Below are 72,089 nucleotides of genomic sequence, written 5' to 3' on the forward strand. Positions count from 1 at the left end.
TTTTCCTGAGTGCAGACAACTCAAGGTAATGGATTAGCACATTATCATTCAATTACAAAAATAGGATAGGCCCCCTCAGAATGATTTGGGAGCCTTCCTGAGACATGCACATTATAAATGTAAGGTTTGTGTTAGTCATTTAACATGCAAGAATCATATACTCATCAGTCCAAAGCAGATACATTTTATTTTAAGTTAAATGTGAGCTAGTCCCTGTGGAATAACCCTTTCTCAATGATTCTAGATGTTATATTAATTCACCATTTACCGTTTGATCAAGGATTAGTTTATCAGAAGTACATTTCCTCTTCCATAAAACATAGGTTTGAGAAATGAATGTTCCAATATGAAATCAATTTCTCAATATAATTTGACTCTTCCCCTCTTTTCTTACATATTGTCACATATGAAATAATAACTTAGGAGTCTATCCAAGCAAAACTCAAGAGTCAGTATGCAACTCGCAAATATCTCTCCTCCTTCCTATCCCTCTTTACTCACTTTCCCATCTCTTTCTCTCTTATCTCTGTTAGATATGAAGGAAAAACATACAAGTCCATGTAAGCATCTGAGTTACCACCGTTACCAAACGGTGTGCCGCGGCACACTGGTGTGCCGTGAGGCAAGTCCGGGTGTGCCGTGGGATTTTGTGACAACCATACATTATTTTTTCAATATACAACTACACAAAAATAATCAATTATTTTTTTTAATTTACTATATCAGTACTTTGTAGGTTTATGTACGTAATCTGCGCGACTTGCGCGTCCACATCTCCACGTGCAGTGCTGCATAAACATGGCTGAGTCAGCGATAACTATCGAGGGCTGGAGGTATGCCCATTATTTTATATCACGCAGTCTATTCTTCTTCTCTGTCTTCCGGTTGTTGCCTGTATTAAATGACAAATACACACTACCGCCATGGATTTGATATGAACGAGGCGGCAGTTAGCAGCTAGCGGCTAGCTAGTAATGATCTAGTGATATCGGTAATATTAACTCCATTTAATACAACATTTACGGTACAAGATTCAATCATACAGCCCATGTAGTATGACAATGAATTACAGCAAACATGTGCAATATATCCATTATTACAGCTCCGTGGGATGGCAGTAAGACGATATGGATCCGTTCCCATTGTGCATCCATGGGTAAAGATAAACGCAACTCACATTGGTTCCTCATACAGCATCTCTGTAAACTACGTGTATTCACTGAATTTCACTCTCTGCCTTTAACGCTCGTTGTAGCTCCAAAAGCTCCAGCCAGAGCCTGGCTCCAGCACCCTCCCTGTGAGCACAGTGTGCTCTGATTGGTCGTGCCGGGCTGCGCGGTCCCGTGGATTAGATGCGCGTTCATAATGCAGAGGGAAATAACTCTCAGAATAACGTTATTAGCAAATGTTTTACAACTTGAGGAACGAATGTTTTTTAATAAGGGCTATACAAGTGTTCATACTGGGTAGTTTATTTAGTTAAAAATTATCCAACGAGTTACAGACCACTCTTTCGCCATGTAAATCAATGGGAAAAGTGTTTTCGGGCCTGGCAACCAAACCGGAAGTGTAGTACCGCCGTTTGGCCAGCACGAATATTTTCATCTGAGTCCGGCGCACTACCTGGGGGCTTGACTACCGCCGCCTGCTGGTAAGGAAAGTTATTGCCACTCACGCATGCGCAGTTTGTACGTGCTCGGCGAGGAAAGTAACGAGTAAAGTACCGAGTTACTTTATGTAGATAGTAACGAAGTAGTGTAATATATTACATTTTTTTAAAGTAATACATTTATAATTTGTAGTTCCGGACCATGGACAATGCAGCTTCCTTGCATTGACAGTTGTCTGTGCTGAATTTCTGCTGAGTTTTCCTTTGCCTCATTTCTATTTTGTGACCTGTCTGGTGTAAATGAGTGTGTTTGCTGGTTTGATGAAGCCTAATTTGATAAAGTTTCAAATTAATTTCGGAAATATTTCGTAATATAGTTGTCTTTGTCACATTTTATTTGGCATTAGTAAATAATTATGCACATTTACAGATACTTTACATAATATGAGTGATAACACGTGTTATAAGGGCTATCTTTTCACAATAGGTGTGCCTTGAGATTTTTTTTACTTGTCCTTTGGTGTGCCTTGGGCACAACAAAGTTTGGGAACCACTGGCATAAATGATAGTGGGCGTCTGAGGGTGTCATTACTGAGAAATGTCAAATAAATTCAAAACCTTACATTTTAAAACAGGTTTGCATTCCTCCACTTAAGGTGACGTTATCATTGGAAACAATAAAAACGAACTATTTTGATGTAGAATTTATAAATTGAATCGTTAGAGCAGAACAAAATGGTTGTATTGTAGCCTGAGTTCCGTGCAGCCCTAGTTTCAACAGGTGTAAACATGGTCCATATAATGTGAATACATGCAGAAGTAGACAGTAAGAGGCCCCTGACATCAGGTCTATTTGTTAAAATAGTAGGGGCTCTTCACTCTGCATAGCAGTATGAATAGCCTTAAAAAACAAACAACCCACTCCGTGGTAACGAGAGTCATATTTCTGACCCATATGCCCTCTGTGAAGCCGTTAGTCTCATCTAACTGACCCAAGGGTTGGTGCTGGTGTGACAGTTCCAAGTGTTCCAGCTTCCAGTTCATGGCTCGGTGGGGGGGAGCAGACCCACGTGAGACAGTGTCAATGGCTGTATTATTCAGTGTGAGGAGCGTCATTCTCTCTGGGAGCAGGAAATGGTGTCCATTCTCGGACCAAACCATTAATGTCATGTAGAGCAGCCATAGCATCTCTGTGACTGCACTCAGCCGGACTGTAGCAGGGTAGAACTGGGTGACTCTTAGTGAAGCTGTCCAACGCCATTAGACAAAATGGAACCACGTGCTAACAAAAAGGACACAGGGTCATAAATGTCTCTCTTTACCATTGGCCTAATCATAAACAAATTAGTGGGAAAAATGTGGAACACTAATCCATCATGTGGAATGTTGAGTTAATTTAAATAATTACTTATGGGTTGAAATCAAATTAACATTAACATTAGAACCAAAGTCAGTTAACAAATTTGACTTGCACAGATCAGTAATCAATACACCATTTTATTTTTTTAGCTCCGTGATGAAAACGATAACAGGCAGGGATGCAAACTTGTCATCAATAAAATATTATTGGGGTATGGACAGGGTTGCTAACTTTGGGTACCTGGCTGGAGTGAGATTTTGATATCATGGGTTTAATTACACACATGCGCACGAAGTGACTGCTATCGTGTCCGTAGCGGGACCTTAGCATATATTTAGGATATATATATATAATATATATATACAAATACACAATATTGGACACAGACTATAAAGGGCACACAGTTTCATTAAATAATGAAAGTCAAACACATGTTTGTTTCCACTGTTTTATTGTGTGCCTGTCGCGATAAGCAACTTATTGACTTATCGGCTCCCGAGTATTTGCGATATTTGCGTTGGGTAATCTATGGTAGGGCTAACCCATACAGTGGTGGGGCTCAAATCAGTATTTGAAATGTAATTACATACACGCTATATCGCCCCCTTGTCAGTGAAACGCCACGCGTGAGGTTTAGAATATTTCCCTGTCTCAATCCAAATTGAACTGTATGAAATTAAAATAAAATAAAAACATTTGTCTTGTAGTAAATAAAAAAGCGACCTGGAGCCAATCCTGCCATTTCCTCACAAGTGAAAGAGTTGACATGCTGAAAACCCAACCCCCGCAGGGGGTCTGGGGGATTCTCCCCCAGGAGATTTTTTGAAATACTAACATAAAATACACATTCTCTCTTGAGATGAAAAAAAATAAATCCATCTATTACTGCACGACATATTTAAATGAAGCTGAAACTGCTGCTCCTCCCATAGGGAAGAGGCTGTGTGAATTACTTCGAATTACTTTGAAATTACCCCATTGTTCTTTGTGTCAAAATGGAAGGTTTCTGGCTAACGTTAGCTTAGGTACTCAGATCTTGTTCTTGAGTACAAGTAGAAGTACCAGAGTGTAGGAATACTAAGTTACAGTAAAAGTACTGCATTCAAAATGTTACTCAAGTAAAAGTATAAAAGTATTGTCATCAAAATATAGTGAAAATAGCGACAGTAAAAGTAGTCGTTGTGCAGATTGGTTTATTTCAGAATAATATATATGATATGTTTTATAATGATTGATCATTAAAGTGTTCTCAAAGCTGGTAAAGGTGCAGCTAGTTTGAATGACTTTGTATACTGCAGGGTAGCTGGTGGATTTACTCCAGGTGGAACTAAAGTCTGATTCAACACTTGATTATATTTCACATCATTCATCCACATCTGTGAAGTAACTAAAGGTATTAAATACATGTAGTGGAGTAAAAAGTACACCATGTACCACTGAACTGTAGTGGAGTAGAAAAATAAAGCAGCAAAACATTTTAGATACTCAAATAAAGTACCAGTATCTCAAAATTGTGCCCAAGTATAGGACTTGTGGAGTTTATGAACTTAGTTACTTTACACCAGTGGCTATACAGATAGAAAGACTAAGCCATGCACAGAGGCATGAAAAGACATTTTAAAAATGCTCAAAAGTTCTGCCAAAAAAAACTGACTGCTGAAATTAGATCTTCCTTTGTGCTGTGGTCATAAAACCCCCAATGGGTCGCGCCGTGGTCTGCTTCAGATTATCTTCTCCTTCCAGAGGTCACGCCTGTCTCTGACCCCGTGTCTTGCGTTTTATTTTATTTTCTTCTTCTGCAGCACCAAGCAGAGTATAGAAAAGGATGTTGAACTATATTTAAAACTGTAATTGAACTTCAACTCATATCCATTATCTGATTCCAGTGGCCAGTTGGAAACAGATAATGACAAAGTTTTCATTTTGCATCAATCGTGCAAAAAGGTTCAATCACCATTGTGTCTAAGTCTTGTCTTATCTGCTTTGTTTCGGAATGTGTTCAATACATTAGGTTATTTTATTTTCATTATTACCATACAATACATAGATTAAGAATAAATGAAACAAATAATACAACATTGACCTATTTGAGCAGACAGATGACCCGCAGTTATGCCTCTGAGGTTCCCGGGTGTAAAACAGAGGCTTTTTTGCTATTTATTTTCCTTTTGCGGAAATTTAGATTCATTTTACCTTGGCTGTGGACTGATTCATTTTATTAGTTGTTACAAAAACATGCACAAGACGGCAGGTATACAAACAAACACGAAACAATTATACAAACAAACATGAACCCGCAACAAATATCAGGTGACAGCTAAACTCATCCAGTTTAATTTTAATCCGAATTAGGGAAACTTCAGCGGGGGTAGGGAAATATCAGTACTTATTTTTACTTATTGTTTTTTTTTAAATTATTTTAATTTAAAAAAAATTTTTAAACAAAATCCAATTCAATAATCCGTAAGTTTATTAAACACAGTGTGAATGTAATATTCTGCCACCACCCTTCCCATTTAATAGCTCAATTTAGTTCTTGAGCTTATGGTGTGATTAACAGAAAATACAAGTCTGTGTTGTTAAACATTAATTCAGTTGATGAGCAATAAACGACCTTATTCTCAATCAAAACCACTATGCAAATGTAGTGGTAAAACTGCTCAACCGACCGAGAGCAGAGATATTAATTAATTTAATTAATTCTAAGAACGGAATCTGCTGAAGAGTAATAACCACATTATTCTCAATCAGCAACCACTATGCTAATTTAGTGGTGCTCTGCCCTCCCCGATCCGGAGAGGCAGAGACTTTTAATGAATTCAGTACCCTTTATTTTAACAACAGCCAAATTCAACAACCCCTCAGTTTATGAAACACAGCGTGACGTAATATTTCGTATCACGTTTCCCGTTAATAAGAGTTCTGTTTAGTTCCAAAACTCATAATGGTGCGATTTAAGAAGATACGACACTGTGCTGTGTTTATCCTCGTGTGTGCTGCTCCCCACAGGGGGGGGGGGGAATTACCCACACCCTCCTCCTGCAGCAGCAACAGGGTGATTTCGAGGCGAGTTGATTTAACTAGTTAAACCGTTGAAATCTCCAGAATTCGGCGATTCGTTTCAGTACAAATCTTTACATTGCTTTTAAACCGAAGTTCCACATTACTGATGCCCTCTTTAAGGTCTCTCCGAATATTTGCCGTGCACACACACAGAGGAAACCAAAAATATTGCATCTATCTGTTCCACAGGTAATTTTATACCGTCAATCACAGAGTCTGGCGAGGCAATGTCAAAATATAGATTTGAAATTACACTCACCAGCTCGACGATTTGTTGGTAACCGTTCGCGACGCCAATTGTGAAGTAAAAACTTCTTTGCAGCAATGTTGAGCGCATCATCAAATGAGGGAAACTGGATTCACCCGTCAATACACTGATATTTATTGAGAGACAGACAATTACATACGGCCGGGGATCATCCTAGTTTCACACTGTCCTTGTGCTCCACCAAGGTAATCTCTGCCCCAAAAGACACAAAACATCTAACCAACACGAGGAGAGGCGGGCTCCCAGAAAGCCCGCGTATACCTAATTAGTAGCAGATGTGAGACAATAGTCTACTTGTCTCAAAGAGATCCAGACAAGCCTCAACCTACACAGGGGTCTTTGACTGACTACAAGCAGATGTTTGCAGTATCACAGATTCTATAAAACAATAAGAAACTCTATAAACAGATCAGAAGGAAAATATTCTCTTACATTCTCTACTCCCATACATTTCAGTCTTCAGTTAATGTGGAAGAAGATAATTGAGACTTCTCCCTGATTTATAATTCCCTTGCATGTTAGCATCAACTTAAGATCTGTTCAGTGTTTCCACAATATATGTTCATTTGTGTACTCAAGAAACGTGTTTTTACAAACTGCTGTGCACTATTATAATTTCATTAAAAGTATTCAGAGGGTTTGAAGAACAATATTTCTTCTATAGACAGTAACACATGTTTACTTCAAGTCTCTATTGGCTGATTGTTTTGGTATAATTCTGAATAAGTCCTTGGAAGTACTGCGTGTTTTTGTATGATTGAAAAATCATGATGTAGCATTTTGGGATGAAGTACCACACCAGAAAGGAGTAGAGACTGGAGAGTATGGCCAGAGCGTTTAGTATTGGGATGTACTTTCCGTGGTAAAGCACACATGTAGTAGCAAAGATGATCCAGGTGAGGATCAGCAGGAGCAGACAGAAGGTTATTGCTTAGTTTGGCCTCGTTGTAAGTTTTCGGGAGGTCTTTCCCCATGTAGGAGAAAATAAAGCAAAGGAAGCACAAAGACAAGAGGAAAAACACAGGGCCAGCGGTGGCTTTGAGATTAAGGTCATTACATTACATTACATTGCATTTAGCTGACGCTTTTATCCAAAGCGACTTACAATAAGTACATTCGACCAGGAAGACACAACCTTGAAGAAAACAGAATCATATAAGTACATCAGGTTTCATAGAGCCAAACATTTCAAGTGCTACTCAACTGGCTTTAGGTAAGCCAGTCCTTTATTAGTATAAAAGTGCTTCGTTAATAGTTCTAACGCTCGAAGTGGAGTCGAAAGAGATGAGTTTTCAGTTTGCGCCGGAAGATGTGCAAGCTATCTGCCGTCCTGATGTCAATGGGGAGCTCATTCCACCATCTTGGAGCCAGGACAGCAAACCCACGTGTTTTCGCCGATAGGAACTTGGGTCCCCCTCGCAGCGAGGGCGCAACGAGTCGTTTGGCTGATGCAGAGCGTAGGTCACAACCAAGTATGATTTTGTCTGGGTACCAAACTGTTTCCTTGAAGGTGTCAGGAGGGCAACACGTATAGCCAATAAGAAGTGTGAGTGCCTGAATACCAAATGCCACAGTGATGGCCATTGTCCATGATACTTGATCCACCAACTGTGGAGTTTGGGGAACTTGGCGGCTATTTTGAAGATGAAAACAATTTGAAAAGAGCGCACAACGAAACAGGCGAGACAAACTGTGTAGAACAAGAGAAATGGTAAAAACCTCAGGATACAGAAGGAAGTTGTTGGTTCACCAAAGTAAAAGAACACACTTATACTACACAGACTGAGGCAGACTAAAATGAGGAAGCCCATTGGTCCCCCAGCAGATCTGACAACAGGTGTGTTGTAGTTGATGGCAAAGAGAACAGATACAGCGAGTGTGAAGCCCACCAAGGCCCAGGCCCCCACCATGATCAGTATAGCCCCGGTGTCTGTGAACGGGATGTACTCCACCTCCCACAGGTTGCATGATGTACTTCCTGCTGCAGACCATTCGGTGTCCTTACAGTCGATGCACTCTGTTTTCACATGAGAGAAAGACACGTTGTAAATGTTAAGATTCACTTTTGAAATATCTTCAAGTGAGATTGAACGGATAAGGAAGCTTGGTTAACCCTTAATCTGATACTATATTTTTAAAGCTAGCTTTTAGTTCATTTCAAACTTGCTTCACCCTTTACACTGAGAGGTAATTATAAATAGTGTGCATGTGCAGTTTTCAGAGCCTTCATAACGGTGTCCACTCAACATAAATCATGTTAAACCTTTTAAACCATAGAAAGATATCTATAATGAGTTCCCTTCATAGCCAGAATGACAGCACCGTTTTTACTAATTCTCTTCCTCATAACTTACCTGATGTTATGTGTTACATAACTTCCATTTGGACAGATTTCACAATCGAAGCAGCATTTGTGGGTTCCAGTATACTTTTTTACAAATCCAACAGGACATTCTTCGGAACACACTGACGTAGGCACCTGCACAAAACAATGATTCAGCATAAAATGTAATGCAGAGAGTAGAGTGGAAAATGCAAGTCAGTCATCCATTAAGGCCCTGTCACACTGTCCCGAAATTGACACCCGATGGACACACGATAAAGAAAATGTTCAAATTCGGCTGTGATCGTAGCAACATCGGGCCATTCGTGAGGGCATCTAAGCCATCGTATGACCGCCGGTGGAGTTTCTCAGGCTCCGGCAGCAACTTAGTGAGCGGCAACTTCGTAAGGCACTCGTGAGGACATCTTGTCAAATCATGTCATCTTCGTGTTATCATCGGTGCCATCGGGCATTCGCCCTCACTCTGATCAGGGTGAATGCCCGATGGCACCGATGATAACAAGATGCCCTCACGATGGCCTTACGAAGGGCAAAATTGACACACGAATTCAACACGAAAATGAACCTTCGCAAGGTCCTTCGCCAATTTGTTGGCATGCCAAAGATTTTGCCACCGCTCACGAAGTTGCTGCCGGAGCCTGAGAAACTCCACCGGCGGTCATACGATGGCTTAAGATGCCCTCACGAATGGCCCGATGTTGCTACGATCACAGCCGAATTTGAACATTTCCTTTATCGTGTGTCCATCGGGTTGTTTTATTGCACAACAAAATCATGTAAACATATTATGTAAATAACCCAATTTGTGTTCTGTGAAACTAAAAAGGATATCATATATTATTTTGAAGGACAGTTGACAGGAAGTTGTTGTTGTTATGGAAACAACATTACGGAGAAAACGTAATATTTTCTACATATAACGACGGATAAAGTAAAGAACAAAGTCTGAAGATATCAGTACAGTATCATAGTACTGTAACATAATTGTTTTTGGTACTTTCATTGCAGTTGTATGTCTTAAATGTAATGTAAATGTTGCCTTCGTGTGTGGTTCGGAGCCATCTTCGTGCGAAATTCACAATTCCATATTCGTGTGTCCATCGGGAGTCAATTTCGGGACAGTGTGACAGGGGCTTAAAGGCTCTGTCACATCCCTTAAACCACACACGAAGGCAACATTTACATTACATTTACAGTACTATGATACTGTACTGATATCTTCAGACTTTGTTCTTTACTTTATCCGTCGTTATATGTAGAAAATATTACGTTTTCTCCGTAATGTTGTTTCCATAACAACAACAACTTCCTGTCAACTGTCCTTCAAAATAATATATTATATCCTTTTTAGTTTCACAGAACACAATTGGGTTATTTACATAATATGTTTACATGATTTTGTTGTGCAATAAAACAACCCGATGGACACACGATAAAGGAAATGTTCAAATTCGGCTGTGATCGTAGCAACATCGGGCCATTCGTGAGGGCATCTTAAGCCTTCGTATGACCGCCGGTGGAGTTTCTCAGGCTCCGGCAGCAACTTCGTGAGCGGTGGCAAAATCTTTGGCATGCCAAAAAATTGCCGAAGGACCTTGCGAAGGTTCATTTTCGTGTTGAATTCGTGTGTCAATTTTGCCCTTCGTAAGGCCATCGTGAGGGCATCTTGTTATCATCGGTGCCATCGGGCATTCGCCCCGATCAGAGTGAGGGCGAATGCCCGATGGCACTGATGATAACACGAAGATGACATGATTTGACAAGATGTCCTCACGAGTGCCTTACGAAGTTGCCGCTCACTAAGTTGCTGCCGGAGCCTGAGAAACTCCACCGGCGGTCATACGATGGCTTAAGATGCCCTCACGAATGGCCCGATGTTGCTACGATCACAGCCGAATTTGAACATTTCCTTTATCATGTGTCCATCGGGTGTCAATTTCGGGACAGTGTGACAGGGCCTTTAGTGAAAACATGTGGTTAAGAGTGAGGCCTTGGAGTACTTTTACTCATGATACTTGAGGTTCATTTATCAGATAATACTTCTGTAGTTTATATTATTCTGAAATAGGCAAATGTGCAAAATTAGTACTTTTACTTTTTGCTTTAAAGTGTAAAAGCAAAAAAGTGTGTACTTTTAATTAGGTAAAATATCTGAGTACTTCTTCCAACACTGATAATAATACACTTTAGAATGCACTCATGTATAAAATGTGGTCTTCTAAACAGTATTACCCAAAGTATTTTTAAATCAACACCGAGTAAAGGAACTTCTAAAAGGGAAAACAACTTGCTTTTCCGTGTCTGTGCCATTTAATTTGGCTATTGTTGATGAATAATTTGGCTGATTGGTCAAAATGATAAAAGCCAATCTCCTCTGCATCACCACTGTGGTTCCAGAAAACTACAGAATATGATCCAAAGTCGGGGTCACCATTCTCATCAAACCGAATGCTTTGATTTAAAAGAGTAAAGTTGGACTTCTTTAGCTTCGCTAGCAGCTGATGTGGGGACAAAAAGTTCAGATTACTTCATTTATTCAAAAATAAACATACGGGTCAACCCTGTATAGAGTTTCAAGGTTGTTTATTCAGCCTGTCCTCCTACAAAAAACGACCAAATAGGTCGATTGTTTAAGCACCTTAGATTACGACCCATAGCCACGTTTTAAAGTGTAGCACCTCTAGTGGTCGTGTAAGAAACAACATGCTCCCGTTTATTCACAAATAACCCTCTCTGGAAAATCCTAAATTGTAGAATAGTTTGGCCATTAAAATAATTTTTGATTAGATTTCTAGCGAGAAGTGTATATTGTACTTTTACAATCCACGTCCAGTGGATGTGTAGGATCTATAGTTTGATAGATATTACGAAGATTATTTGAGGTCTCGCCCCGATAACGTGTATATGCGGCAGCTTCCATGTAAAGTTAGCGTGGGTGAAAACAGTTTTTCCGGTCTCGAAGTTTTCATAATAAAACCGGATATATTCCCCTCACTGTCAAATGATTACACAGTGATATCTGCATTACTCATCTACTAAAAAACATCAGTTTATCCTTGTTAATTACACAATATTGATTGGTTTAAATTATGTACAATGCTTTTGTCTTTTTAACCTTCGATTCAGAGAAACAAATTGTTTTTTAGGAGTTTAGACACTACAGTTTCGGAAGACACTACACTACCCAGAATCCCCAGCTATCGTTTGGGACTACAACATCCGCCTTGCTTTACAAAGCCCGTGATTAGTCATCAAGCCCTGTGATTGGATGTTGGAGTGGCAGTGCGACAAGGTTACGCTGAGCGTCAACAGCTCTTTGAAATGGAATGGAACCACGGCAGACTTTCCAAAACTGGAATAGGACGGGTCCAGCCCCGGATCAAATTATACAATTATTTGTATAATTACCATGTGTGGGAAGACTGTAATATTATCTTTACATCTGCCAGATCCACATTGCAGGGCCTTGTGTAAGGCATGAGCGATGGCATGCACAGCAGAATAAACGGGGAAATTAAAAGAAGGGTCTGCAGCAACAACATCTTTTGCGCTCAGGCTGCTGCAGTTGCAAACCTGATTACAATGTATATTTTGTGATGCATTTTCACAATATGTACGTCTTCTGGAAAAATGGATAAAATCACTGAAACCAGGTATTGTCACTCTTTTTTCAGAAACCCCGATCACAGTTCCAATATTTCTGATTCCTTTCTTCTTCGGGAGATTCTTGTTTAAGGACCATGCATCTGAGGCGATCCACACTTTGTTGGTGACATTCTGGTTTATTGCCGACTCAATGAGAGCTTCAGCAGTCCATTCAGGAGCAAACACAATGATGGCACCTATTCTATGTGCATTGATCTGTTTGAGTATTTGGGAGTGGTTTGTATATTGATCCAGGCCTTTGATGTATGCCAGGCAGATTTTAGTATCCTTAATCTTCTTCATGAATAATTCCAGGCCGTTGTTGCCATAATCATCGTTAATGTAAAGGAAAGCAACCCAGTGCCAGTTGAAGTGCAGCAGAATCTCAACAATTAACTCAATGACGTCTTTATTGGGTTGCACTGTTCGCAGGAAATAGGGACATTTCTGTTTTCTTGAGAAGGCAGAACTAGCAGCCCCATAACTGATCTGTTAAAGAGTATTAGAAAACATGGTCACCATTTTTAGTGCCAAATTAAAAGTTACACAAAAGTGTACATAAAACTGATTTTATTATTTGATCCATTTGGAAAACTTACCATAGGAATCTGATTCATCATGAGAAGTAGGGCTACAGTCAGTGCCTTAGTGCTTGTATAAGGGCCGACCACTGCCATCACTTTGGACAGATTCTTGCGTGGTTCACCCCAAGGTTGGACCAAGCCATTTGCTGATATGAAGTAAAAAATGTCTGGGAAATTGTGTGTATCTGAGCATTGGTCAAATATCTCATAGCCGAGAGATACGTTTGGCAGGAGGTTGGTAGAGTTATTGATTTCATCTACAGCGAATCTCATCAACTGAAACCTCCGATAACTTGAAGAAATTAGGGGTTTACTGCAGATAGAGAAAATAAGGTATGATTACATTCATTGTTCAAGTACGTTTATTGGAACAAAGAATTCAAGTTTGATAATAAAGCAATAATACAATTATATTTGCTACTACCTATATATCCATTTAAGATAAGATAAGATGGATCTTTATTAATCCCCGTGGGGAAATTCAGTAATTTAACAGCAACAGGGTAAGGATGAAAAACAGGACAGCAACACAGATTAATAAAATTAAGGATAAAATCAAAGATTAAAAAAAAGTCAATTCAAATGAACATTATACACATCTTTATGTCCAGTAATTGTGTCACATTGTCGACCCCTTGTTATGCAGGCATTTACCAGACGATTAATGTCTTTATGATATAGTCTGGTACACCAGGCGTTTTTTCCTTATTTTCAACCTTGAAAGGTATCCCTCAGATGTATTATAAGACTCACCTGGCGCAGTCGACGGCTTCTGGTCTGTCATGAAAATCAGGATCACTATCATGATGAATACCAAAAAGTCCACCCAACAAATAATCTCCTTCCAGCTGAAACTCTGAGGCACTGCATTGAGCCAAGGCATGCATAAACATTCCCAGGAGACACAGAGAAACTAGAACATGTTTCATTGTGCTAGTTACCAACTGATCTGATGTGGACTTGGGAGTTGTCATATACTGTATGCCTCGCTTGGATGAGAATAAACAAATCAACATGCAAAACACATCTGCACTCACAGTCCCTGTGATGTAGAAAGTATTCAGACTGCTTCCTTTTTTAATGTTGCAACCTTATTATCAAAACCCAATAATGACAAACTACAGAGTTGTAAAACATGTTACATGCTATAACATGTACTGAGAACCTTTACTAAAACACTAGCAATGTAGCTTAGGTGCCGACCATTTCTCTTGATCCTCTTTCATATTTTTGAAGTTTTAGTTTGGAGTCTGTGGTATAAATGAGTTTGAAAACCAAAGCAAAGTATGTAAAGGTTACGACTAAATAATGCTCAAAAGTTAGGTTAACTATTGGTGATCTCTTATACCCACAAGTCTCATCATTACAGACATGCCCACGGGTTAAAACCCATGTTGTTTTTTGCATGCGGTATAAATGTGTTATTTTTAACACTTTTTTTACGTAGCATAAATTGGATTATGACAGGAAAGCATAGTCTTCTGGATTCAATGAGCCCATATGTACTGATATGTGAAGATGTTGTCCCTATAGCCATTTCATTGTTCATATAATATGGAGGTCATATTTTAAAACTTGACCCAAACACATAAAAATTGCTTTTGTGAGCTCTAGGTCTTTACAAGTGTAACGTGCTAAGGTGTCCTCTAAGTAACTGCAGAGGGGTGTTTTCACCGAGGGCCACATCCAGAAACATATATGAAGGGCTGGGCCACTCACTAGAGGTGAGTGGCCTTATTTAAGTTATGAGTTGGCACAATCAATCAAATTTAGGAAAATTGTGATTGATACTTGAATATACTTCAACAAAAAAACAGCCTACATCACAGCTCTCCATCGGGTTTCATGTATCTTGTTTGCAGTTCATCCCTTAAAATAGAAGCCTCAGATTGCTTATCATAAGAGGAAATATGAAGGCTCTATTTCAAACTTGTTATAAGTTATTAGGCTTTTTCTCATCAACTTAGATTTGATTAACCAGTTTAGCCCTAAGCCTGTTTTTCAGGTCTCAGGCTCGAAAATGACATTCCCAGAACAAATGACCATATCTTCCCTTCTAAAAGGGTTAAATTAATAATCTTTTTTCTCAAAGTAATGATAAACCTGTGAGTTGGATGTAGAAAAGTCAGAATCAATATAGATGTTTTTTATTTTAAAGAAAATTCAGATTGAACATGGTAAAAAACTGTAAATTATAGTGTCCGTCCAAAAACTATTTTGTACTTATAGTGAAAACTAACCTTGGATGATGTGTTAGTAGACTAAAAGCTATAGGAATCCAAAGTACAACATATAATATATACCCTGTATCAAGATTGATGCAAAACAAGTGATATTTGACCTTTTTAGACAGATTTAGCAAAAAAAAACCTCTTCTGGGGCCATTTGGGTGGATTTTCCTTATCTCTGGCCCCCCTTGTTCGATTTTGACATGTGACATCTCTTTCTGACCGTTAGAGCCAATGGAATCGAAGGGGAAATGTTCCGCACACACTCATGTTAAAAAAAAAAAATGGCGTCTTCGCGCAACCAGTTTTGCTCCATAGTGAATCTGTCTCTAGGTCTGACATCTCAAAACAGAAAAGCAGATGTATTGCTCATGGACAGTGTTGGGTGTAACGCGTTACAGTTACGTAACTACTTTTGCCGGGTAAAAAGTAGTGTAACGTGTATGGAAGCAAACAAGAGACAGAAGTATTTGAATTTAATTAGACACCGAATTTATAGCATTGAAAATAATTACTTTGAAAATTATGAATCTGAATTTGTTTTGCTCCGAATTTATCTATGTGAAATAAAAATGTAAAAATTCAAGTTAAAACAATTTGAATGTTCAAATTCAGATCCCAAAAATTCAAGTGAAAAAAATTCGACGTCAAATATTTCGGTGTTTAAAATTCGATGTAAAAAAATTCGGTGTGTAAAATTCGACGTCAAAAATTGCGATGCAGCCTCATCCGGGCTACTCAGACAGGATAAGCAATCGAGCCCTAATGCAATCAAACCGACTTCTGGCCTATCAGAGCCAAGCGGCAAACCCCGGGACAGTGCGGTGAAGCCCAATGCTGCAAACTGTAGGCGATGGATGCAGATGGGAGCAATTCCCGTAGACCCTTTGTTAAAATGTCCAACTTAAAAAATGAACATGTTTCTAGCCTGGATCTACAAAAACATATTCTGTATATAGTTAGATTCCCCCTTCATGACAACGGGACTGCTGCTCCTAGCTCCTCTCTGCTAGCTCCGTGAGCTCCGTGATGCTACAGCGGCTCAGCTCATGAGGAGAACACTACTTGAACTCGGCCGTGTTTGTTGTGTTGGTTCCTGGTGGACTATTCGTCATGCAAATATAGGATTTATCTGCGGTTGAAACAGACCGTCCATGAATGCAGTTTCTTCGGTAAGTGAAGCCTGCGTACTTTATGTTATGTTACTGGTGTTTTTATTAAGCTAACGTTAATGAATGTTTAGAGTTGGGGTAGCATTTGAGCAATCGTAGCTCCATCTGTGCTAACGATGCTATGCGTAGCATCCAAGAGTGTAAAGCATTAAGTGGGATGCTACTATATACCAAAAGGCTTCTGTGCGAGGTTGCTAAAATAAGGTCATCCTTGTACGTTAGATAGTTAGTTTGCTATTTAGGTTACTGTATGCATTGTTAAGGTTCATTTAAATTCGCTATGCTCTACTATAGCATAAAATAGACTAGCTAACGTCAACGTATTGTTGAAGAGAGGCTTAGTGTATATTAAATCAACCTCACAATGAAATATGTGTATCTTTAAAATATGAACGTCACATTTCAAGATAATAACGCTCCCTTAGATATTGTAATATGGTTTGTTGAACTGGAGTTATTTATTGCAGCTAACCGCCTATCCGACGAACGACCCAAACATTGTTGTTTTTAATATTATTACCAATGCCTCTTTTAATTGTATTATCCTCACACTTGAGAAATAGCCTCATCGTGGCTGTAGAACAGAACATGTAACTTAATTCCTGCATTTAAGGACGATGAATAGCGTAGTCAATGCTTTAGTGACAAGGAAATGATTTGTTTAAATGATATATGACGTTATCTGTGACTTCAGTGGAAATTAAGCTTATCCATTGCATTGCATTTGTTCAATAGGTTTGTGTCTTACCCTTAGGTGTGTGATACATATGAATATGGCATGAAAACAAATTAATTTGACTGACTCATGAAAACCTCATCCAAAGTAACAGTAAAATAAAAAGGACCTACACAATAATACTCAATCAAACTGATACAGTATAAGGACTGTGATATCCAGCCATTTCTTAAGTATAACAATAAGATTATGACCTGTTTTTAAAAGAAGATAAACATTTGTTTGCATGTAAAGAAGTCTGTAACCCACGCATGTAACTTTACATCTGTTTGTTCAAAGTGTCCTCAAGGTGATCCAGACAGGCTGGACCAGAGGAGGAGAGACAGATCTGGACTCCTAGCAGCAGAGAACTTCAGCACGGATTCCAAGGTACACCTTTTTCATGCTTTACAAAGAATGCATAAAGTAATGACTCTAATACACTGATAGACATGCCATTAAACATGGTTGAATACTAGATCACCTACACATCAGTGATGTTGAGTGGACTTTCTTAGCAAAAGGTTACATTTACATTTTACCAAGCAACATCACATAGTGAGAGCTGCGACCCTTTGTCTTTCAGTGAGACAACCGAACAAGCTTCTACAGTTGCACTAAGTTTTGATAACAGTTAAATATTATTTTAATAATACATTTATTTCAATGTTGATGAATTTAGAACGGTTTATTCATAACCTGATTATCTTTGTAGTACACATTCAAATAAAAAAAAAATCATTATATTTATAGCCCCTGAAGAAACAAACACACCTCTTTCTTAAATAACACACTTGCTCTGCAATAATATGTTTTTTGATATTTCTGTTAGGAAAGGACACGCCTGAGAGACAGGACTGCTTCACCATGTTCTCTTTCTCTGAGGGTCCAGAAGAACATCCAAGAGGGAAAGGAGAAGCTGATGTGATGAGATTTAAGAGCAGTACAGGACATTAAGAGACAGAGAATAGTTTTGTAGTCTAACAGGAACTTCATTTGTGTGTTGTTTTGTGTTTTACGTTGCACCTCAGAAACAGTGTGATTATTGTCAGGCCTATAAAGTTTGGCAAATAAAAAAGTCAGCTGATCAAATGCATTTGCCTCACTTTATGAGCTTCATATCACTTGTGCCTTGTACCGCGGAGTTTGGAACGTCATAAATAAATGGTACCAATCTTCAGTCAGATGTGAATGTGTAATCTAACAGTTTCAGTAAGAATAATGGACAAAAGGAGTGCAAATACAATTTATTGAAATGTGAACTAAAAGTTATCAAGCATGAACCATCACCATTTATTTTTCAAAATAAAAACGAAATAATATACATAAGTTACACTAAATGTTAATCTGTTAATTGACAGGCTAGGCCTGTGCAGGTGGTAACAGCTATGCCCAGCATGGGCTAAGTTCTGTAGGTGCAGGTCCTCCTCCATCAGGCCTGGTCCTTCTCCCTCAGGCCTGGTCCTCCTCCCTCAGGCCTGCAGGGTCTTTCCCTGCGAGGAGGACTCCTCGCAGGGAAAGACCCTCAGCCCTCTCCGGCCAAACCAACAGACAGGACGTTCATAAAGCTGAGGTTTCCCCCAAAGTCTCTAATCATCCATCCTGTGAATATGAGAGGGGAACAAAATTGTGTAATAGTCTTTGAGTTTCATGCAAAGCTATATAAAAGTCCCATGTATTATTATTATTATTATTATTAGATGCTTTGGACAATAATAAATATAAAGTTAACTGTTGAGTTGATCAGTTTTTTAGATTGAAAGGGTTTAATAATACAAACAAAAGGAGAGGCACCGTAAAATAAAGATTGGTTTTTCAATAAATTGTGTTGATTTTGTCTTTTGAATTCTTTGTCTAAAGTCAAGTAGCTAGAACTGTTACTTATAGTTTGAATGATACAGTGTGGTTATAATGTTTGGAGGAGGCATCACAGGTAAGAGCACCATTTGTTGTGTTCCATCCACAACAGATTGATGTGTGTGTATTTATTTATTTACTATTTCTTGAATCATTACTGTCAGTCCAAAACAAGAGATGTTGTTTTAGTAACATTAAAAAAAAACATTATCTCTTTTTCACTACACTATCTTGAATACTTTAGTTTTTACGTCACTACATTTATCTAACAGCTTTAACATTGTAAAGGTGTCACTTCGGACTCTGGGTAATTATGACAGCATGTCCTACTCAGAGCTCTAGGGCTCTGGTCCTACTATTTTGAGACTTTGAACAAACCAGACCTTCATCTATTAACCTCTTAATGTAGAAAATAGTCAGCACATTAAACCATTATGAAAGTAATAATTAGTTAGCTCATTGTTCAAAATGAGCTCAAACTACAACAGTTAAGTCAACTCGTGCATCGGTAATAACAATAAATCAAATGATATAATATAATAGTATAACTTGTGTCTACTTTAAATACTCTAACAACACTTTCCTAATTATACTAGCATACTTTTACTAAAGTAACATGTTTAAATGCAGGGCTTTTGTAAGAGAGTATTTCGTATAGTGTAGCATGGTCTACTTGACCTATCTAACCGAAGTGATCGTTACGTTACTTTGCAAACCGTCACCCCCCCCCCACACACACAAAAGGACACGGTAACGTTGTGATTCACTTCAATTAATGATAACTACGGAGCTTGCTAACAACAAGGCTACTTCACTCATTTAGCTAGCTAATGTAAGATACAAATGCTGTCGAGCCCTCACTGCTTGTAAAATAAAGAGCACAAACTGACAACTTACCCGAGCGGCGAGCCCCGCTGTTCTCCGTCATTTTTCTCCCGGGTTGTTGTGATCACATGACTGACAAAGCCGTGCTCTGATAGGCCAAGTCAGTTTGATTGCATTAGGGCTCGATTGCTTATCCTGTCTGAGTAGCCCGGATGATGCTGCACCGCAATTTTTGACATCGAATTTTATACACCGAATTTTTTGACATCGAATTTTTTGACGTCGAATTTTTGGGATCTGAATTTGAACATTCGAATTTTTTTCACTTGAATTTTTACATTTTTATTTCACATAGGTAAATTCGGAGCAAAAACATTCAGATACATGATTTTCAAAGTAATTATTTTCAATGCTATAAATTCGGTGTCTAATAAAATTCAAATACTTCTGTCTCTTGTTTGCTTCCATAAACGCGCTACTACGGAAAATTGAAGTGGTGAGGTGCCGCTCCACATTGCTTTTCTTCCCGACTGCAACGTGTGTGTGTGTGTGTGTGTGTGTGTGTGTGTGTGTGTGTGTGTGTGTGTGTGTGTGTGTGTGTGTGTGTGTGTGTGTGTGTGTGCGTGTGCGTGTGTGTGTGACACTGGCATTTGTTTTCAGAAGATATTCTGATATTGACGTTCGTTCCGGTGCACGTCCGACAGCATTTAGCACTACATTGAGATTAAGATTAAACTAATTTATTTTGGGAACACCCGCATATATAGGCTACCTATGGAGTTAGCCAGATGTGTGTAAATTACTGTTCATGGTCATTTGAAAACAAATGCCGGTGTCAGACAGACACAAACACAGAGCTCAGCTGAGCAGAGCACACACACATCATAAAACTAATAAAAGGGGGAGTAATCGGGCAGTTCGATGTGTGTAGAGGTGTGTGTGGTTAACACGTAGCAGCCTGCAGTCACTCACTGTTCTGATGAAGGTAAACACAGCGAAGGCGGTGCGTAAAAAGGCACAGCTCTCGGCGCGCTGGTGCTGCACTTCTCAGAGGCGGAGTTACACGTCCCGCTGACTCCTGATGCTGCCTGCAGCCATTTCATGAAGTGAAGGAGGTTTTCCTTCTATAAAACAGCTGCGGGCAGCAGTTACCGTGAGAGATACCGGACATGAATTCATAGATCAAGGCAGACTGGTTTACTCTCCTGTTTTGTCAATCCGGTACTTAAACAAAGGCAAGGCAAGTTTATTTATATATTATATAAAATCAGTCATTAAAAAGAAAAGCTAATAAAATAAACATATAGCTCTACACCCCTGGCCGACATGTCCTTAAAATGAAGTCCGAGTTTGAAATATATCTCAAATAATGTATGCACTGCCATTTCCCCACATAAACATAACAGTCTGCAATTAAACGGTTGTCTCCTGTGCGCTCCTCTTCCTACTTGGCGCACCGGTAACTTTCTCGTGCGCACAAGAGGCTGAGCCGCCGAATCCCTCGGAACATCATAAAAGCCATTTTGAACGGTTATCTGGTGAAAGATTAACTAGGCTACTGGATGAAATAATATGACTGGTATAGGTGCGAACATTAAACACTTTTTGAAAAAAATATTATGATAAAATATTTGTATATATTTATAATTCTGCAAATATTACAATAAACTCACAGCTATTTCGCGGCCCGGCAGTAACACCTCCGCGGACCGGTACCGGGCCACGGGGTTGGGAACCCCTGACCTAGAGGACAACCAAAGGACCTAGTGAGCAGCTGCCAACATCTGCCTCCAGCTCAAGGTTATCAAAGGGCAAAACATCTGCTTAAAGAGCACTTTGGTAATGAACACAAGATTGCCACTGCATACATGAACAAAGCATTTACCTGGACAATGATCAAAGCCGAAGATGTGAAAGCACTGCAAGCCTTCTCTTTGTTCCTATAAGGTTGCAATGCAATGGAACATCTCATCTATATGGATTAAATGAATGTTGTTTCAAACATGAAAAACATACTTAAGAAACTACCTACAAACTCAGAGACAAGTGGAGGAATAGAGCATGTCAGCTACAGGAAGAGCGTGGGTATCGAGCTACATTTCCTGACCTTGTCAACTTTATAGAAAGGCAAGTGAAGATACTGTCAGATCCTCTGTTTGGAAGCATACAGGATGATAAACCAACTGCAGCTATCAAAACTGTTATCTCTACCTTTTCAAAGAGAAAACCAAGCCTAAGAGGAAGTAGTTTTGCAACAATTATTACCTGCCCAAGAACAACACACTCTCACTCCCTAAGCGTCCAGGAGCGACGTTTGGTCAGTGTCCGTGGCGTCCAGTTGTGACGCTCCTAGGCTCCTTCAGCGTCATAAAGGGACGCAAATAGCTTTCAACTGATTGCAATGTATTCCCATCTGCGGCGGGATTTGACGCTCATGGAAGCACGACATTCGTTTGTGTCGGCTGCCCTTAAAGGCAATGTGAGCGTCCATTCCCATTGGATAACGGAGAATTGTACACCCGGAAGTAAGTATTCCTCTTACTGTCGATTGATTTTACAGTGATATCTGCACTACTCATCGACTAAAAAACACCAGATTATCCTTGTTAATTACACAACATTGATTGGTTTAAATTGTGTGCAATGCTTTTGTATTTTCCCCCTTCGATTCGGAGAAACAAATGTTTTTTCTGAGTAAAGGATGGCAGAAGACACTACACTACCCAGAATCCCCAGCTATCGTTTGGACCACACCATGTGCTCTGTTTGACAAACCCCGTGATAGTCCTCAAGCTCTGTGATTGGAGAGTGTGCTCCGAGGGTTACGCCGATTCTCGAACAGCACTTGAAATGGGATGGAACCATGCACGGCAGACTGTCCAAAACTGGATTTGAACGGGTCCACCGCGTCCCCCCCTCTCCCACCCCATCCCCAGAACTACACATGCTGGCTATTCTGTTTCGCAACATGTTCTCTATCTATGGCACGTCTCTACTGGGAATTGTAGTTTTAAAAGACGTTTTCGTATTTCCCATAATAAGAAGTTGCCAATATTAAACTGTGTACATCCCTGGAGGTTTAGGGGAGAGGAAACACTCAAATTTAAAACATATAATTAATAAATGGGTGAAAATTGCTTGTGCCCATAATGGGCAGCATTAATATATATACACACATGCCAGCTAAGGTTCGAAGAGCTTTATTTAACAGCTGGTCTTATGTTTGTGACCCCTGTTGTTAATTGATAACATTACATTACATTAATTGATAAGCCTGAAACATGCACTTGTCAAGGTTCAGAGGCAAATTTTGCAAATATGGCACTAGCCATCGATCAGCTTAAAATAAGATATACTTTATTGATCCCAAGTTGGAACATTTGCGTTACATCAGCATGTGTAACAGTTGTAAATATGCAGTGGTGTTTATTTGTAAATCATTTAGTATAATCACACAAATTCTGTGTTTTTATATTTAACAATTATAACTGTGTTCTTTATTTATTGATTGTTCAATACCTGACAAGGCCGGAGATGAAATATCTACATACATCTTATAAGAGTATAATACATTATGTATAATATCAGTTAAAATAAGTGCTTCAACATAGTTAACATTGCTGGAGGTATGCACAAATATTGATAGATGTCTTGTAATGCACTATTGAGGAACCTGCGACCCAAGTTTTTCATTCAATGCAGAACTACACCATAGTTGTGTAGGCCTATATGATATGTCAATAAACCTTAGAAAATCTTGAAAGGGATGTGCAAAATAGTCATTATATACAGTCTTTAATTAACTATTAGTAGAGAATAACGAGTAATGAATATACTTTATAGGGATCCTATTAATATCTAATAATAAAAATAATGAAATTCAATAACATGCTTTAACCACTAGGTGTCCCTTGATATCAGCTGTGCACCTTTATGGTGTAAATACATCCTATCTACCAATTGGATCAAATATAAAAGTCAGCCGAATTAGTGTTGATACTGCAAGGAGACGTATTGTGTGAAAAGAAATGTAAGATGTTGTTTAATGGCTGATATATTTATGATCCACGTCACGTTTTCAGTTCCTCATGTTTGTCTAGAAGTCTTCTCATCAGGGCTCTATAAATACAGAACTACGGCAGATATGTAATATTTAATGCAGCCGAACCGTGTATTACAATGCCGTTGTGTGATGACTTTCAAAGAGAAAAGCAAGCACACTCGGAATAAAGTATTATTTTATTTTAAAAAAAGTTTTCGGTCTGTTTCCGGTATTTGTTAATGACGATGTGCTGTGAGATGTGAGACTGAAATTGCACAGGGGAAAATAACGTAGGCTATCTTTAGATGCGGATTTTGTTAAACTAATATGTTTGCGCTGTGGACCAACACTATACATTGACGGGGAAGGGGGTAGCAATAAAGATAACACCATTAAACAGTTACACAACATAACAGAAATAATATCGATAGCAGCGTCCCTAGTAACCACCTTGGTAACAATGAAAACGTCCCGATTTCCTGAAGTAATCTTCGTAATAACTAGCAAACTAAAGATCATGGACATCCACTGCACACATAATCTGAAATAACAACTCATATTTCTCGCATCAAATGACATCAAAACGCATTTTAATGGCCAAACTAACTTTAAAATTGGCATTTTCCACCGAGAATAAAACGAAGTTCGGCCATGGAGAAATTTGAAGATCACTTGACATAGACGCCAGCCATTGGAATGAATAGTGAAAAAAACGGGGTTTGTCAAACAGAGCACATGGTGTAGTCCAAACGATAGCTGGGGATTCTGGGTAGTGTAGTGTCTTCTGCCATCCTTTACTCAGAAAAAACATTTGTTTCTCCGAAACGAAGGGGAAAAATACAAAAGCATTGCACACAATTTAAACCAATCAATGTTGTGTAATTATCAAGGATAATCTGGTGTTTTTTAGTCAATGAGTAGTGCAGATATCACTGTAAAATCAATCGACAGTAAGAGGAATACTTACTTCCGGGTGTACAATTCTCCGTTATCCAATGGGAATGGACGCTCACATTGCCTTTAAGGGCAGCCGACACAAACGAATGCCGTGCTTCCATGAGCGTCAAATCCCGCCGCAGATGGGAATACATTGCAATCAGTTGAAAGCTATTTGCGTCCCTTTATGACGCTGAAGGAGCCTAGGAGCGTCACAACTGGACGCCACGGACACTGACCAAACGTCGCTCCTGGACGCTTAGGGAGTGAGAGTGTGTTGGTCTAGCCATGACTGATAGACCTGTTACATAAAGGAAACTAAATGTAGTGAGGTAGAGAATTTCATTTAAGGAAACAAGTAACATAAAACCTTAGATATATCACTGGAGAGCCTTTGAAAAAGATTTCACTTTATTAACTGAGCAATGCCATGACTACCATGGCCCTGCTTTATACTAACTGAGTGTATATATATATATATATATATTGTATTAATTTATATTATAAATCAAGTATCCCCTAAATGTATGAATTACTCTGAATGACGGACCAATAGAATAAGACAAATCAAAGGCCACCCTCCCACTTACAATCACAATACATTGATAAGGTTTCAGCACTGATACCATAGCTGAGTTTGAACCTTAGGAAGTACTACTGAGTGGTTATTTTACATAGAAAAGGAGAAAATGACACCAGCTTCATTTTAACCTGCTTAGCATTTAAGCAGAACATCGAAATATGTACACTTCTGTTAGTATTAGTAGACTGGTTTCTTGAAACATATGCCATCCAGTGTTAAGGGCAGAGCAGCAAATGATTTAATCCATTATTATTTAAATTAATGTGATCTTTGCAATAGATACATACCTGTCCGACACGTGTGAAAAAGGCACCGACTACAGACGTTTTCCCATGGATTGACTCCCCTGCACTGTCCCCTTCTGACATTCTGATTAAATTAAAACACAGATTTTGATTAGTGGTGCATGAATAAAGGCAAGTCCTACTGAAAAAGACTTAGGGTGCAGTGTGTAGTTCCAATATATTGCGTGAACAAGTCTAGCATCTTCCACACTTGGGTATATTGGCTGATTTTTTAAATGCAGGTTTGTAAGGCAGAAAGAGGGACGGTTCAAGCCTACATCGTTATTTTTTTTAAGGAGAAAGACCCTTCAACACACTTTAATTATTGTTTACTGTCTTTTAAGTATTGTTTGACCTCTTCATATGGATATACATGCAATGTAGGTTTTCTAAGTACCTTATTACCCTGAATTTGGGATACCACTTGAACAAGACACCTTCCCAAACTGTAACATCTGAACATTCTGCCTCTCAGCTGAGTGAAAGGGTTCTTCGGATGGAGACAGGATTGCCAGATGAGAGACACATTCAGTGCTGTGTGTGAGTATGTTGCTCGTTTTGAGGGATCTGTTACATACTGTTGGAGCAGAGTGGTTTTAAAACCCACCTCGGCCCCGCGTGTTCGTTTGGTGAGCATCTTGTAAAATCATAAAGGAAGGAATTCAAAGCAACAGATACAGGGTTAAACAATAATCTGTTTTAATGATAAACGGTAAGAATACATTACACTTTCAAAGGGGTAGGCCCACCCCTGCCCTGGTCCTAATGCCGGGAGAACATCATCAGTCTTGACGGCAGGAGGAAAGAGACCGGACACAAGACAGAACAGGCTTACATGCAAAAACAAAACAGGAGGAGCTGTGGTCAGATGCTCCTCCTTTTAGGTTATCTCATTGGGGGATGCAACAAGATGGCGTGTCGTAGCGCCAGCGCGAGCCAGCCAGATAATAAACAAGTGTCTCTCCGGTTGTAGCAAAACACATCTGGAGTCCGTTATCTCACATTCTTGCATAGACTTTCCTGACCTGCTGGAGATCTTAAGAAGAATATCCCCTTCCCCCCCTAGTCTCCTGTCCTGCATAACTGCACCCCCTTTATGTTGTAGCAATTTAGTACCCACACATGAAAGAATTCAGCAGAGAAATCAATATAAAACACAAACACCAGTATAATTGAGCAGTTATTATACAGCCTTATGGCTCGTGCAATGCATACACACACACATTCTACCCTCTGCTGTCTATAGCATATGTCTATATAAGGGTATTTCCTCTCTGTCCCCTCCACTTCTCATATATCCAGCTTCTTGTTCATATAAACTGCTACTATTAAATACAAAGTAATTAAGTACACACATGAATATATAAAAACACACTTCTTATACATCAGGGGACATTAAGATGAATATACCAAAAATACGCTGTATCAAACTTTCACTTCAAACTTTCAAGTTACTTCAATTTTCTCTCAATACCCAGAAGGTTGGTTTTCATGCAGGTCAAGTTTTCATGACCCTCATGAAACTGCGTCATAATTACACACACCTTCCTCTGGCTGCACTCTTTCACTGCAGTGAAAGCACTGTCAAAAATGTGATTGTAACATTTACTGTATAGAGGTTCTCCACAAATTACTTTTTAGTCACGAGCCCTTAGAATCGTCCTAACTTTTCACCCCTTTACGGCGCCCCTGCATGTGGGCACAACACGTTTTGACCATAGACTGTAGGGTTTTGATCCAGTTTGATTCATTCGCTATACCATATGATATCGCCATATGACAGGGGCCCAAACAATTTTAGAACATTAAGAAAAAAATGTTTAAGTAACCAATGTGATATCTTTTCATGGAGCCCAAAATCCCTGGCGGCTCCCCTGCCCACAGGCAAAGTTTGTACGCTCTGGCTTATCCCTGCGTGGTATTATATAGTAATAGCAAACAGCTACGTTTAACTCCTTTAATGGTAGGCAAGTGCAATAAGAAGCTACAGGGACGTTAATCTACGTCGGTAATATTAACTAAGTCTTTGTTTAATACAACATTTACGGTACAAGATTGACATCATACAGCACATGTAGTATAATATTTTACAAATGATGAATGTGAAGCTGACAATTGAGCGGCCCGACCAAGCAAGGAGACAGAGGCAGAACGTCCAAAAATACAACCCGGTGTGGGCATTTATTCAAATCATAAGCACATGATTCACAGCCTCAATTGCTGTTCCCCTGAACACAGTCAGCAGCCACAAGGATCTCACCCACACTACCAGCCTCAAAACATACAGGGCAACAGAGCCTAAATACACACCCACAATAATCAAACCAACAGGACACAGGTGAGGGGGGAGGAGACAACACAGGGCACCAGGTGCACACAATCAACGACAGACATGGGGAAAGGGGAACACTTTTCAACAACAAAAAACGAAACAACCCGTAACGGAGGCCGAGATCTATGAGCCCAGAGATCACCTCCGTGACATTTCCTTACCCCTCTCCCCTGGAAGCACAGTGTCTTGGAAATCTTGGCTTCCCTACAAGGTTTCTGCTTCCCCTTGTGCAGCTTGGTTTCCTCAGGGGGGGGCGTGTAGTCAGAAGGAAGCTTCCCTTTCTTTCTCTTCGGGATCTGATTCTTCCTTCCCATGCGCTCCTGCTGGTTCTGCTCTCTGACGCGCTCTCTCTCCTGATGGACCTTCTCGGCGATCTTTGCCATCTGCATCTTGCACCTCAGTCATTTTCGCTTCCTCCCGCGGCCCGCTGCTCCATCACCGGCCGCCCGTTTGCTCAGCTCCACTTCATCGAGACACTCGATGTCCTCATTCACTTTCCCCGACATCCTGTTCAGAAAGTCCCGCCCTTGGTACTCCCCGCGTCGGAGGCGCCGGCAAACGTGGAACTCCCCGCTGCCCGCACCGGAACCCATCACATCCCGGACGAACTCCGGAGTTTTGGCAATTATCAAAGGCTGCGACGACTCCTTTCCTCCAGGTTTCCTTGGCTTGTTATTCTTTTGCGTGTGCGCCGCCATCTTTCCAACCGTTCTCGATGCTTCTGCCTTCCTCTCTTCTTCCCTCTGTAACCGGAGCTGCTCCTCTTTCTGCTCTTGCACCAATCTCCGGTTCTCCGCCAGGATCTCTGATGCCTCAGCGGCAGAGCCAGCGCCCGTCGAGCCTCCAGACAATCTGCCGTCTTGCCTCCAGAGTCTCCGTTTCTCTTTTATCATGGATACCTGCTCCTCCATGTTTCTCAAACGGCACTCCTCCTGCTTCTGATATCGCATGAATGACTTCATCATCTCCTTTAGTTCCTCAAACTTGTGGTTATTCTCCTCCAGCATTTTCACCTCCTCACTTGGTCAATCCCACTTCTGACACCAATTGTGAAGCTGACAATTGAGCGGCCCGACCAAGCAAGGAGACAGAGGCAGAACGTCCAAAAATACAACCCGGTGTGGGCATTTATTCAAATCATAAGCACATGATTCACAGCCTCAATTGCTGTTCCCCTGAACACAGTCAGCAGCCACAAGGATCTCACCCACACTACCAGCCTCAAAACAGACAGGGCAACAGAGCCTAAATACACACCCACACTAATCAAACCAACAGGACACAGGTGAGGGGGGAGGAGACAACACAGGGCACCAGGTGCACACAATCAACGACAGACATGGGGAAAGGGGAACACTTTTCAACAACAAAAAACGAAACAACCCGTAACGGAGGCCGAGATCTATGAGCCCAGAGATCACCTCCGTGACAATGAATTACAGCAAACATGTGCAATATATCCATTATTACAGCTCCGTGGGATTGGCAGTAAGGCGATATGGGTCCGTTCTTATTGGGTAAAGGTAAAACTCATGTAGTACTGAACACGTAACTTGAACGTGCCGGGCGGCGCAGTCCCGTGGGTTAGATGCGCGCAGGGACGCGGGAAGTCAGTATATAGGCTTGTTTGTTGACGAGCTGCGGCTCGCCTCGAAAGTAGACGAGAATAGCCGATCGCAGCCGGGGGAGGTCTCAAAAAGCTCGCCTGAAGTCGGACAGCTCGGAGTTGGCTTCTTCTTCTTTTTCTTCTTCTCCTCTCGGTTTTTTGGCAGATTGCAAACCACTTTAAGGTGCATACCGCCACCTCCGGAGTCGGCTCGACTCGGTTTGCATTTATAAAGAATGCACACATGTGTATAATTGTTAATATCAGATATGTACTAAGTAAATACTTTTGTTCCTGCTCAAGATTAGATTCAACTTTATTGTTATTGCACATATTACAGGTACTGAGACAACGAAATGCAGTTTAGCTTCTAACCAGGAGTGCAACAAGCAGTAAAGTGAAAAGTAATGTACACAATCTACAGAATAAAATATAGAATGAATTGAATGATGAATAAACAGTGAGGGGTGTGAATACACTAGATATACACAGCAGCCTGTTAGCAGTATGAACAGTGTATGAATATGCTAAGATATATAAAGTATGAAAACGGTAAGCAGTGCAAGTATAGTATAAAATATATGGATATTAATTTCATGATAAACATTGTGGAACAATGATGAAAAATGTGAATGGAAGTGGCGACGTAAAACTGACACAAAACAACAACACACTTTTGCTGAGCCAATTGGAGAGTTTCATCAGCAGCACGGGGTAAAAACCACCAATGAGCACTCAGCTCGAGATACCAGCGAGTCGTTTCCCATCAAGCATTTCGCTTCCGCAGCCCGTGGAGAGGAACTGCGCCACCTCGCCGCGCCTCGCTCTCAAGTCTGCAGGCGTCTTTGTCCCGCGAGATTTCAACGTCTCATGTAGGCGAGCCTCCAGAGCAAGTCGGACAAAATGACTAACCATCATGCAATGCACTAGCAAGACGTTGATCGCAATAGAGTGGCGAAGTCACGGCCATCTACTTCCGGTCCATGGGACCTTATTTCGGAAAAATAATGTATTGAAGTCAATGGAGAGAGAAAACGTATCTTTCGATCCCGTTTGAATTTTGCCATGAATTACACATATGATGTTTGTCAATCTTAAAAAATAATTTCCATGTCAAAAAAGTCACAGTTTATCGTAAAACTGTTGAAATATAAGACTATGAAAAATACGCAACTAGAAAGACTACAAATCCCAGAGTCGCGTAAGTGATGTTACAATTGTTTTCCTCCACTAAGAGATAGCTAAAATCAGCACCATATAGATATAATCTATCTATATGGCGCTGGCTAAAATAAGATAACTTTAACAAGATGCCTGTGTGCTTAGTACCAGGTTGTTATCATACCAGCAATGGGTCTTGCTCGTTCTTTCGCTTCCCGTCTGATGAAAGGACCAGGAGTGGCTGGATCAAGTTAGCTACCTAGCTAGTAGCTAGCACGTTAGTTAGCATTACAGCCTTGTCATTTTTATTAGCCTTAATATGAAGTAACATTAAGTAACCCAAAATGTTAAACAGTAAGAGTAGTAGTCATATTTCGTGAACCCTTTGAAGAGTACTGTCACCGGTGTGATTATTCTATAATACACAATTTAAGCCCGGGGGAGAAATGCTAACGCTAGCATCGGCGATCGCCGATCTTTTCTACTTCATGCTATCTGCACAAATGGTTGACATTAAAAAGACCAGGCAGTTCAGAGAGAATCAAATGAAGGCAGGCAGGCAGCTTTGCATGACATTCTTCTGGACGTGTTTCATGTCATTTGATGCCAATCTTTTAATATATTTTTTACATTTATTAATATTTTATTTTTTTGTTTTTAAATCACACGACCGCCCTTCAAGTCAATCAGAATCGAGCTGCCGCTTCTGAGAGTGAAACTGAATCTGTATCAGTATCAGTATCTGCTCAGCTTTTGGAGCAAGTGAGAGCTAGTGAATATTTCAGTCTGCAGCTGGATGAGAGCACGGATGTAGCAAATATTGTTGTTTATATATATGAATATAAATATGTTAATTGTTCATATTACTGTTCAAAATTATATAATATTATAAAGACAGAAATCACTTTAAAAATGCTTTAAATATATATATACTGTTGATATTACTGTTTAATATTGTGTTAAGAATGTTTATAACAGAAGACACAATGAATGTAATGAATGACAAACAAAAGAAATACAAAAAATGTTTAGAAGAATAACTGATTTTTAATTATTAATACAAATATATATTAAGAAAATATATTAAGCTGTATGATTAATTTGTCATATTTTCCATCATCATGTACTCATCATTTAAAAAAAAATTGCAACAGGGGGGTCCCCGCCAAAGGATAATGCTATATGGGGGTCCTTGGCATGGCAAAGTTTGGGAACCCCTGATCTAACCGACAGGTCCGCACGCACTCTCCAGCCCAAACTCTAATAAGCATTAATTCACAAACTAAATTAGGAGACCTTTAACGTTTTACGTCCGATTCGCTCCTTTTTTCCTCGCTGTACACAGCTCCAGTTTGGGCATCGGCCTGTCATCAGATTTTATTTGTTGTTGCTGCTGTAGCGGAAGTTTAGTACAATTATTTTTGATTAAATACTCCAAATCTCCACCCTCCATAATTGCACTTGCTTCAGTTGCTTGCTACTTTCTAACGGCGGTGAGAGTGGTGCAGTGACGCTATCTATCTTCTATCGATTAGATTTATGATTAGAAAATTATAAAAGTAGGGTAGACATGTGGATATTATCCGACTGAACAAAACGTGCATTGATCTAACAGGTTCGTTTTCCACTGACCTTATTTCGAGATATTTTCCAAAACCTTGTGGAGAAATCCCATTGCTTTTTTGTCGAGGGAAACCGAGCGCAGCTTACTTCCGGGTTTTAGGATGCGTCACTGCAACACTAAATTGATGCGATTTGATTGGATTGTGAGGCAAGGGAAGCCAGCCGCCTCTGGCTTCCCTTGGCATGGCCCTGACCAATCACAGGTTGGCAGGGGCATGACGTGAGCCTCATCTGATTGGTCAATCCCTCAATTTTTTTTCACCAAGGGAAGCCAATTTCGGCTAGCCTCCTCTCGCAACAGAGAGTGCAATCTACTGTTTCACCATAACATCTAGAGGGGCGCTGTTTCACTCTTTGTAAAATACTCAATGAGAATGGGGAGAGACGGGCCGGCAGCAACACAGAACAAAGAATTTCCGAAACTAAACGAAGTGTTTTTATTTATTTATTAAAACTATAACTACAATCCGAAAAAACAGGGGAAGCCTGGCTTCCCTTGACCTCCAGGAGAAACGCCACTGGTGAGGGTAGTCAATGGTTTTGTTGACAAGACAGTAGTGACGGCCATCTTGGTGACGTGTGTTGTTCTGCGAGACCAGGGTTGCGTTCCGATAATCCAAAAATCAGCTCCTAAATTCTAACCCTATCTCCTATTCCTTGACCTCTGAGTGAAACGTCACGGGGTTAAGGGATAGTGGATAGGAGAATTCAAAAGGACTTAGGAGAAGAGACTGCGGTACTTTAGAGAATCCGAATGCACTTTCACTATCCGACGTGTTTATGATGCGCCAGCGGACGTCATGAATGTGCGTCTGCTGCTGCTGTGGGGAAACTATGGAAACTACAGTTTTCTATACAGCGGACTACAACATGGATGTTCAATAAGAACGAGGGACTACTGTAAACTCATCTAGAGACTCTGCACCATGCTCTGATGCTGTTGCTTTATGCTTTATGAACGTGGACAACAGAGAAACATATTCTTCATGACCAAAGTTGGAATTGAAATAAAAAAGGAAAGTGAAACTTATGCTCGTCACCCTCTCCCTCCGGTCCACATTAATACAAATGATCCCAATACGTATGATTGTATGAACTATGAAAATATCTTAAAATCAATACAAATGTATTTATTATAAACGTTAGTCCTTAACATCTATCACTGTGTATATCACCATTCAAACATCTTTTAAAAGTTGAACAAACTCCACACAGCTCAGTAAAGACTGTGAAATGTTGACTTTATTTGATCATTTCAGTAAAAACTAACGTTCATATTTCTCTTTTTGATTATAATACTGATGAACGTTCAGAAAAAAGCACTTTGGCAACTTACCACATATGTTTTAAAATGCTTAATAAGCACCGTAACTTTCATGATATAATTTCTCGGTCATAATCGGTTGTTTCCGTGAACGGCCGACTGTTGAGTGACGGCAAATGCTGCGGCTGCAATGCATTGTGGGGCAGCATTTTCTCCTCTCCTTTCGGTAAGGGAGGTCCAGTGGTTCCTAAGCTAAAGGAGGTTATAAAGGAAGTTTGAAACCTCCTTTCCTTTCATTTAGAGAATTGGAACGGCACTTATCATGGCTGCCACTGAGGGACTTCCGGGTCATTTCACTCCGTTAGAAAGGTTCCTAAGCTAAATGGAATATTGGAACGCAACCAATCTTGCACGGTGTGTCTTTTTTAGCTGTTCTGTCGTCATTTCCTGCGATCTTCTTCATAAAGTCAGTCAAAATGAATGAATTAATGAGAGTTTCTTTGACTATTTATAGGCAAATATGGGCGTTACGTGAAGCCCGCAACAGCTGCACCGCATTTCGAGTCGATTGTGATTTATAAAGGGAAACCGGCACTTTCCTCGCCGGTATGCAAAGTTTGGTGAATCGGAAAATGTCGGAACATTTCTGTACCTATTTTTTGGATTTCTACTACGTAAGCAACCTTCCCACGTGAATCCTACGCACAGCGTTATAAATGAGGCCCCAGAGATGTAGTTCATTGAGCGTTTCACACAAACAAATGTGTTACTTCACAGTTTTACGACACATTTTTTTTTTTTTACTTGCAAAATTATCTTTTAAATTGACAAACATCATATGTGTAATTCGTGGCACAATTCAAACGGGATCAAAAGATAATCTCTCCATTGACTTCAATACATCATTGTTTCGAAATAAGGTCCCATGGAGGTCCACCGGTGGACCTCCATGGGACCTTATTTCGAAAAAATGATGTATTGAAGTCAATATATCAGAGCCATATAATAGAAGAGTTACGACATCTCCGTTCACTCCAATGGACCAGTTTTTTACAGCAATGGCGGGTCGTGGAGCCTCTCAATAGTTCCCCGGAAGTTAGCTTGCGGGGAACTATTGAGAGGATCTGCGGCTAAGCGCACTAGAGTTGCAGCATAATAGACCGTTCGTGATGGACTTTTGAAGGTAAGAAGACGTTTAAAGATTTATATTGCGGATATTATCAGAATATCTTAATCAAATTAACTATGTGTATTAAAGGATGTTAGTGGATTATCCCTTCAATCAGTATATTTAACGTTTACAGATAAGATAACAGATTAGGCTAGGATGCCGGATAAAGTTAGCAACACACGTTAACCACGAACAGCCTATTAATCCATTCTCCTAATGTTATTTCCTCCAACGTTGTGGAATTAGAGAAAAGGGGCTTCTTAACGTGCTTTTATCCGGGGTGGAGGGAGTTACATATTAGTTAAATATAACATTGGGGCGTGTGATTGTGGTGGGTGGAGGTGGTAAAATTAGGATATCCATCTTGGAGTTCAAGCTAGTATAATATAGTTAACGTTACACAATAATAAGGAAGAGAGCTATTTTTGTGATACATCGCTATTGATATGGATCGAGAGTGGATATTTGAGACTTCTAAACAGTAAACAAAAACGTAACTTATGAGTGAGTGTTTTTAGCAGAGCCATATAATGTCCTTGTGATTCTGTTGATTATTAGCTGTCTGTATTATGTTGCAGCTCAGCTGATGTTGGATTGATGGCAAAGGGAGAGGGACTTAAGTGAGAGTGAAAACACAAGGTACGTTTAAAATAGGTCAGCAATTTCCCATCCTATAGGTTGCTAGATGTATCTAACCCTTTCTCCTGTCTCCCTCTTTCAGCACAAGAACCCCAGGGGGATTCAATGGAGCCTGAAGACCTGCAATGAGACCCTCACCCTGCACCTGAGTCTCAACTCCCAGAGCTTTGCAAGCCTCTCCCTGTTCCTTATTTTTATTAAACAGACGTTAAGCTTCCCAATAGTGTGGTTTTCGTTTTGTGAAAATTTTGATTACCTCACATATGTTATTGCTGTTGTTGTCTTTTGTGATAGTTAAATTGCTCCTGCTGACTTGAGCCAGACATTCTTTCCTCCTCTCTGTGTCAGTGGGGAAACCGTACATTCATACTCTTTTCTCTGAGCGCTTGGAGCATCCCCCGGCAGCACAGCAAACCATAGGGGAGACGATATGCCAGGACAACACGGAGGAAAAGGCACAGACAAACTGCATGCATGCTATTCAATGTTTATTGAATTCCATTTATTTACTGTCAGTTGACAATCATTGGCACCTGTCGGTCTCCTGTCCTTTCTGAAAGTCATAAAGAAGACATTACTCATTTAGATTACTTATGTCCTCAATTACATGGGGATTACTGAAACCACCATGAATTAAAGAAATTGTAGAAATGAATCTAATCTGAATTTTGAAACCTTCCTTCCCTCTCTCCCTCTAAATATATCAAATATTAGGAAGTGATGCTCCTGACTACTATTCAAGTTTAAGAAGATAATATTTGTTTTAAACAATTCAAAGCAATACACAACAGCAACAGGCTCTTTAACCAAGGCAACGTTAGCCTAACATGTATATGTTAACAGGTAAGATAGCTGTTCACACTATGTATATTTTCTGCTATTTTATTTCTATTTGAGATGTTTAAATTTTCGATTGTTTAATTCTAGTCTTTTAACTGTCTTATGTACAATGCCTTGTCTTTTGCTGCTGCAAAGCAAACATTTCCCAAATTGGTATCAATAAAGTACTTCTTATTTTATCTTAATCCTCAAATATTAGCAAATGTAACTTTTTCAAATACTGATGTAACTACATACACATCGATATGTTGTATACATATTGCAAATCAAAACCTTTATTCACTAATAATTACCAAAAATCGTAGTTCTATCTCCTGTTATCAATGCATTCACATTGCCAGCCATGAACTTCCGGGGAACGATCCTCGTCTACATGAACCACGTGACGATAACCGTTTTTGGACTTCCGTTCAAGGCAACTGCAGTGCACTGCAATGCACTGCAGTGAGGGGCTTCTCGGTTGGTCTGGGTTGCATTCCAATAGTCCATTTAGCTTAGGAACCTTCCTAACGGAGTGAAATGACCCGGAAGTACGTCACTGGCAGCCATGATAAGTGCCGTTCCAATTCTCCAAATGAAAGGAAAGGAGGTTTCAAACTTCCTTTATAACCTCCTTTAGCTTAGGAACCACTGGACCTCCCTAACCGAAAGGAGAGGAGAAAATGCTGCCCCACAATGCATTGCAGCCGCAGCATTTGCCGTCACTCAACAGTCGGCCGTTCACGGAAACAACCGATTATGACCGAGAAATTATATCATGAAAGTTACGGTGCTTATTAAGCATTTTAAAACGTATGTGGTAAGTTGCCAAAGTGCTTTTTTCTGAACGTTCATCAGTATTATAATCAAAAAGAGAAATATGAACGTTAGTTTTTACTGAAATGATCAAATAAAGTCAACATTTCACAGTCTTTACTGAGCTGTGTGGGGTTTGTTCAACTTTTAAAAGATGTTTGAAGGCAAGGCAAGGCAAGGCAAGTTTATTTATATAGCACTTTTCAACACAAGGAAATTCAAAGTGCTTTACAAAAAATGAAAGCCATTAAGAAAAAGGCATTTAAAATCAGTCATTAAAAAGAAAAGCTAATAAAATAAACATTAAAAGAAAAAATACATGGATAAAAGTTTCAGTGCAGTCTAAGATATGAATAGTTCAATTAAACATTAAAAGAAAAAGTACATGGATAAAAGTTACAGTGCAGTCTAAGATATGAATAGTTCAATTAAAAGCAGCGACAAAAAGAAAAGTCTTCAGCCTGGATTTAAAAGTAGTCAGTTGCAGCGGACCTGCAGGTTTCTGGGAGTTTGTTCCAGATATTTGGAGCATAATAACTGAACGCTGCTTTACCATGTTTAGTTCTGACTCTGGGGACAGAAAGCTGACCAGTCCCTAAAGACCTGAGAGATCTGGATGGTTCATAATTTAGCAGGAGGTCAGAAATGTATTTTGGGCCTAAACCATTCAGTGCTTTATAAACCAGCAGCAGTATTTTGAAATCTATTCTTTGACACACAGGAAGCCAGTGTAAAGACTTCAGAACAGGAGTGATGTGATCCACTTTCTTAGTGTTAGTGAGGACTCGAGCAGCGGCGTTCTGAATCAGCTGCAGCTTTCTAATAGATTTTTTAGTGAGACCTGTGAAGACACCATTGCAGTAGTCCAGTCTACTGAAGATAAAAGCATGGACAATGGTGATATACACAGTGATAGATGTTAAGGACTAACGTTTATAATAAATACGTTTATAATAAATACATTTGTATTGATTTTAAGATATTTTCATAGTTCATACAATCATACGTATTGGGATCATTTGTATTAATGTGGACCGGAGGGAGAGGGTGATGAGCATAAGTTTCACTTTCCTTTTTTATTTCAATTCCAACTTTGGTCATGAAGAATATGTTTCTCTGTTGTCCACGTTCATAAAGCAACAGCATCAGAGCACGGTGCAGAGTCTCTAGATGAGTTTACAGTAGTCCCTCGTTATTATTAAACATCCATGTTGTAGTCCGCTGTATAGAAAACTGTAGTTTCCATAGTTTCCCCACAGCAGCAGACGCACATTCATGACGTCCACTGGCGCATCATAAACACGTCGGATAGTGAAAGTGCAGTCGGATTCTCTAAAGTACCGCGGTCTCTTCTCCTAAATCCTTTTGAATTCTCCTATCCACTATCCCTTAACCCCGTGACGTTTCACTCAGAGGTCAAGGAATAGGAGATAGGGTTAGAATTTAGGAGCTGATTTTTGGATTATCGGAACGCAACCCTGGTGTCTTGACTCTGTTGCATTCACTGAACACAGGAAATTACATTTCTGCCGTAAAGCACGGTTAATGTATTATATTATTGAGGGAGAATTGTCCGGGGCTACAGAAAAAACATTCGGGGCTTTGGTCCTGTATAATAACGTCATATTAAATGCAGTCATTTGGTCTTTAGCAACAGCTTTTGAGAGCAGTGCATTCATTGGTGTTCGTTTTAATGCTGCCAGTTTGTTGACGGCCTTGGCCCTTTCTCATTTCTCTAACTCCCCTCCTCGACTCCTACCCTCGATACTTAGTCCCGCCCACAGGAGATGCGAGCGGAGGAGCCGAAGAGGGGAACCGAGGAAAGAGGAGGGGAAGCAGCAAGCGGTTAGAGAAATGAGAACTCCTCTCCTCTGAACGGTCATTTTAAAGAGACGTCCATTAATGATGACAGGAGGCACAGCAGCCCTCTGTCTGATGGACAGATGTGTTCATGATGACTTATATATTTACTTTGATTCATTCACCATGCGGTATAATGAGACAATAACAGACTACAGATGCGGACACACGCACACACATATATATTTATATAAATATATACAATTTCAGAATCAAACAGAGCACTCTCATAATAACGTAACACTATCAGAGACTGGATATATACCCCCCCCCCCCCCCCCCCCCCTCTGGTCGCTACAATGATTAAGTATTAAAAGTAAGCAGAGGACACCAAACCAACTGAGACCTGTCTGTCCGCTGCATCTACGCACACACTGTAGGCCTACCACACACACCTACACTACGCACACGCACATACAGTTCCTAAAACAGGCTACAGCCGTTGTGTATTTTATTATGTGAAGCACTAAATGGTTTTAGAAAAATATCGACTCTTTGTTTGTAGATATCTACTAAACTAAAGCAAATAAAGAGAGTAGGCCTGTTATACTGAGTGATATATATTATGCACACTGCTCTGCTTTCTGCATGGACCTCACAGCTGTTCTCACTGTAAACATCGCGTCGCGATGAAAGCAGTTAATAAAAATAATATCCAGGGGATGCATGCAGAGCTATCATTGGCTGAGATAAGTCCGGCCGTGCGTCACGACTCTTTGAAACATCTCTCTGTTCCCGGAAATGCATCCGCGAAGGAGCCGTGGAGGACCGTGGAGGACCCATCAGTGTATCCTCGGTTAGAGCTCCTCCAGAGACCCTCCTCGACGCTCGATCCTCGGTCCTCGAAGTGCATTTAGAGAAATGAGATGTCCTTCAACATGGCGCGCTAAAATTCATTTCCGGGTCACTACCGGAGGACCGAGGAGTCGAGGAGGGGGATTTGATGAAATGAGAAAGGGCCCTAGTGTTGATGGGACTTCTCATGCTCCCTAAATGTTTCCCCTGCCTTTCGCCAGTTCTTAAATCCTCCTTTCACAAAACGCCCATCCTGATCTTGTCTGCACTGACAAGCTTCTTTTCTATAGCAGAGCAACAGAAGAAGCACACTGCATTATCTATATTATGTATAGACTGCTTACACTAAAATGCTAACTCAAAAATAGTAACTCAAAATAAACTTTTGTATTGATTTGTTTAGTGAACCTTTTGGCGTTGCAGTTACAACTCTCCGCCAACAGATGGGGGTGCTGCAGCACCCTCAGCAACCTTCCCGCTCCCTGGATGCGCGTTCATAATGCCGAGGAAAATAACTCTCAGAATAACGTTATTAGCACATTTTACAACTTAAGGACCGATTTTTTTTAATAAGGGCTATACAAACGTTCATACTGGGTAATTTATTTAGTTAAAAAAAATTATCCAACGATTTACAGACCACTCTTTCCCAATGTAAGTCAATGGGAAAAAGTGTTTCCTGGTCCTGCAACCTAACGTAAGTGTAGTACCACTATTTGGCCACAACGAATATTTTCCTAAGGCGGAAGCCTTCGATCAGTAGTTCATCTTTATCCGGGCTCTACTACCCAGCCTGCCGTCAGCTTGAATCCTCGCGGAAGTACTGACGTGTTCACATCAGTTTCCTCGAGAAGTGGCTAGTTTAGCTAGCTGAGAGCCGGGTAGTGACACAGCGGCCGATTCAGGTGAGAAATAACTTTCATTGTACATTTTAACTTCAATTACAAACACAATTAAGAGGATCAGACATGTATTGAAACAAAAAAAAAACATTTCTAAACGAGTGTGTCATTCAATGAGTGTGGTTACTAAGGAACGGTTTGGTTTCTAACTGAGCTAGCTGCTAGCTGTGAAGCAATGGCAGCAAACGTAGTGCCCTATCTCCGGAAGTGAGCTGTCAGATTATCATACTCCTTGCTGGTACTTGTAGTTCAACGTATTCCTGATGAATGTAAATTGCAATGAAAATATATCATTGACGAACTACATTTTCCTTTGACAGGTTATAATAGGTGCTACGCTGGAATTGTGGGAAATGTTGTTGCATACATGCTCTTAATGGGCCAATAGGGGTAAACTGAGGCTATACGAAAACTACATAACCCATACAAGCAGTAATTTGGGCCAAAGGGCAATGCACATTTTAGATGGCTAGTTAGCCATTTCTAGTCTAATTTGTAAGCTAACGCGAGTGTCTTTATAATAATATCACTGAAGAAACCTTGTTAGGTTAGTGAATGATTCGTTTTTATCGTATCCATGTCATGCTTTTCACAAAGCGTGTTGTGATAAATATGACTTATTAGCTGCCTTCCTGACTTCCAAAAGCCTGTAAGCTAGTTATGCAGCTAATGTTAGCCTCTACCACGAACAGTTTTACACGGTTTTGCGTTTTTTAAGCTAATGTTGCATGTGCAAAATAGTAATTAAACGGCGTATTTAATCGATTCGGCAACACAGTACAAGTTGGGAATCAAATATCTGAAACCTAAACCCAAGCTTCAAATGTTTAATGGGGCAACCGGCTAACGTTACAGACATTTCATGATTCACTCGTTACGAGGCGAATTTATCTGGGAAAAGTCCAAAGCGAAAGTAGCTAACAGATGTCGCCAATTGATATATTTCAGTTTTTTAAGTAGTTATGTTGCTTGTTTTTATTTAATAGAACGATTCATTGTTTTTTCTCATTCACCAATTTCCGTAATCTACATAGATATCCTTCTGATCTCTCGCACTGGTCATGTGAGCCTATCGGACAGCTGCACACCTGGATTTACTTCACCACAGTTAGAAGAGTAAACAACAACAGAGATTGTACTCTGTACAGTTCCAAAAATCTGGGCACTGATTTCTATGGTAGTCTTACTGGATAGGTTATGTGTCGGTTCAATCGAAAAGCAGGCACAGAGTTGAGGCACAACTTAAACACATACTGTACTGGTGTGTACAGACAGAAATATACATGTCCTCTTTTACGGTTTCATGTTTTCATGGGCGGACTTAAAGCACAGCAGATGCTTTTTACAGTAGATATTTATATCCACCTCATGTTGTTAACTTTATGGTATTATTGACCTTTCACTGCTACAATCCCATTCATATTTACAGGCGATTGTGATTTCAAGCAATTGCCTGAGTACAATTGCTTATAGAAGGCATAGCAGTATTTCATGTTAATAATGCTATCAGTTTTATTCATTTTAGAAGCACTGCATTTTGTTTCAGATGTTACAGTTTGGGAAGGTGTCTTGTTCAAGTGGTATCCCAAATTCAGGGTAATAAGGTACTTCAAAAACCTACATTGCATGTATATCCCTATTAAGAAGTCAAACAATACTTAAAAGACAGTAAACAATAATTAAAGTGTGTTGAAGGGTCTTTCTCCTTAAAAAAAATAACGATGTAGGCTTGAACCGTCCCTCTTTCTGCCTTACAAACCTGCATTTAAAAATCAGCCAATATACCCAAGTGTGGAAGATGCTAGACTTGTTCACGCAATATATTGGAACTGCACACTGCACCCTAAGTCTTTTTCAGTAGGACTTGCCTTTATTCATGCACCACTAATCAAAATCTGTGTTTTAATTTAATCAGAATGTCAGAAGGGGACAGTGCTGGGGAGTCAATCCATGGGAAAACGTCTGTAGTCGGTGCCTTTTTCACACGTGTCGGACAGGTATGTATCTATTGCAAAGATCACATTAATTTAAATAATAATGGATGAAATCATTTGCTGCTCTGCCCTTAACACTGGATGGCATATGTTTCAAGCAACCAGTCTACTAATACTAACAGAAGTGTACATATTTCGATGTTCTGCTTAAATGCTAAGCAGGTTAAAATGAAGCTGGTGTCATTTTCTCCTTTTCTATGTAAAATAACCACTCAATGTATTGTGATTGTAAGTGGGAAGGTGGCCTTTGATTTGTCTTATTATATTGGAGTAATTCATACATTTAGGGGATACTTGATTTATAATATAAATGAATAAAATATATATATTAGTGCTGTCAAAATTATCGCGTTAACGGCGGTAATTAATTTTTTGAATTAATTGCGTTAAAATATTTAACGCATTTAACGCATGTGCAGAATGGCCCGCCCCATACATCCCACCAGTGGCAGCGCCAGGGTATGGCTGGGGTAGGCTACACCCATACCAAGAAATGGCTTAGCCCCACCATGAAAAATGATGTTAAAGTAAGCAAAATAAAGTCCGCCAACTCGCGCCGAGAATTGCACAGACAGTAGTTGGTAAGATTGATTTCAGTAGCCACTTGTCTGGAAATATCGAAGACCAGAAACGGTTTTGAAAACTTTTGTCACGTAGTGATCGTCTTCTCAATAGAACATCTTTGATAATGTCTTCCCCAATATATATAATATTTATATATATTTATATATATATATATACACACACACACACACTCAGTTAGTATAAAGCAGGGCCATGGTAGTCATGGCATTGCTCAGTTAATAAAGTAAAATATTTTTCAAAGGCTCTCCAGTGATATATCTAAGGTTTTATGTTACTTGTTTCCTTAAATGAAATTCTCTACCTCACTACATTTTGTTTCCTTTATGTAACAGGTCTATCAGTCATGGCTAGACAAGTCAACACCATTCCACCTAGGGCGATGGGGAGGCACTCTACTACTTACTGCCATCTACATGATCAGAGTGTACATACTACAGGTGCTTGTTCATTTTATACATGTTTTAATGTACTATGTTGTAGGGGTGTAACGGTTCACAAACATTTCGGTTCGGTACGTACCTCGGTTTTTAGGTCACGGTTCGGTACGTTTTCGGTACAGCAGAAAAAATTATCACAAAACATAAAATATTTTAGTTTTTTAAAAATTATTATTAAACTGTGAATAATGTATTCACTCAAATAAATACAAAATATACTAAAATAAACATTAAGTTGCAGCATTTCGATGAACTGAAATAATCTGTATTTGAACTGTACTGTACTAGCACCTAAGCAGCCAGTTTGACATTATGACTTGCTTGTCATTGTATTTTCATGTTGTTTAAAGAAAAATGAACTTGTCCACATTGCTTGCCGAAAGGGCAGATCTGCTGGCACTAACAATGTCTCCTGCTGTGGAGAACACCCTCTCTCTAGGGACAGAGGTAGCAGATACAGCCAGGTAGCGCTTTGCTAACATGGCAACATAAGGATATTTGGCGTTTGCAATAGCTTTGGCTCGGTCTGAACTCTCTGCGCGTGGTGGAGGCTTACATGCTAGCGGGAGTTGGGTTTGCACTTCAGTCTTTTTTCTTTTGGTACCGGTGATATTCACGTTCGGGTGATGCCTTTTCAAGAGTGTGCAAGTTTGATGTATTGCCAGCCGCGTAACCAATTTTAGTTGAACAATGCCGACAAACAGCTTTGGTTCGGTCCACATGTCTTTGTCCGTCATCCTTGTACGTAACTGTGAAACCAAAATGTTCCCAAACCGGAGACTTCAATGATGCTGGTGGATTTTCGAGCTCAACTTTATCTGCGTTCGCCATTTCGACAGTTCCTCAAATTTGAACGCATCCCTGTGACCAGCTCTCAAGTATGCCTCTCATCCAATGAAATAACTTGCTCGCTCTATGACGCGTTGAACCCAATGTGAGCAAATTACTCTGAATGCTGCGACGCAGCACCTGAGATTACTTCCAAAAAGTTGTTCACGTTCTCAATTTTTTACGTTTAACGTTATATTCGTTCGGTACACGTGTACCGAACCGAAGGGCCCGTACCGAATAATTTCGGTACGTGTACCGTTACACCCCTACTATGTTGTTATGTGCTGAGGGAAGTCGACAGATGTTAGCCATTAGATCTATAAAGAGTTTTAAGAAAAGCAATACTGTTACGAACACAATCGTAGTTATTTAACTTTATGCTGTTGTTGTACGGTATTGTGTAAGAATCACTGTTTATGGCTGATTTAGAGCAATGATTACAAGATTGGGCGTCGATTGTGCATATGGATTTGTTTTCTTTTAATGCCTGATATGTGTCTTTTTGTCTACTCGCTCTGGTTCCATGAGATTATTCATCATTTGTGTCAGAAATGTTCACTAACAAAGCTGCACATTCATGTTTCCTGGCTGCCCAGACAGCCTTTTAATGTGGTGATGTTCCTTGTGTTGCTTTTCAGGGTTGGTATATAGTAACATATGCTTTGGGAATCTACCATCTCAACCTGTTCATTGCTTTTCTATCGCCAAAAGTGGATCCTTCAATGCTTGACGAAGGTATGTTGACAAAATGAAAACTGTCTATTTCAATCAGTTTTTTGTAAGGTGGGAATGTTGCCAGTAAGATATCCATTATCTATCTTTATATATACCTTTTTTATCTACATCCATGCCATGGTTCCTCTCTGTCCTGCAGATGAGGGCCCATCCCTTCCCACCAAGCAGAACGAGGAGTTCCGCCCCTTCATCAGGAGGTTGCCTGAATTCAAATTCTGGTGAGTCCAGCTCATCGCCTCGCCATTTATAATTGTCCTCAACAGAGTTCCAATGAAATTCTTTGGAATGACCTGTGTGGTCACTGTTTAAGCTCATTTGTAGAAGAAGTAGAATTTGTAGCATTAAGCAAACAAGTTTAATTGATTTAAGCTGCATGTATTTGCGTGTAACCGTACTATATGTGATCTTGCACCCCCCCCCCATCGCCCCAAACATAAGCACACGCTGATGCGCTCACACACGCACGGACATACACAACCACTCAGAAGCGCCACATGTATAGGCTATCAACAACAGCCTGCCCTGGCCTCAGACCACCACAGCCTGACAACGGCACAGCGAACTAAGAAGAGGATTAAACCTGTTTCCTTGATGTTTGTCTCTGGGGAATGGGCCGGTAGGCCTACATAGACCAGTTGCTATAATATAGCTTTTGATCTTGGCGTCGGGCGTCTCAATAGCGCCATAGAGTCCCCTATTGGTTGGGGCCCTTGGGGGAACTGTTGGACCAGCCTCTCCTCCTGGCTGGCTGGAGAAGAAGGTTGCACAGCCACGGATACAGCTTCACTTGTGGAGCTACATGGCAATGATGGTGGTGAGGCAGGTGAGCTATCGTTAGCCTCCGGCTGCCGCTGCACGTCAACATTGCTAACGTTAGAGCAATTTTGTCAGTTTAGCGGTTACATCTCCTTGTTCTCTCTTGTCCTTTTTCTTTTGAGCGCTGCTCTTGTGCTTTGGTTTGCTGTACATTATAAATGCAAGCTATTACTTTTTTTATAATGCTACCGAACTTGCTGCTGCTAGCTACAGTACAGGTTGATTAAACGGTTCACATGACATGAAAGGGAGCAAGGTCATTGGACAGACAAATTAATTTATGTTACTTTGAAGACTGCGTGAACCAATCAATGCCATTGGGGCCCAAAAAGAAAAAAAAATGCATGGGCCCCTGGCTGGCTCTGGGCCCCGGTGCATTGCACCGGCTGCACCGTCGATAGTTACGCCCCTGATTTCATGCATGTCATTCATTGACCATGTCCTTAGCATTAATGTCTCCTAGAGACCTTTCACATAGAAACTTATTTGATCCTTGTAAGTCTTGAAAAACTTCCGCTGTGACCGTTAATGTACAGCAATTGTAAAAATGGTGGATAAACAAAAATACTAATTGAACATAACTCGACATTTATGTGTTCTAGCATCAACACTTTGTGTTATACCTTTCATGCAGTGTGTTTATGCAAACTATTACTCTTGTTTGCTCAGGCAGGAAGAAGAAAAGGTGGTTTTGCATCCCTCATGCGGTTTGCATTTGCCTATTATATGAAAAGAAATGTGTTGGTTCATCTTTCCATGGAATGACCATTTGGTTGATTTAACTGAAATAGTACCGAGTAGTCAATTCATCATTTGTCACTGTGACAACTGCACCTGAGAAATTACCATGCATTAGAATATTAGGGCATTATGTTTAGCCAACAACCTTTTCGTTGATATTGATATTTGTCAAATGTGTTTCCACTTCCTAACATTACTTTTGCCACAATTATTGCAAACCAAACCATATTTTAGCCTTTGGCCGAACATTACACATTTAGGGAACGGTTCAATTGTGGATTTATGCTTCCTCACAAATGTGGTTACACTGTCCCTTAACTGTTACTTTCCTTGGCAGGCATTCGGCGACAAAAGGCATCGTCATCGCCATGATTTGCACATTTTTTGAAGCCTTCAACGTGCCAGTGTTCTGGCCTATTCTTGTTATGTACTTCATCATGCTCTTCTGCATCACCATGAAGAGGCAGATCAAGGTAAATGCATGAACTGACCTATAGTATACAGCCACTGGTTACATTGACACTGTTCTAGAGTCACAGTGAATTGCAAACATTGCAGTTTAACAAAACTGTGTTCTTTGGATAACACATTGCTTGTGATGTCTTTTTTTTTATCAACCTGATGAGCAATCTTTGTGCCAATGTATCATTGGATAAGTTGATAAAAAAACGTTTGAAATTCCTAGAATGACCTATTGTTAATTCTCTTTCTTTTCTTCCCCACTTTCTCCAGCATATGGTCAAGTACAGATACCTGCCCTTCACACACGGGAAGAGGACATACAAAGGCAAGGACGAGACAGGGAAACCTTTTGCTAGTTAAAACCTCCCACACACCCTTCCTCTCCCTCTCATTTTAAATTAATTGGTCAAAGCCAGTGGGAAATGACAAAGGGTTGTTAGAGATTTCTTTTTTATGAGCGGGACATTAACATGGAAACATAACACAAAATACAAGTTTTCGTATGAGCAGCATGGCTCGAGTTAGTCTTTGTATATTGAGGGATAGATATTTTTTCTTCTTTTTTTCTCGAGGACCCAGATCCTCATATTTAGGATAGGTCTGCATTTGTTCAGTAGTTGGTGAGACTCAGTACTGCCTTTTGCCTTTGAAACCCCATGGGGTAAGTATAAAGTCACCAAGAAGGAACCACACTGAAAAAGGTTGCAATGAAATTAGTGTATTTTTATTTTTTGTTATTTTTTCAATAATAATGATTCCAGTACATCTCCTTATCACAAGTGAAATACATCTGCCAACTTTTGATTAATATATTGGTACCTTCTTATTTGTAACAAGTTAAATATTGAAAGTCTTTATTGTTAGAAAGATAACATGAGTGTGTGACTAATCTGAAGGGAAAGCTATGGTCTTCAAGTTAAAATAACTTCATCTATCGTTATAAAAGTGTGCTGCGCCGACTCACAAGTGTCTTCACCAGTTGTCTTCTACCCATGCAGACACTTTGGAGCATTAGTCACACTTCGCTTGAATATGCGTTCATGATAAGGCAGAAAAGCACAGATCAAAATTCATCTCTTGATCAATTACACAAATAAACCTAAATGTGTCTATCTTGAATTTGCAACAACTCTCTGTATTACCTGATTCTCAAAAAGCCAGTAGAGCAAATGTCAAAATGGAAGATTAACAGAGACTTTCTTCAAATATTCAGCCACATCATTGAATGCATAATTCAAAGCGAATGTCACCAGTCCCAAACCATTTAGCCTCCTGTAGCCTGTAGTCTACATTTTTTAAATCAGTTCTGTCTACTTTAGCGCTGTTGTAGAGTTTAACAGATGACCATACTATGTCGTTGAGCACCCCTATGGAATTATTTTGTATTTATCTTGAAATGGCAAGTCATTCTCAGTCAGATCTTAACACTAAATGTGCATAATTATTCAAAATATACACATTTCTTCTTAGTGCACAACAAGTATTGAAGTCCATTTTATAACGAGGTCTAATCTGAGAAAATAGTCAAAGCAATTACATGTTTATCCCAACGCCCCTTTCTCTTTGAAACATTTCTCTGGGTTTCAAAGCCTGGGGTAAATTCAATGTATGTAGACTAGCTGTTGTAGTAATTCATCTGTGTTTAATTTAAAACAAATGTGGTAAATGTAGTCATTCCAAGCAAACTTTTGTTCTCTTTCTTTTGCAGAGGAAACATAAGAAAACAGAGATTGAGAGCTTTTATTATAACATGGATGAAGTGGGTGGTGATCTGACCTTTTTCTTTTCTTCTATAAATCTGTTGATTTTCTTTTTCTCCTGACTGCTAGGGATTATCTGTCATTATTAAACTTTGATCAGAACTGTAGTAAGGGATCAAAACATTGTTGTGTAAAAAGTCTGTTTCAAAGGGTTGTCTGGAGGATTTGTATATATATATATTTTAAAATATGAAATTTTTTTGAGATTATTTTTATTTTCGTTTTTCTTCCAACTACCATACTGTTTCCAAATGTTTAAATCCGTTTAAGTTGAAATTGATAAAGCAGAACAGGTTAATTGGGTTCTAGATTTGATGAATTAAATATGTTTCTCATGGATTGCATGTTATTGTTTTCTTGTGCTACAGTTATAAACAACAACTTGATTTTAATAACTTAAGTGTAATTTTTTTTCACTCCAAATGCTATTAAAGAGGCTGTGTCCCTTCAAACCTCATAGTTGTCTCTGCCTTATATTTTGTAGATACTAATGGAGCAGAGGTAAATGACAGACAACACATTTAGTCTGGATGTCTATTTCCTAGACTAGACTAACTTTTCGTACAGTTCACAATTTATTTACACCTTTCACACCAAACAACCAAAAGATTGGTGATAAGTAATACGAAAAGGTGCAACAGTGATATGAAGGAAAATGATCCTCTTCAATAGTATACGCCACATGGTAGTAATACATTACCTGAAAGCTGGGGACCAGTAGATCAATTTAATACGCAGCTCAGCACATTGTGTACACATCTTTGAAAGTTTAGAGTGTATATAGGCTTAGAACAGGGGTGTCCAAACTACGGCCCGGGGGCCAAATGTGGCCCGCAGGCCATTTTGAAACGGCCCTCTGCTAATTCAAAAAGTATAATGAAATATGGCCCACAAATTAAACTTGTGCTTGTTTTGTATTGTACTTCCTAAATGTATATACAAATATATTACACAGTATTCATCTCGTTCCACTTTCCAAATAAATTCAGACAATTCAAGGTGAAAACATTTGTTAATCAAATCTAAGTTGATGAGAAAAAGCCAAATAACTTATTTACATAACAAGTTTGAAATAGAGCTTTCATATTTCCTCTTATGATAAGCAATCTGAGGCTTCTATTTTAAGGGATGAACTGCAAACAAGATACATGAAACCCGATGGAGAGCTGTGATGGAGGCTGTTTTTTTGTTGAAGTATATTCAAGGGGGGGGGATTAAAAAAAAAGTCTCAAAAATGCTACAATTACTGTCGCAAACTGGATGAATGTGAAGTATTTTGTTAAAGGAGGATGAAAGTGTAATGAAGGAGCACGATTGGAGTGACTTTGATGGTTATTGGACTCAGGATTAATTCATTTGGATTCCCGCTGTATGAAGAAATTAAAGGACGGCACAAATTCACAAAGGGATTAAACTGTTTAAAACACATGCTCAAAGTAAGCCGGATTTTGCCGATGTGTTTATGTGGATTCAAAAGTCGTAAATAATCTACAAAATGGAGGAGACCGATCTGATCAGAGCAACTGTGACAAATAATCCAACTGAAACCGGCATGGACAATGACTATGTTTTAAAAATGCGCTTATCCAGCAAAGCCTGGTTTGGACACTTTACGGCAGAAGAAACATTTCTATCAAAGAAAAAATTATACATTTTTGTATTTTTATGCCTTTAATAGCTACTAACTTCAATTTGTATTCAAATGAATTAATCAATTATTTTTTATATTGTATTGTAATGAAGAGACAAGGCTTTTAGTGACAATCGTGTATTGAGTTACAATTATATGTAAAAAAAAGTCTAAATATCATATTTGGTCTCAAATTATCTGAGGCTTGGCGCCCCCCCCCCTGCGTTCTTTGCCCCCCCCCAGGTTGGGAACCACTGACTTAGAGGACACCTTAGCACGTTACACTTGTAAAGACTTAGAGCTCACAAAAGCAATTTTTATGTGTTTGGGTCAAGTTTTAAAATATGACCTCCATATTATATGAACAATGAAATGGCTATAGGGACAACATCTTCACATATCAGTACATATGGGCTAATTGAATCCAGAAGACTATGCTTTCCTGTCATAATCCAATTTATGCTACGTAAAAAAAGTGTTTTGAATTTAAAATAACACATTTATACCGCATGCAAAAAACAACATGGGTTTTAACCCGTGGGCATGTCTGTAATGATGAGACTTGTGGGTATAAGAGATCACCAATAGTTAACCTAACTTTTGAGCATTATTTAGTCGTAACCTTTACATACTTTGCTTTGGTTTTCAAACTCATTTATACCACAGACTCCAAACTAAAACTTCAAAAATATGAAAGAGGATCAAGAGAAATGGTCGGCACCTAAGCTACATTGCTAGTGTTTTAGTAAAGGTTCTCAGTACATGTTATAGCATGTAACATGTTTTACAACTCTGTAGTTTGTCATTATTGGGTTTTGATAATAAGGTTGCAACATTAAAAAAGGAAGCAGTCTGAATACTTTCTACATCACAGGGACTGTGAGTGTAGATGTGTTTTGCATGTTGATTTGTTTATTCTCATCCAAGCGAGGCATACAGTATATGACAACTCCCAAGTCCACATCAGATCAGTTGGTAACTAGCACAATGAAACATGTTCTAGTTTCTCTGTGTCTCCTGGGAATGTTTATGCATGCCTTGGCTCAATGCAGTGCCTCAGAGTTTCAGCTGGAAGGAGATTATTTGTTGGGTGGACTTTTTGGTATTCATCATGATAGTGATCCTGATTTTCATGACAGACCAGAAGCCGTCGACTGCGCCAGGTGAGTCTTATAATACATCTGAGGGATACCTTTCAAGGTTGAAAATAAGGAAAAAACGCCTGGTGTACCAGACTATATCATAAAGACATTAATCGTCTGGTAAATGCCTGCATAACAAGGGGTCGACAATGTGACACAATTACTGGACATAAAGATGTGTATAATGTTCATTTGAATTGATTTCTTATTTTATAGTTATTTTATCATTGCTTTTTTTTTATCTTTGATTTTATCCTTAATTTTATTAATCTGTGTTGCTGTCCTGTTTTTCATCCTTACCCTGTTGCTGTTAAATTACTGAATTTCCCCACGGGGATTAATAAAGATCCATCTTATCTTATCTTAAATGGATATATAGGTAGTAGCAAATATAATTGTATTATTGCTTTATTATCAAACTTGAATTCTTTGTTCCAATAAACGTACTTGAACAATGAATGTAATCATACCTTATTTTCTCTATCTGCAGTAAACCCCTAATTTCTTCAAGTTATCGGAGGTTTCAGTTGATGAGATTCGCTGTAGATGAAATCAATAACTCTACCAACCTCCTGCCAAACGTATCTCTCGGCTATGAGATATTTGACCAATGCTCAGATACACACAATTTCCCAGACCTCTTTTACTTCATATCAGCAAATGGCTTGGTCCAACCTTGGGGTGAACCACGCAAGAATCTGTCCAAAGTGATGGCAGTGGTCGGCCCTTATACAAGCACTAAGGCCCTGACTGTAGCCCCACTTCTCATGATGAATCAGATTCCTATGGTAAGTTTTCCAAATGGATCAAATAATAAAATCAGTTTTATGTACACTTTTGTGTAACTTTTAATTTGGCACTAAAAATGGTGACCATGTTTTCTAATACTCTTTAACAGATCAGTTATGGGGCTGCTAGTTCTGCCTTCTCAAGAAAACAGAAATTTCCCTATTTCCTGCGAACAGTGCAACCCAATAAAGACGTCATTGAGTTAATTGTTGAGATTCTGCTGCACTTCAACTGGCACTGGGTTGCTTTCCTTTACATTAACGATGATTATGGCAACAACGGCCTGGAATTATTCATGAAGAAGATTAAGGATACTCAAATCTGCCTGGCATACATCAAAGGCCTGGATCAATATACAAACCACTCCCAAATACTCAAACAGATCAATGCACATAGAATAGGTGCCATCATTGTGTTTGCTCCTGAATGGACTGCTGAAGCTCTCATTGAGTCGGCAATAAACCAGAATGTCACCAACAAAGTGTGGATCGCCTCAGATGCATGGTCCTTAAACAAGAATCTCCCGAAGAAGAAAGGAATCAGAAATATTGGAACTGTGATTGGGGTTTCTGAAAAAAGAGTGACAATACCTGGTTTCAGTGATTTTATCCATTTTTCCAGAAGACGTACATATTGTGAAAATGCATCACAAAATATAAATTGTAATCAGGTTTGCAACTGCAGCAGCCTGAGCGCAAAAGATGTTGTTGCTGCAGACCCTTCTTTTAATTTCCCCGTTTATTCTGCTGTGCATGCCATCGCTCATGCCTTACACAATGCCCTGCAATGTGGATCTGGCAGATGTAATGATAATATTACAGTCTTCCCACACATGGTAAGTATACATAAAATATGATCCTTTATTAAATGTATTCTTGGGAATCTATGCTTAACATTCTATGGATTAAGCATCTAATGAAATTGGCAATTTTTGTTAAAGTTCACTCATGTTTCCGTGTCCATTCACAATGACAATCATTACAATTAAATAGGTCTGTCTGTAAGACAAACTTATTTAATTGTAATGATTCAATTTATTGTTAGCTGTGCACAATCTAATAAACAACCTTGAAACTCTATACAGGGTTGACCCGTATGTTCATTTTTGAATAAATGAAGTAATCTGAACTTTTTGTCCCCACCTCAGCTGCTAGCGGAGCTAAAGAAGTCCAACTTTACTCTTTTAAATCAAAGCATTCGGTTTGATGAGAATGGTGACCCCGACTTTGGATCATATTCTGTAGTTTTCTGGAACCACAGTGGTGATGCAGAGGAGATTGGCTTTTATCATTTTGACCAATCAGCCAAATTATTCATCAACAATAGCCAAATTAAATGGCACAGACACGGAAAAGTAAGTTGTTTTCCCTTTTAGAAGTTCCTTTACTCGGTGTTGATTTAAAAATACTTTGGGTAATACTATTTAGAAGACCACATTTTATACATGAGTGCATTCTAAAGTTTATTATTATTATCAGTGTTGGAAGAAGTACAAGTATTTTACTTAATTAAAAGTACACACTTTTTTGCTTTTACACTTTAAAGCAAAAAGTAAAAGTACTAATTTTGCACAATTGCCTATTTCAGAATAATATAAACTACAGAAGTATTATCTGATAAATGAACCTCAAGTATCATGAGTAAAAGTACTCCCAAGGCCTCACTCTTAACCACATGTTTTCACTAATGGATGACTGACTTGCATTTTCCACTCTACTTACATTACATTAGATTTTATGCTGAATCATTGTTTTGTGCAGGTGCCTACGTCAGTGTGTTCCAAAGAATGTCCTGTTGGATTTGTAAAAAAGTATACTGGAACCCACAAATGCTGCTTCGATTGTGAAATCTGTCCAAATGGAAGTTATGTAACACATAACATCACAGGTAAGTTATGAGGAAGATAATTAGTAAAAACGGTGCTGTCATTCTGGCTATGAAGGGAACTCATTATAGATATCTTTCTATGGCTTAAAAGGTTTAACATGATTTATGTTGAGTGGACACCGTTATGAAGGCTCTGAAAACTGCACATGCACACTATTTATAATTACCTCTCAGTGTAAAGGGTGAAGCAAGTTTGAAATGAACTAAAAGCTAGTTTATAGTATCAGATTAAGGGTTAACCAAGCATCCTTTTCCGTTCAATCTCACTTGAAGACATTTCAATAGTGCTCCATAACTTGACAACGTGTCTTTCTCTCATGTGAAAACAGAGGATGCCTACAGGTGCATCGACTGTAAGGACACCGAATGGTCTGCAGCAGGAAGTACATCATGCAGCCTGCGGTCGGTGGAGTACATCCCGTTCACAGACACCGGGGCTATACTGATCATGGTGGGGGCCTGGGCCTTGGTGGGCTTCACACTCGCTGTATCTGTTCTCTTTGCCATCAACTACAACACACCTGTTGTCAGATCTGCTGGGGGACCAATGTGCTTCCTCATTTTAGTCTGCCTCAGTCTGTGTAGTATAAGTGTGTTCTTTTACTTTGGTGAACCAACAACTTCCTTCTGTATCCTGAGGTTTTTACCATTTCTCTTGTTCTACACAGTTTGTCTCGCCTGTTTCGTTGTGCGCTCTTTTCAAATTGTTTTCATCTTCAAAATAGCCGCCAAGTTCCCCAAACTCCACAGTTGGTGGATCAAGTATCATGGACAATGGCTGGTCATCACTGTGGCATTTGGTATTCAGGCACTCACACTTCTTATTGGCTATACGTGTTGCCCTCCTGACACCTTCAAGGAAACAGTTTGGTACCCAGACAAAATCATACTTGGTTGTGACCTTAATCTAAAAGCCACCGCTGGCCCTGTGTTTTTCCTCTTGTCTTTGTGCTTCCTTTGCTTTATTTTCTCCTACATGGGGAAAGACCTCCCGAAAAATTACAACGAGGCCAAAGCAATAACCTTCTGTCTGCTCCTGCTGATCCTCACCTGGATCATCTTTGCTACTACATGTGTGCTTTACCACGGAAAGTACATCCCAATACTAAACGCTCTGGCCATACTCTCCAGTCTCTACTCCTTTCTGGTGTGGTACTTCATCCCAAAATGCTACATCATGATTTTTCAATCATACAAAAACAAGCAGGAGTACTTCCAAGGACTTATTCAGAATTATACCAAAACAATCAGCCAATAGAGACTTGAAGTAAACATGTGTTACTGTTTATAGAAGAAATATTGTTCTTCAAACCCTCTGAATACTTTTAATGAAATTATAATAGTGCACAGCAGTTTGTAAAAACATGTTTCCAGAGTACACAAATGAACATATTGTGGAAACACTGAACAGATCTTAAGCTGATGCTAACATTAACCCTGCATGGGAATTATAAATCAGGGAGAAGTCTCAATTATCTTCTTCCACATTAACGGAAGACTGAAATGTATGGGAGTAGAGAAAGAGATGGGATTGTGGGCAATCACAGCTGACGTTTATGAAAATGATATATATTTCAAACCGGAGAGACGTGATGTAAGGAACACATATTTATTGTTTACACGTCATATGAATGAAATGATTGCCATGATAATACAAAAGGAGAATGGAATGGTGTTTGGCTATTAGGCCCCGGTTTGCAGGATATTCATTCAGGAGGGAAAGAACCGCTCCGATGAAATCCCCGGGGTCTAGACACTGGTGGTGGTGATAAGTAGGTGGGACCGGTCTGAAGAAGGAAGTTTAGCTTTGTCCTGGTGGAGGCGGGTTGCGTGTAGTCACCTGAAATGACAACTGACAGGGAGGAAGAGCAGGTATTTAAGGAATTTAGCATGTGCAGCAATTGGCTGCTGAGGGGTGATGCCCTCGTATTTAATGAGGGGGGAAGGGAGCAATAGAGTGAGGTGTAAGTGACTCATGTTAGGTCTTCCTTATTGAACTTGCGCTAAAGCTTTCATGTATATATTGTATTGATGGTATTCTGTTTATTGGTACATATTTTTGGCAATTCCTGTTTGTCTTTGTAACTTCATTACTGTTTTGTCAGACCTAATTTGCATTTGTTCTGTTTTATGACCTTTTATTTTAGTATGCTTGTTTTTGAAGTTTTTACCTTCTGACACCTATGGTCAATGTACACACATTTTCTATTTGTAGTTTGACATTAGTTTTTGTTTGGTCGTCGCAATTTAATTTGTATTTGTAACAGCTCACTTAATTCCTTTTACTATTATTAAGATGTTCTACCATTTTAAGGGGGTTCTTAAATAATTAACTGCCTTTGCGGCTTTGCATTCTCTGTTTATTTCTGATTGTATTACCTACTGGAACTGTTGGTAAGGTAAAGATCACATCAAGTGGTTTGCTCCTAACTTCTCATTCTTTACTTTTCTGTTTGAATGGGTATCCTATTCTACTTACAGCTTCAACTCGCCCTTAAAATAAATGATATCATGGGGTCTAGTCGCAAATAATTTCCCCACTACTTCTCAAGGTTCAAGTTTCTTTATTGTCAAACTAATATAACTACAGAGTAATTATGTCGTTGAAAATCTTAGGTCACAGGCTTCTCCAACAATGCAAATGTCAATAAAGATTCTTGCATACTCAGAAGGAATCTCTCCTGATTGAACTGAATCAAGTCTCTAGCCAGCTGCAATTTGGGCATAGCATTCAGAAATGAAGAGGCTGTTGCTGATCTTCACCAACTCACCGCATGAGGGAGCCACTTCACTCTGACGCTGTCTACAAGCTGGGATAAAGCCACACCCTGAATATACTGTGTAACAAAACATGTTGTATTGTGAATAAAATTGCTGTGAATGATGTCAGTTTATGTGCTAATGTTTCACATATTCAGTGCACACTTTGAATCAAGATGTATCCCATTCCCCTGGAGCAATACAAAGGGGACAATTTTACCGTATATGCTCCCTTTTTCTCAGTGTCTGTGTTAGATTCTCTCTGTATTCTGTATGACAGTTGAAGTCAATATTTTTAGAAATATCATTATTTATTAGTTTAATGTCTAAAGGTTTTAGACATTTTAATTAAAACATAATAATGCAAAGCTGAATATCTCAACCTCCTTAAAGATTGTGTGTTTTGAAAGGATATCTTGCTCCTCTGCATTTCTGCACATGTATCTTATGTTCAGCCTTTGTGTTCATCATTTATATTTATCATTCATTTTAATTTAAGTAACAGAGTACCTCATGTTGACGAATTAGGGAAACTTAAGTTGAAATCTCACTATCGCTTCCCATTTGTTATTAAAAATGTATTTGTCACATTCATTCATTTCATTCATTTTCATTTTTATGAGACTACATTAATAATAATGATTCATATATGATTCATATTGTTCATCGTATACAAGGCTCCAAGATGTAACAAATTAATATAATTAATAATTATATTAAAAATAATACAGTTAGTTTTGATAATTGTAACTAATTTTGATAGCGATTTAAAACTATATTTCTAGTTATTATGAACCGTATTTACGATTAATCAAAGTATGTGTTTTTTCTTGTTTTTTGAGGTTGCAAAACATTAATGTCACCACATGGAGGCGCCACTTCACCTCGCTTTGACACTGTCTACTTACATTACATTACATTGCTTACTAAAGACACAACTTGATTGAAATACTTGTGTTATCATACATTTATGTATTGAGTTTAATGTTAGATTGCAGAAATTCAAGTTTTGTGCAGAAGTACAAATTCAGATTCAGACTCTGCTGATAACACACATTGATCTGTTAACTGTAGACTTATCAGCTAAGAATGAGACTGTGTGTATCAATAAGAACTGCTGTCTAAAATAGAAATGTAAAAAAAGATTCCAAAAACAAACCCATAGAGTTTCACATTTTAGCTAAACTTCCTATGAAGCAGCAGACAGTACTGTTCACCGGCTACGGATGTAAGGTCTACTGAAGTATGTGTTTACTCAAACTGCAAACACAAAATAATACAAAATAATGTTGTTGTGTTTTGGTAACTTTATTTTGAATCACAGAGAGATTTAACGTGTTGATACCACCCGGACAGTCAGGATAACTTAGAAACTATCTTGAAGATGTAGTAAGCTAATTTATTTTTAACATTTCATCTCTTTGATTCCACCGATTCTTTGATTCCAAAATACTTGAATGTTCATGTTATTAGCTTCGGATCCCAATTGTTTTAGCAGAAAAAGGCTACATGTTGTAGATCTTAATGATATTACAGGTTGGATATGTTTAGACTGTTTCCTTTTTAGTTGTGGTTTTAGTCAAGTTTTCAAATCTGATAGTTACTATTGACAGTTTAAGCATGGAGTTGAAATGAATGTAAAAGTTGAGATTGAGACAAAAAACCCACTATAAGTAGAAAGTAAAACTCCTTAACACAAACTGATTACATGTTGTTGTACTGTCACGCTGCTGAAAGTGAACTCTTGGAAGTGCAAACATTTTACAGCAATGACTGCTATTCATCAAAACGTATTGTTTATCAGTATACTCACCTCACATGGCTTCCATAAAAAAACATTACATCCCTTTGTCACCTCTATGTCTGGCAGATGGGTGCCTGGCGTTTCCTACCAAGCAGGAGTGCCTCCCTATCAGGAGGTTACCTGAATTCAAACTTTGGCCTGGCCATCTGTCGTTGTCACCCACAGAGTTATTGCAAATAAGCTTTGTGGTCAAATCTCAAGTCATCTATATCTTATTTGTAAGAGGATGTAGCATTTGAGCATAAACCAACAATACCGGGTTGAATTTATTAATACATTTGTATGTATTTGCTTGTGACTGTGTGTGATCTTACAACCTCCTTTACCTCATCCCTGTCATCCACAGATCATCTCTATAGCAAAAATGTCATTCAATATAAAACCCTTCTAATAGACTTTCACTTTGACAGTAATTACAGCTTTAAGCATTTTAACTAATCTACCAATTGTCTGCTCTATGATCAATGCTACTTTGCACTGTTTCACTGTATTAACCATTGACAGTATATGTCAAACCTTGCTTGACTTTCACATATTTATGTGTAATTCCATGTCCTCCAGTACTTAAACAGAAGGAGAGGAAACGCCAACAAGCGCTCCAGTCCCAGGTGTGTGCATCACTTTAATGTGTCATTTTTGTAGCTTCTTGCAGGGTTTTGTATTTGCAGCATTTCGTTTGTGCAGTGCTTTTAGTAAACCCTACGCATGTTTAGTCAAATTGTTGAAGTTGTTGAAGTTGTTGCATTTGCATGTGTCTTGGCAAATTTGTGTTTTTATATTTGCATCGTTTTTGAAAGTGCATCGCTTTTCTTCTAATGTGTTTTGGGCCATTGTAGCGCGTTTGTACCTGTCGGCACCGTAGACTCTGGTAAGACCAGCAGGCAAGTCCAACTAAACTAAACTCCTTCAAAATGAATACCTTTAAAGTAACTTTTTGTATTATTTGTTTAACTGGGTCCCCTTTATCTAGGTTTAGGATTGAATACATATCTGAACTAATATAGGTAATACATGTATTTGTGCAGAAATACAGAAAATGATGAAGGGTTCACAAAGTTTTTTGTGGCACTGCATATAGTACGTACATTTGTCATCTTGGCTAAAGTAGGACTTATCACAAATGGTCCAGATTTATTCATAATAGATATAATACAGGTTATTGCTTTAAATATTGGTACATTTTGTGTCGCCATCAAAGAGAGCCTGTGCAGCCTAAAGGCTTTTTGCATACTGATTTGTGTATTCTCCTCCACCCTTTTACAGGAAATGTAAGACCTGATGTTATGTATCACCTAGGTCATGCACATTAAGACTTGGGGGTTGATGATACAAGCATATCATTGCTTATTCAATGGCAGATGCTAATGCCATTAGAGTTCACATCAAATTGGTAGAAAGTTTTTTTAAAACAATGAAACCATTTCTAGTTTCTCTGTGTCTCCTGGGAACGATTCTACATGACTTGGCTCAATGCAGTGCACCAGACTCTGAATTTCAGCTGGAAGGAGATTATTTGTTGGGTGGACTTTTTGATATTCATTTCGATGATGACCCTGTTTATCATGACAGACCAGAAGCCGTTGAATGCTCCAAGTGAGTATTTTAAGAAATCTGCGTTGATAACTTCAACTCACTCAAGTTGAAACTAATGACAATCTCCAAATGTAACAGATCATAACCTTTTTGAATATTAAGAGCTGTACATCAAATGCTAGAGCAACAGCTTGTTGCACATTTCAACCCTCACTTAATCCATGTAATGCTTTATTATCTCAGTTTCTTTACACAATGACATGTTACATTACATCCTGTATCCATGGACCATGAGATTTTTTTTGTAGCATCTGTGTCTGTGTTGACGTCTGAACACTGATCATGATGATTCATGTGTCTATTCTCTGTACAGCAAACCCTTCACTCTCCCAAGTTATCGGAGGTTTCAGGTGATGAGATTCTCCGTGGAGCAAATTAACAACTCTACCAAACTCCTGCCAAACGTATCTCTCGGCTATGAGATATTTGACCACTGCTCAGATTTACACAATTTTCCAGGAATTTTGCAACTCCTCTCAGTAAATGGCTTGGTCCAACCTTGGGGTGAACCACATGATAATCTGTCTAAAGTGATAGCAGTGGTCGGCCCCTTTTCAAGCACTAACACCCTGACTGTAGCCCCACTCTTCATGGCGAATCTCATTCCTATGGTAAGTTTGCCAACTATTTTGTTTAAGCAGTTATAACAATCAGTCATTTTTAAATGTTACATTTATGTCAAATGAATGGTTACTGAAAAGGATGATAATTACTCCATACTTCCTTTGTCAGGTCAGTTATGGAGCTGCATCCTCTGCCTTTGCAGAGAAAGCGAAATTCCCCTCTTTCCTGCGAACAGTGCATTCCAATAAAGAAGTCATAGATTTGATTTTTAACATCGTGAAGCACTTCAACTGGCGCTGGGTTGCTTTTCTTAACAGTGATGACGCGTATGGCATTGATGGCTTAGAATTGTTCTATAAGAAGATAAAGGATACTGAAATCTGCCTGGCATACAACAAAGGTCTCAATGTCGATACAAATGACGCCAACATATTCAAAGAGATAGAGGTACAGAAGATAAACACCATTATTGTTTTTGCTCCAAAAATGACGGCTGAAGCTCTCATTGAGTCGGCAGTACGACTGAATGTCACCAATAGAGTGTGGATAGCAGGGGACACCTGGTCCTTAAGCACAAAGCTCCACAAGATGAAAGGAATCAAAAATATTGGAACTGTAATTGGAGTGTCTCAGCCAGTAGTGACAATACCTGGTTTTAGCGATTTTATCCATTTTTCCAGAAGCCAGACTCATTGGGAACATTTTGAAAAAAAACAGTTTTGTAATCAGGCTTGCAACTGCAGCGGCCAGAGTGCAGAAAAAATCCTTTCCGTGGACCCATCTTATAATTTTCCCATTTATTCTGCTGTTTATGCCATCGCTCATGCCTTACACAATGCTTTGCAATGTGGATCCGGCAGATGTAATAGCAATATTACATTGTACCCTTATACTGTAAGTATACAAATAATTGATATTTGTTCACATGTATGTGTTTGATGGCTGTAGTAAATAATGTCATAACTCAAACTATTGAGCAAATATGTCTTTTGTCATCACATAGCATTTATAACTGCACATCCTCAAAGGAAAATTAAAGATGTTAACAATGTCTGACAAATTACATCAGGCAAGACATTTTAGAGATAGAGAAAGAGAAAAAAGAGGTTAACAAAATGGCATTTTACAAATCTGACATCAAATAAAGTGATGGTCATATGAATGTTGTTTACCCACTCCAGGTGCTTGCCGAGCTGAAGCAGTCAAACTTTACACTTTTAAATCAAAGTATCCAGTTTGATGAGAATATTGAACCCAATTTTGGATCCTATTCTATCGTTTTCTGGAATGACAGTGGTGAAGCAGAGGTGATCGGCTATAACAAATTTCACCCATCAATCTATTACTACATCGACAAAAACAAAATTCAGTGGTACACAGACGGAGAAGTAAGTGGTTATTTTTACCAAATCATGTGTGGAATAATGCAGTGTGCCTACAGGGTATGATCATTAAAATATTCTGCTTTGCTTTTACCTTTTCTGCACAGGAATGTGTATATGCAAAGCAAACTAGTTTGTCAATAACAGTGGCAAAATAGATTATCAAGAAAATAAAAAGTTGGTGGTACAGCAAATGTCTAAAATAAGATGTTCACATTAAACAAAGCCAGTTGAGAAATGTTGTGAATAGTTATGCAATGGGACTCACACTTTCCTTGTTTGACGCCGTCCCTGACAATGTTTTCTTCGCTTAAATTCATTTTCTGCTAAATACATTTTTGTTAAATGATTATCTTGCACAGGTGCCCACTTCGGTATGTTCCCAAGAATGTCTAGTAGGATATTCCAAAAAGCAAGATGGAATGCACAAATGCTGCTTCAGTTGTGTGATGTGCCAGAGTGGAACATATGTCAACATCACAGGTGAATTATTATTATTACTCCAAAACATCTTGAGAAAAAATGAAGTGTAAGACATTGATATGAAAATGTAACAACACCACCTCAATTGTCTTTTATTTTAAGTTACCAATAACTTTTTCGCAATTGCTTTTTCCACCTTTACATTTCTGACCAAAAAGAACACGTTTTTTTATTTGGTCTTATTAAATGTGTGCACTCAAAAAACTGAATATTATTACAAAAATATCCACAAAAAAGCCTCCCAAAATATAGTTAAGATTTACAATTTGTGTTTCTCTCATGAAATAGGGAATCCCTACAGGTGCATCGACTGTAAGGACACAGAATGGTCTGCAGCAGGAAGTACATCATGCAACCTGCGGGAGGTGGAGTACATCCCGTTCACAGACACCGGGGCTATACTGATCATGGTGGGGGCCTGGGCCTTGGTGGGCTTCACACTCGCTGTATCTGTTCTCTTTGCCATCAACTACAACACACCTGTTGTCAGATCTGCTGGGGGACCAATGTGCTTCCTCATTTTAGTCTGCCTCAGTCTGTGTAGTATAAGTGTGTTCTTTTACTTTGGTGAACCAACAACTTCCTTCTGTATCCTGAGGTTTTTACCATTTATCTTGTTCTACACAGTTTGTCTCGCCTGTTTCGTTGTGCGCTCTTTTCAAATTGTTTTCATCTTCAAAATAGCCGCCAAGTTCCCCAAACTCCACAGTTGGTGGATCAAGTATCATGGACAATGGCTGGTCATCACTGTGGCATTTGGTATTCAGGCACTCTTACTTCTTATTGGCTATACGTGTTGCCCTCCTGACACCTTCAAGGACACAGTTTGGTACCCAGACAAAATCATACTTGGTTGTGACCTTGACCTCAAAACCACCTCTGGTCCTGTGTTGTTCCTCTTGTCTTTGTGCTTCCTTTGCTTTATTTTCTCCTACATGGGGAAAGACCTCCCGAAAAATTACAACGAGGCCAAAGCAATAACCTTCTGTCTGCTCCTGCTGATCCTCACCTGGATCATCTTTGCTACTACATATGTGCTTTACCATGGAAAGTACATCCCAATACTAAACGCTCTGGCCATACTGTCCAGTCTCTACTCCTTTCTGGTGTGGTACTTCATCCCAAAATGCTACATCATCATTTTTCAATCCCACAGAAACACACATGAGTACTTCCAAGGACTCATTCAGAATTATACCAAAACAATCAGCCAGTAGCAGCTACCAGTAAATATGTGTCTCTACTGACAGAAAACTGAGGTGGCCTTCAAATATTTACATACTTTTTGGAGCACTTGGAGTACTTTTTAAGCTACAACATTCCCCATTCATAAACAGAGGCTTTTGCTAAAGATTATGTAGACCTTTTGTATTTGGATGATGCCTTTGATGGTGAATTCTGCCCTCCTATGACACTAAGGTATATTAAAGATGCAAAACTGTACATGTCTCATTGAAGGATTAATACAATATTATTGGAAAATATTTGTGTTTGTTTACTAGCGGAGAAGTTCAGATCATAAACACTATGACAGCTTTGGTTTTTATTTCTTGAAAGGTAGATAATAAGTGCAGTGGTCTGCTTTCAAGTTATCCAGCTTACTATTTAGTAAAACTAGCAAATACACAAAGTTATAAAAGTCAGCGTTGTATGTCCTCAATGCAAGAACTTTCTGGCTTTGAAAGTATTGAATCATCCACACTATTCACATGTAAAATGTACTGAACTTCTGAAATACTCAACTCCTCAACATGAACATTACCAAGTCAAAATGTATTTAAACAGGAGAAAGGGATGACACATGCAACTGAAAAATATAATGTACACAATGCTTTTTATGTGCTCATCTTTATTGTATTATTAAACATCTCCATGATATTAAATGGTTAAAAGTGAATTAATCATGAAGTTGATTCAATAAAATTCAACATACAATGGAATGTGTGTTTTCTGGTTTTTCAATAATCTCACCACATGATGGCTTCACTTACTGCTAGACCTGAAATGTACCTTACTGTATGGCTAAGGTATGTCAATACTGTAATTGTTTTACTTTTATAAGCTTTAAATAATTTCTGGAAAATAAACCTTAACTTTTTATTACATTACATTGCATTTAGCTGACGCTTTTATCCAAAGCGACTTACAATAAGTGCGTTCGACCAACAAAATACAACTTGAAGAAAACAGAATCATATAAGTACATCAGGTTTCATAGAGCAAAAACATTTCAAGTGCTACTCAACTGGCTTTAGAAAAGCCAGTCCTTTATTAGTATAAAAGTGTTATAAAGTGTATTAGACAGAATGATTGGTCTTAATGTAGAGTTATCAATAAGATACACCATTTTCAAGTCATTTTCATTGAACAATCTTTGTGTCGGGTGAGCGAAGCAGGCAGGACCCAAATGCAGGAAAAGATACGAGGTTTAACTGAAAATACTAGTGATGTACTAGTATTTCGCAGAGACTTCGGAGCTTGTGTCGAGTAATCCCCGAAGCTTTTTGTGAAGAATGTATCGAGGCTTGTGTTATTTTGGGCCAGTGACGTCATCGATGACAAACGAAGCCTTGCTGCCTGTCGATACCACGTGACTGCTTCAGGAAGCGATTCCGATCGGTTGAACCGTTGAACCCTCGTGGATGTATAATAAGAACCATGGAATGGAATGGAATTAAAAAAGCTCAGACCCTCACTTATATAGAGAGGCGAAGTCCCTCCCCTTCCGGGAGCCTCCATGGGACCCCGGAAGCGGAAAATTATACATTGAAGTCAATGGAGAGAGAAAGGTTATCTTTTGATCCCGTTTGAATTGTGCCACGAATGACACATATGATGTTTGTCAATTTAAAAGAACATTTTACTAGTCAAAAAAATTAAAATGTGTCGTAAAACTGTGAAGTTACACATTTTTTTGTGTGAAACCGCTCGGTGAACTACAGGTCTCTGGTCTCGCACAAAACGCGTCACCATCACAAAGACGGCCGTCACGTTAGCACATTTCACCTGTTTCTTTCAGAATGAGGCGAAAAGTATAAAACGAGGTGAACATCACTACAAGTCTGGGCATGTTGAGAGCTGTACATACACGAAAGGGGAGTTAGTCGGTTCTGTAAGAGCAGCGGGACCGGCTTTACAAGGTTTCGGTGAGTAATATTAGTGCAATGTGTAACGTTAATGTCAGCTAGCTAACATTAGCTAACAAGGTACACTAACGTGTTTTGTTTTAGTAACTAGTTTTCTCCTTAAGAAATTCGTGGTCTCTGTGTATGCTGTGGATAACATTAGTGTTCACAAGAACAAGGTACACTCCCGTGTTTTGTTTTAGTTGCTCTTCAGATTGAAGCGGACAGTTTTATATCGACTATACTGTATGTGTGATCTCCTTTTTCTCGTTGCGTCATTTGAGTTTATTTGCTGTGTGTAGATTCAAGGATTTTGGTTATCTAGTCACAGCTGTGTGTGACTCCCTCTGGTACACTGGTATGTGTTTCCCTAATGTAGAGAGCATTGATTAATTAATAAACTACACACTGAGTCTAGATCCTGACCAAATCCTTTTTTATTGTTGATCAAATGTTTTTCAAAAACGATTCACACACATTTAGAAAAATACAATGTACAATCACAACCAATACAGCACAAATTACAAAAATACAGAAAAAACAAACAATAACAACAATCAGACAAGAGGACAAAACTATGGAAAAATAAACCCTCCCACCCCCAGATCCGGACCATCCTTGTATTATTGCTCATTCAATCTATTATAGCATGCTAACAAATGGTACTTACTTTATTTTTACAGATCTGCATGGGAGACGATGGCGCGATGCAGAGCGCTGTCTGTGATTGTGCACAGGGGATGTACAAATGCAGCCACGCTGCAGCATTGGCAATATTTGCCATGTGGCAGATCAGCTCCACAGATGTTGAGTGCCAGTGGAGGAAGCCTGGCACTTAAAAAGTAGTCCAGCCGGTGTCTCAACTTTACCAACAGCGAGAGGAGACATACAACCCACTGGCCAGAGACATCGCCAACTGTCAACTGGGGGGTTGTAAACGAGGCCGAAGGAGGGGTGAAGGCTTTTGTGGAGGCCTATCAAGTGACAGTGTTCGAATCGAGTCTGGTCTCTTTGTGAGTGAGTCGGGTGTTTTGGGAGCATCACCCGATGGACTTGTGCAGCCATCTGCCCTGCTGGAGGTGAAGTGTCCACACAGCCAGAGGAACATGACCATCGCGGAGGCAGTCCAGTTACCATCCTTCTGTCTTCGTGAGGAGGGTGGGTCTTACATTCTCAAGGAGAATCACCCATACTGGCACCAGGTCCAAGGGCAACTGCACATCACAGACCGGAGTCTCTGCTACTTTGTTGTGTGGACCACGAAGGAGGCGATCATCATCCCCATCCCCAAAGACCCTGCATGGCATGGAAATCTCCTCCTCCTGGAAAAATTCTACACCCAGCATATGCTCCCTGTGTTGGCCAGTAGAGAGGAGGACATTTAAATAAACATACTCTTAACACCCTCGGACTCTGCGTTGTGTTTCGTATGTGTGATGGGGTGTTATGCAGAGGGGAGGAAAACAGGACACAGCAGATTGGGATTGTGGTGGAGATGCTGAGCAGTTATTTAATTGTTGCATGTAATTATTATTATACTGCGTGCTTCTTAGTTATTCCATCTTTTGCTGTAACATGGATCTGTATATAACTCTATATTTAGGCCCATTCCCAAACCGCCCCCTACACCCTACCCCTCCGTTTGCGCGTTCACGCGGAGGGTCCGCCATATTGAGGGCTGTTCCAAACCAACGAGTGTGGAGCGGTGTGGAGGGGGAGTGGGCTATCAAGCCCTCAAACAACGAGTCTGCAGCGGTGCTGACTTGAGACCGGTCTCTACCTGACCGGTCTCAACGCTGTGTGTGTCCGTCAGGAAACAAGCTGTTAACAAGTAGTTCCAGCAAACATCCACTGATAAACTGCGATGTTAACAACCTCATGATGACCTCATATGTTTTAACTTAGGATCGTACCTGTGTTTATTCTAGAAAAAGGTAAATGTGTGCATTTTATTATAAAGTTGTGTACATTTACAGACTTGCAAAAACTAAGAAGCTTATAAACATCAGGTTTAAAACTAAAAGAGCTTTACAAAAAAGTAACACAATGAAAGATGTTTGAAGTTTTATTTGAGTTATTAATTTACATTTTTTGTCAAAGAGATGCTGATTTGAAACCGTTGTTACATAGTTACGGCATTTCCTGTTTCTGCCGGAGAGAGGGGAGGCCGTCCCAAAGCTTGCTGCTGTATTTACTCCCTCCATCTGACAGGAGGGAGCCTCGTTGAGCTGCGAGTGTGGCTACAGACGGAGTTCACTCCGTCACGGAGGGGTAGGGTCGAGGGAGTGGTTTGGGATTGGGCCTTACTTGTTATCTACCACACTTCCTTCTACATCATACACCATCATTATACATGATGGTGTATATAGGATATATATATTTGTATACATATCTGTAAATTGTATAATTTTATTTAAATGTCTTTTTGATCTCTGTCTATAAACACAAACTGAGTAAGATTGACAATAAAGTTGACTTTGAAAAATATATATATTCTTTATGAAAATAGTTGACTGTTGTCAAATTAATCCAAATTAAACGTTGGACTGAACTACAACTACGCCTTTAAATCTCTACGGACTGTTTTTCAGTGGGATGGCAAGTTCCTATCTTTAAACATTTATTAGTTTTTTCTCAGAACAGATTTGATTTTCTGAAGTTAATTTAACTTTGCCGACCATGTAAGGTCATCATTAAAAGGTACAATCAATTTGTTTAGGATTGACTAAAATAATGAAAAACATTTAATTTGGATAATTTACTGACAGAATAAGAAACTCAATGATGCTCTACTCACCTGTTCCCTTTTTATAAAGTGAAACAGTTGAAACGATAGATTTTAGTAAACTTAAAAACAACCTTCTCCAAAAGCTATCAAGGAATATACCGAATACTTGTTTTAGAACTTTATTACATATTTTTATATAAATAGTTTGAATGATCCATAATTGACAGAAGCTTGTGTTTACACTGACCTGTTACTCATATATTAATGTCTTTGTAACTTCAGTAAACCACTACCTCACTAATTTCTTTCATTCATCACGGTTCAGTAAACTAAGTGATACATGAACCAGTTTAATCATTATAATAACGTAGGATTGCAACTCTTTGAAACTGTGGGTGGCTCTTAAAAGAGCCGTTGTGTTTGGGTGTGCTGGTCTCAGGTCAGTCTAAGCCCTCTCTCCGCGGATGCGGCGGGCCAGCTGGATGTCCTTGGGCATGATGGTGACCCTCTTTGCTTGGTTCATCTTACTGGGGGGCAGCTACATGGATGTCGGTGCAGTCCACAATCATTGTGCAGTTGAAGGCAGAATGAATTTATTATTGACTCCGAATGAAGCACAACTTCATGTCATACAATACATTGACTTTATTTGTAATTGTGTAAAAACATATGAGCATTGATTAGCAAGCAGGACCTGCAGGAACAGAGAATGGTGATGTATGGAGCTGGGAAGAGAGAAGAATAAAGAAAACAGATCAACTTTATTATCGGATATTAAAAATTATATTTCAAAACAAGTTGCCGCTCCTACAGTTTTCTAGTATGTAAAGATGATTTCACATGACCTATGCAAAACATCACACTCAATACATGTGTGTCTCTGGGGGGTGCATTGTGCCTTTGATGTATATAAATAATATACCATAACCAAATACTATTACGTACAGTGGAAATCAGGTTGCCAGAGCAGGTCAGTGTGCATGTTCCTCAACGTCTCAGCAGTTACAGGTGAGGTAAAGAAAATAAAAGAGAAAAAGGTCAGTAACAACACTTTAAAGTAACAACACTTTGAATAATTATCTCTTCTAACTATTTTCTCTCAATAAGCACACAACGACTGTCTTTCCAACAAACAGATTGACTCACCCTCACTGTCATCACAATGAAACACGTCCAGAAGAATGTCATGCAAAGCTTCATGTCTGCCTTCGACTCTCCCTGAACTGCTTCCTTAGCATTGATTGATTGAAAAGTTTATTAACAGCTTGTATATTGGGTACAGTACAGCTCAAAACATACAATTGTTAAGGGGATGCAGACCAGAGAAAGACTTTCGTCTTGTTTACATCAGGGTCCCCCATTTCCAATTCATCATATCATTTAAGACATACAGGTGGCTTATTTACAATTTACATACAGGTGGTGTTTTACATACAGATTGCTTATATACAATTTTAATTTTAGATTTCGTTCTGATACATCCTAACCGGACATTTAAGACATACCAAGTCTACAGATATACAGTTAGTAACAGAGTCTAAAATGCGAGTATATACATAGATGGGGGGGGGGGGGAAGCTGTCCATTGAACGACAGGTTGAGATTTGTAAATCTGCACCCGGTGGAGGGCGCAGTAGGCTACTCTTCAAAAGTTTCACGAAATACTTACCATCATGTTTGGTTACTGTTTAACATTTTGGTTTACTTCATGTAATAAAATAATAACTTCATGGTAAGGCTACTAAAAATGACAAGGCTAAGTAATGTAATGCTAACTAACGTGCTCGCTACTCGTCGCTACTAGCTAGGTAGCTAACTTGACTATGTTCCATGCACAACATGTATATTACCTATGATATTACCTGATATGTCTGATCCAGCGACTCCTGGTCCTTTCATCAGACGGGAAGCGATAGAACGAGCAAGTGGTATGATCACTTTTGTGATTACAACCTGGTACAAAGCACACAGGCATCTTGTAAAAGTGAACCAACCACTTGGAGCATTATCGCCTGTGACATCACTTACGCAACCCAGAATGGGATTTGGGATTTGTAGTCTTTCTCGTTGCGTATTTTTCATAGTCTTATATTTCAACAGTTTTACGACAAAATGTGACTTTTTTGATATGGAAATGATTGTTTAAGATTGACAAACATCATATGTGTAGTTCGTGGCACAATTCAAACGGGATCAAAAGATACGTTTTCTCTCTCCATTGAATTCAATGTATAATTTTTCGCTTCCGGGGTCCCATGGACCGGAAGTAGATGGGCGTGACTTCGCCTCTCTATAGAGGTCGGAACATGTCATAAATAGATACAAGCATAAATAAATGTAGGAATAAAAACATGAATAAATAAATTAATAAATACAGGAATAAATATCGTTCAGTGTTTTCAGGGAAATTCAGTGTGTGTGTTGTGGCTCAGCTGGAAAGCAGTCGACTCACGACCGCAGGGTCCCTGGTTCAACGACTGAACAATATGTATTTTTTGTTGTTTATAAAGCTACAGCTAAATGAGATAATGTAGTTAATAAATGTATTCTTTGATATGGTTTAGCTTTTCTCAGGCTACAACATACAAGTTTATGAATTCACTGATTCTCTCTTCTAAACCATCAACGTGTATGTTAGACCCAATTCCAACTAAGCTGTTGAAGGAAGTTTTTCCATTAATTAGCACTTATTTATTAAACATTATGAATATGTCTTTATTATCAGGCTATGTTCCACAATCATTCAAAGTAGCAGTGATAAAACCGCTTCTTAAAAAGCACAACCTCGATCCAGAGGTTTTAGCCAATTATAGACCTATTTCCAATCTTCCGTTCCTCTCAAAAATTCTTGAGAAAGCGGTCGCAAAACAGTTGTGTGATTACTTAAAAAACAATGATTTATTTGAAGATTTTCAGTCTGGCTTTAGAACACATCATAGCACAGAGACAGCTCTGGTTAAAGTCACAAATGACATTCTAATAGCTTCTGACAAGGGACGTGTCTCTATTCTTGTTTTGCTCGATCTCAGTGCTGCATTTGATACTATCGATCATGATATCTTATTGCAAAGACTAGAGCACTTAGTTGGCATACAGGGAACTGCTTTAGACTGGTTTAGGTCCTATCTATCTGAACGCTCTCAGTTTGTACGTGTCACAGGGCTCAGTGCTCGGACCTATTTTGTTCACATTATATATGCTTCCGTTAGGCAATATTATAAGGAATCATTCTGTACATTTTCATTGTTATGCGGATGATACTCAACTATATTTATCAATCAAGCCTGATGAAATTAATCATCTAAATAAAATTCAAGACTGCCTCAAGGACTTAAAAA

The 72,089-nt window shown here is 39.2% G+C and overlaps 3 protein-coding genes and 2 pseudogenes across 6 annotated transcripts; 3 read left to right on the forward strand and 2 right to left on the reverse strand.

Moving 5' to 3' along the window:
- Positions 1-6,991: 6,991 nt before the first annotated feature.
- Positions 6,992-14,221, reverse strand: LOC117542019 (annotated as a pseudogene).
- A 13,507-nt stretch (positions 14,222-27,728) lies between these two features.
- Positions 27,729-28,545, reverse strand: LOC117542075 (annotated as a pseudogene).
- An 11,793-nt stretch (positions 28,546-40,338) lies between these two features.
- On the forward strand, positions 40,339-49,321 carry rer1 (retention in endoplasmic reticulum sorting receptor 1). Of its 4 annotated transcripts, none has more exons than XM_034209316.1 (8): positions 40,339-40,506; positions 42,419-42,500; positions 43,415-43,519; positions 44,989-45,085; positions 45,225-45,303; positions 46,980-47,115; positions 47,375-47,429; positions 48,813-49,321. In XM_034209316.1, exons 2-8 carry the CDS (start codon positions 42,420-42,422, stop codon positions 48,821-48,823), a joined length of 564 nt encoding a protein of 187 aa, XP_034065207.1. In that variant the 5' UTR covers positions 40,339-40,506; position 42,419; the 3' UTR covers positions 48,824-49,321. The 4 variants fall into 4 exon arrangements, with proteins under 4 accessions (XP_034065207.1, XP_034065204.1, XP_034065205.1 ...); XM_034209314.1 differs by adding an exon at positions 42,050-42,107 and having other exon boundaries at positions 40,432-40,506; positions 47,375-49,321; XM_034209313.1 differs by having other exon boundaries at positions 47,375-49,321.
- Positions 49,322-50,917: 1,596 nt separating this feature from the next.
- Positions 50,918-55,948, forward strand: LOC117542001 (taste receptor type 1 member 1-like). The gene is made up of 6 exons (XM_034209419.1): positions 50,918-51,657; positions 52,127-52,424; positions 52,535-53,260; positions 53,573-53,779; positions 54,186-54,312; positions 54,642-55,948. Exons 1-6 carry the CDS (start codon positions 51,395-51,397, stop codon positions 55,568-55,570), a joined length of 2,550 nt encoding a protein of 849 aa, XP_034065310.1. The 5' UTR covers positions 50,918-51,394; the 3' UTR covers positions 55,571-55,948.
- Positions 55,949-60,287: 4,339 nt separating this feature from the next.
- LOC117542039 (taste receptor type 1 member 1-like) lies at positions 60,288-64,115 on the forward strand. The gene is made up of 6 exons (XM_034209486.1): positions 60,288-60,469; positions 60,783-61,080; positions 61,202-61,927; positions 62,215-62,421; positions 62,778-62,898; positions 63,187-64,115. Exons 1-6 carry the CDS (start codon positions 60,288-60,290, stop codon positions 64,113-64,115), a joined length of 2,463 nt encoding a protein of 820 aa, XP_034065377.1.
- Positions 64,116-72,089: the final 7,974 nt, after the last annotated feature.

This window comes from Gymnodraco acuticeps, unplaced genomic scaffold (assembly GCF_902827175.1).
Source record: "Gymnodraco acuticeps unplaced genomic scaffold, fGymAcu1.1, whole genome shotgun sequence".
Taxonomy (NCBI): domain Eukaryota; kingdom Metazoa; phylum Chordata; class Actinopteri; order Perciformes; family Bathydraconidae; genus Gymnodraco; species Gymnodraco acuticeps.

Excerpts from the sequence above, each read along its gene's own strand:
- rer1 (XM_034209313.1), top strand. The coding sequence starts at position 42,420 with ATGTCAGAAGGGGACAGTGCTGGGGAGTCAATCCATGGGAAAACGTCT. Across the intron at positions 42,501-43,414 it reads TTTTCACACGTGTCGGACAG|GTCTATCAGTCATGGCTAGA; the intron begins GTATGTATCTAT and ends TTTATGTAACAG. Across the intron at positions 43,520-44,988 it reads TCAGAGTGTACATACTACAG|GGTTGGTATATAGTAACATA; the intron begins GTGCTTGTTCAT and ends GTTGCTTTTCAG.
- LOC117542001 (XM_034209419.1), top strand. The coding sequence starts at position 51,395 with ATGTTGATTTGTTTATTCTCATCCAAGCGAGGCATACAGTATATGACA. Across the intron at positions 51,658-52,126 it reads GAAGCCGTCGACTGCGCCAG|TAAACCCCTAATTTCTTCAA; the intron begins GTGAGTCTTATA and ends CTCTATCTGCAG. Across the intron at positions 53,780-54,185 it reads AATGGCACAGACACGGAAAA|GTGCCTACGTCAGTGTGTTC; the intron begins GTAAGTTGTTTT and ends TGTTTTGTGCAG.
- LOC117542039 (XM_034209486.1), top strand. The coding sequence starts at position 60,288 with ATGAAACCATTTCTAGTTTCTCTGTGTCTCCTGGGAACGATTCTACAT. Across the intron at positions 61,081-61,201 it reads TGGCGAATCTCATTCCTATG|GTCAGTTATGGAGCTGCATC; the intron begins GTAAGTTTGCCA and ends TTCCTTTGTCAG. Across the intron at positions 61,928-62,214 it reads TTACATTGTACCCTTATACT|GTGCTTGCCGAGCTGAAGCA; the intron begins GTAAGTATACAA and ends TACCCACTCCAG.